The 58,978-nt window shown below is 33.9% G+C and overlaps 3 protein-coding genes across 6 annotated transcripts; 2 read left to right on the top strand and 1 right to left on the bottom strand.

Annotated features, from left to right (window-relative positions):
• Window positions 1-660: 660 nt before the first annotated feature.
• On the top strand, window positions 661-20,873 carry LOC126840625 (multidrug resistance-associated protein 1). Of its 4 annotated transcripts, none has more exons than XM_050576493.1 (29): window positions 661-1,024; window positions 1,186-1,362; window positions 3,978-4,103; window positions 4,184-4,321; window positions 4,417-4,539; window positions 4,616-4,806; window positions 4,932-5,150; window positions 5,245-5,422; window positions 5,557-5,877; window positions 5,961-6,098; window positions 6,368-6,514; window positions 6,583-6,667; window positions 6,727-6,923; window positions 6,996-7,172; window positions 7,245-7,412; window positions 7,680-7,863; window positions 7,926-8,019; window positions 8,115-8,217; window positions 8,281-8,500; window positions 16,906-17,123; window positions 18,484-18,573; window positions 18,641-18,840; window positions 18,900-19,026; window positions 19,093-19,191; window positions 19,260-19,409; window positions 19,481-19,639; window positions 19,711-19,877; window positions 20,142-20,336; window positions 20,425-20,873. In XM_050576493.1, exons 1-29 carry the CDS (start codon window positions 980-982, stop codon window positions 20,537-20,539), a joined length of 4,551 nt encoding a protein of 1,516 aa, XP_050432450.1. In that variant the 5' UTR covers window positions 661-979; the 3' UTR covers window positions 20,540-20,873. The 4 variants fall into 4 exon arrangements, with proteins under 4 accessions (XP_050432450.1, XP_050432449.1, XP_050432447.1 ...); XM_050576492.1 differs by lacking the exon at window positions 16,906-17,123 and adding an exon at window positions 15,142-15,362; XM_050576490.1 differs by lacking the exon at window positions 16,906-17,123 and adding an exon at window positions 10,059-10,279 and having other exon boundaries at window positions 662-1,024.
• A 43-nt stretch (window positions 20,874-20,916) lies between these two features.
• LOC126840628 (uncharacterized) lies at window positions 20,917-22,725 on the bottom strand. The gene is made up of 2 exons (XM_050576496.1): window positions 22,559-22,725; window positions 20,917-21,349 (listed from the first exon to the last, which is right to left on the bottom strand). Exons 1-2 carry the CDS (start codon window positions 22,718-22,720, stop codon window positions 21,005-21,007), a joined length of 507 nt encoding a protein of 168 aa, XP_050432453.1. The 5' UTR covers window positions 22,721-22,725; the 3' UTR covers window positions 20,917-21,004.
• A 21,380-nt stretch (window positions 22,726-44,105) lies between these two features.
• Window positions 44,106-47,652, top strand: LOC126840280 (leucine-rich repeat-containing protein 24-like). The gene has a single exon (XM_050575919.1). The coding sequence runs from the start codon at window positions 44,378-44,380 to the stop codon at window positions 46,403-46,405; it is 2,028 nt and encodes a 675-aa protein (XP_050431876.1). The 5' UTR covers window positions 44,106-44,377; the 3' UTR covers window positions 46,406-47,652.
• The last annotated feature ends 11,326 nt before the right edge of the window (window positions 47,653-58,978 follow it).

Raw genomic sequence — 58,978 nt, 5'->3', positions numbered from 1 at the left:
ACAATAAACATGGTAAACACTAAACAACCAATTATCTTGGTGGTGGACTTTGGCGTTGGCCTTACGCACAATTTAAAGGGAGTTTTTGCATAACGTACGGTGTATCGGTTAGGGTACCGATATAAGTTTATAACACTAACCGTTTATTTTTTGCAATACTAGCGTACGTGTTAAAAAATAATAAGTGTTCTTGCCAACTGGAAACGTACCTACATAATTTTACGCTGTGTAAAAACTCTCTAATAATAATAATTATGACGATAATTTGTATTTTGTTTGTAATGGCCTATAACAACGATAATAAACGACACCAGAGTGTACACTACATTGTACAGACCCCGACCGAATATAATCAGTCGACAGTCGGTGTAGTCAACAGCTGTCAAATCATAATTCGTATTTTATTTCCAACGCAAATAACTAATAAGTAAGCCGATCACCGTTTCCGTTAGAGGGCATAATATTGGGCCGTGAGCGTTGAGACGGTAAACCGTTGAGATTGTCGAACCGGAGGCAACAGTTGGCTACACTGCCGCGGGCTCGTGTCGGTTTTTAGAGGTTACAATTATTAAATCCGCTATCAAGTATCATCGTTTTTGTAGTGTTATGCAGGCCTAATGAGCACCATACACACATATATGTATATATATATATATTTGTATTTTGTCGGTCGCCGCCGCGTTAATTTTGCAATACACTGTACATCGCATGATCGCTGTGCAGTATAGTTATTAAGTACAGTACAGTACAGTACGGCGCACGCATAGTTCCTGTGTTTTGGTACGTTACGCGCTCGATTGCGCGTTAAAATCCGTTGAACGTTGGAATTCCCACGTATAGTATTTTGACCGCTGTTGGAAATACACTTGCGCCGCGCCGGTAATCGAACACAAGTCCGTCCGAGTAATGTTATATGACCTGAAACGGTTTTCGTGAACGCGGTACACTCATAATTTCTAGTTGATTTGCTTATCCATCTATGGAGAGTGCCGATTTTGACAGATTTTGTGGTTCGCCTTTTTGGGTAAGTCGGCGTTGAAATAATATATATGTTACATTTTTTTGACGTTTGTCCTTTTGAATATAATAGGCGTATAGGGTGATTTAAAACAGAAAACATTATCCCGATACATAAATACATTTTTATATAGGTAGTTGACTAGTTTTATTTTTATTATTTTGCAGGACAACGATCTGTCGTGGAACACGACCAACCCCGATATTACGTTATGTTTTGAAAGGACGGTGCTGATCTGGGTGCCGTGTTTGTTCGTATGGCTATTCTCGCCTTTAGAAGTCTATTACCTAGTCAGCAGTAAATTCAGGGACATACCATGGAACTGGCTCAATATATCGAAATTAGTGAGTCGATTGTTGTGTTTAATAGCATTATATTACACAATTTAATGAAACATAATATTGGTATTATATAACAACTGGTTAACTGTCCAGGCGAAAATAGTAGTAGGATCAAAGTGGGGAGTGCAGTTTGTCCCTGATAAGATTGAATAATATAATATTTCGTACTATGTTCACGAAAGCGGAAGTAATATTATCGTGTATAAGCACAACATTTGAATTGTGCTATTCACTGAAAACTGAAGTGGTGTAAATTTCAGTAGTAAAAATACTCAAAACAATAAATTGCATTTTGTTATCTTGTTTTTTGAAAATTTGTCTGTCGGTATTTAAATTAAATTATTTTCTATGATATTTGGTCTTAGATCTGAATTGTGTGGGTTAATTTTAGCTATTTTGTTCCGAAAAAATACATTTTGACTTTGTCTATAAAATATTTTTTAATTGGAGTTAAATTGACTTTGTAAAACTCAACTTGGGAGACTTTCTCATTAAAAACAAAAGCACTTTTTTTTAAGAGTAGATAAAATTGACTACATTTTTGACATTAAAACTTAAGCTGCAGTTTGTTAATGGTTCTATCTAAAAAGTTATAAGATTTTTCTGATTTTGTTAGGATTACGATACAAATTTCTTTAACTATCAAAGATACTATAGACATTTTTTTTAGTGTGAAGAATTTGCCTCTTAAGTTACCCATTATATTTCCTTGTCGTAAGAAAGAATTAATTGAACAAACAAACATAATTGTTTCCACGTAAAATTTGTAGGCTTTTATAAGTAGGTAAGAAGTAAGAAGTCTTCTATAAATTAGCTGAGCAACTAAAATATCATCATATTATTGTTGTGCAACATAACATTTCAAAATTGGTTTAAATGATATATTATGTATTCCTCTAGTTTTCTTTGATAAACATTCTAACATGGTTTCCGACATTATTATTTATATGATGAGATCATAAATATATTAATAAGTAGGTAAGTGTTTATTATCAGCAGGTTAAAAGTCAAAACCATTTTATCTTTTTCCGGAATGAACTCCCCAATGTCTGGTTATAATAAACCCTTAAAAACTATCTGTTGATAAGATTTGTACGCTAAGTTAAAATTATAGCGCATTCATTACTTCTGTAAGATATCAAAATTTGAATTGTTGTTTTAGATAGGTTTGTATTTACAGAAAAATTAAAGCAAAATAATATAAATACGTAAAGAATAGATATCAAACAGTTACATCATCCATTGACCGCATTAACCAATATTTTTCATTTTTTGATTTCCCGTGTGGTAATCTTCATTCTATCTATTAAACTGAATAATGATTGTTATAAGTATAAAATAAAAAAATAAAAAATTGAATACGTTATTTTGATTACATTGATTTTTTGATAAAATTATTGTAGAGTAGTTGTTTTATATTACATCTCCGCTATATGTATGTACTATCTTTTATTTTTATTGTTAATATGTAATAAGCAAATAATACGTTTTTCAATATAATAAAAAAAAAAAAGCAAATAAGGAGTTTTTTACTGCTTTTTTTCTGAAAAACAACCTTTTAATCATTGCAGTAAAGTGTATTGGAAACAGTTATTAGTTATGTATCATTTTACAGAATTATAGTCAGAATACATTTGAATTGTCTAAATACATATTGAAGAGCTTTGTAGTCTCTAATATAAAAAAAACAGACTGTTACTTAAATAATGTGTACTTTTCCTGCAATCGATAAAAGTTATTTATTTAATAGTATAATTTTTTAACGTCGTTGAATGTTTCCTACATTAATAATATAGAATTTTATAAATATAATTGTTTGGCAGGCATTTAAAATAGAAAGTGTTTCCTGCTACTAAGTACCTTACGTACACAATTTGGTAGTTGGGAAGTTAAAATAATGTTCAAAAATAACAAACAAAATTGTAACCAGAGTTATTATTTGAATAATTTTTATTTATATGACTAATTAATTAAAAAGAGGATCTTATTTTTAATAATTTATTTTTAATAATTTTATTTTGTTTAAAATTTTACGTTTGATATTTATTGTTATATCAAACAATTTGTTTATTATTTATGAAACTTTGTTCATTCATTATTTTATTACTTATTTGAATGTCTTAATTATTCAAAATAGTCACTTGAAATATTAGGCAAGAGTTTGTGTAAATATAAAGCCGAGTCAAAATCAAACCCTAGATATTACTCAACCTTTCGTTAATTTTTTGAATTAAAGAAAAATAAAATTTAAAAAAACAAAAAATAAGTTATCTGGGTAATACAAGTTTTTTTTAGCAAAAAAAAGTATTTTGAAAATGTAATACTTATGAAAATGAGAAACAAATTTATAACTAACATAGAGTTTTCTATAAATAGTAGTTAATTTTAAAGTAGATTATTTATCCATTCTTTTTTTAATTACAAATAACTTTATTCAGCAATAAACATGTATTTATTAATTTATTTAAATTTTGCTCTACACTGATAACAACTGCTGGTGATTCGTCTAAATTTTATTTGCAGCAATATTATCTATTGTTCTTATAAACTTTGTTGTTTTTTGGGTAATTTGTGAGTAGTTTTGATTAAACATACATTATTAATTTTTATTTTTACAGATCGGTGCTATTCTTTTATGTATTCTTACCATAGCCGATATTGTGTATGCAGTAATTCAATACACTTCAGACCAGCCGACCTATTCAGTGGATTTTTATACTCCGCTCGTTAAACTTGTCACATTTGTAAGCTAAACTTCATATAAGTCAACCACAAACTACTATTTAAGTAACGGTGATTTAATATAATTATTTTTTAATTTCAGAGCTTTGTTATGGTGTTAATAAATGCCAATCGAGCTAGAGGCCTACGTTCCTCTGGGTTAATTTTCTTGTTTTGGCTAATGTTAGCATTTTTAGGAGCCATTCAATATCGATCAGAGATACGACTAGCTTTGTCCGATGTAAGTTTAATTTCAATAGTCATTAATTTGTTTTTTTTTTCGAATAATAACTAAAGTGATATATTTAAATATGTTGATTTTATGTATATTTATAGGAGCCCATTAAAAAATATCAATATATTAGCTATATGGTATATTATCCGTTAATTTTAGTTCAGTTTATTCTGAACTTCTTTGCAGACGCTGAGCCCAGATTATCTGATTATCCTCCCGTTGAGGTAAATTAGTGGAAAAAAAAATATTTATTGTAAATCTAGTTGTTTTGTATGATTATAAAAATCAAACAATTTCCAGAAACCATGTCCAGAAATGGAAGCATCGTATCCATCTCGAGTACTGTTTTCATGGTTTAGTACAATGGCGTGGACTGGCTACAGGCGTCCACTCGAAGCCAAAGACTTATGGAGTATGAACTATCAAGACAGTTCTCGGGAAGTAGTTCCTATATTCGACAAATATTGGGAACGTTCTTTAATTAAAGCCAAGTAAGTAGAAAGAAATTGACGTTATATTAATGCTTATTTTAACCTATGAGAGCTCGCATATTTGAAAGTTGCAATAACACTCAAGATTTCTACATCCGTGCTTTCAATCTTAACTTTTTTTTCAGAGTTCAAGATCAGGATGCAAAAGCATCCTACATAAAAAATAAGTCAGACGGAAGTATAGAAGTCACTCCTATTGATTATTCAAAACTTAAACAGTCATCTCAAAAACAAGCTTCAATATTTCCTACGTTATGCAAATCGTTTGGTCGTACATTTTTGTTTGGCTCATTTTTGAAAATAATAGATGATTGCTTAGTATTTGTCAGCCCTCAAGTACTTAAGTAATTGACACTACATACTAAAACATTTATCTTAAAATATGTTTGGTTCTGATTATTAATTATTTTTAATACTAATAATTGTTTTTGATATTAGGTATTTGATAGCTTTTGTCGGAAATAAAAACGAACCCATGTGGAGAGGTTATTATTATGTCTTTTTAATGATGTTAACGGCAACTTTACAAACGTTAATATTGTCGCAATACTTCCATCGTATGTACCTTGTTGGTATGCGTGTGAGAACTGCACTTACTTCTGCTATTTATCGAAAGGTAAGACGATAATAATATTTCCTACTTGTAAATTCAAATTTTTTTTATTAACATAAATTATATGCTGTTAATGTTTATTAACAGTAGAAATATTTTTATATTCATATGAATCCTATACAATTGTTTTTTTTTAGTCATTGAGAATATCCAACAAAGCCAGGAAAACGTTTACCGTTGGTGAAATAGTCAATTTAATGGCCGTTGATGCACACAGATTTGTTGATCTGACCACTTATTTAAATATGATATGGTCGGCGCCGTTTCAAATCGCTTTAGCTATATATTTTTTGTGGCAATCACTTGGCCCCAGTGTTCTTGCCGGCTTATTCGTTATGATAGTCTTAGTGCCGATAAATGGCGTCGTCGCTGCCAAAGCGAGAAGTCTTCAGATCAAACAAATGAAAAACAAGGATCAGAGAGTGAAGTTAATGAACGAAATCTTGTCTGGCATCAAGGTAAATTTAACAAAGAATTTAAGAGGTGCATTTACCTTGTTTAATGGACAAATTGTTATTGATTTTGTTTTTCTTTTACACAGGTATTAAAATTGTACGCATGGGAACCCAGTTTTGAACAAAAAATTTTGGATATTCGTGGAAAGGAAATTAAAGTCCTTCGCACCGCCGCTTATTTAAATGCCGCTACATCTTTCATTTGGGCTTGTGCACCGTTTTTGGTAAGGAATTTATAACCGAACTGGGTAAAATTTAAATAAGATATTAAACAACAGATAGTTAGTTTGACCAATTTCTTATTCTTGAATAGCGTTATTTGTAAACTCAATGTACCTATAGCAAATAATAAATTATTAAACAAACGAACATTTTTTTTATTTATGGCTTTGTCTGATATAAACTATTTGAATAATGCCCAACTCGGTTTTTAATTAATTATAAAATTATTATTTTATCACTGTACCTAATTCATAAAATTGTCACCATTTAGGTTTCATTGGTGACTTTTGCCGTCTACGTATTGTCTGATGAAAATCATGTTCTTGACGCGTCAACAGCTTTTGTCTCTCTATCTTTATTCAATATTTTACGTTTTCCTTTGTCTATGTTACCGATGTTTGTTTCCAATGTTGTTCAAGTAAGTTTCAAATTTAAAACATGGTCAATAACTATAATAATGTCTGGTCTATAAATTTAAATTTGTAGTCTAGCGTCTCAGTCAAGAGAATAAATAAGTTTATGAACTCTGAAGAACTAGACCCCGATTCGGTCACTCACGATGCTGATGAAAGTATGTACCTAAATTTATAATATGGTGCCATTTTAATTGGTTTTATTTTTTATTTTTAGAGGATCCTATCGTAGTTGAAAACGGTACATTTACGTGGGGCGAAGCGAACGAAGCTCCAATATTGACCAATATAAATTTACGAATTTCGACTGGTCAGTTAGTTGCTGTTGTTGGTACCGTGGGTTCTGGCAAGAGTTCCTTAGTATCGGCATTCCTTGGTGAAATGGACAAAGTCACTGGTCGAGTCAACACAAAAGTAAATATTAACAAGCGCGATATATTTAAAAAAAACAAAAATGTTTACAAAAAAAATTATCATTTAATTTAGGGATCTATAGCGTATGTGCCGCAACAAGCTTGGATTCAAAACACGTCGCTCAGAGAGAATATATTATTTGGTCAAACTTTAAGCGATAGAAACTATAACAGAGTTATAGACGCGTGTGCTTTAAGATCAGATTTCCAAATGCTTCCGGCCGGAGATGCCACGGAAATTGGTGAAAAAGTATGTTGGCTTCTTACTGTAATAATAAAAAAAAAAAAATAGTAATTATACCATTGATTGTGTGATTGATAGGGAATTAACTTGAGTGGTGGACAAAAACAAAGAGTAAGCTTGGCAAGAGCAGTTTATAAAGAAAGCGACATATATTTTTTGGATGATCCATTGAGTGCGGTCGATTCGCACGTTGGAAAACATATTTTCGAGCATGTCATTGGACCGACAGGATTATTGCGTAAAAAGGTAATATTGTGCACTTAAATTATTAGCAATGCTTACCATATGAACTAATTTGCATTCATGTTAATTTTCAAAATAAATTTATATAAGTAAAAGTCGTAATCTACATTTTTTTGTTGAAAATTAACGCTCTTATATTCTTCCAAAATATTAACGACTTAATGAATGTGTTCATTTTTTGTAAGAACTTAAACGTAAATAAGATTTCTACAATTAATATTCATTTTAAGAAACTGTTTTTTAATCTTGATGTGTTTTTAATTTAATTAGACTCGAATTTTGGTCACTCACAGTGTAACATACTTAAGAGAAGTCGATTTGATTGTTGTGTTAAAAGATGGCCAAATCTCTGAATCCGGTACTTATAAGGAACTACTAGATAAAAAAGGAGATTTCGCAGATTTCTTACTATTACACATGCAAGATCAGTTTTTGGATAACGGCTCTGAACATGGTTAGTTAAATTATTATTTTTTAGTTTAAAATAGATTTTTATTTATACATTTATTATGGCAGACATTGACAAGTTATTAGAAGATGCGCCAGCAGATTTAAAAGAAAAATATGTCCGTCAAAGAAGCGAGTCAACTTCGGTCCATTCAATGCAAAGGTAAAATATTGTCCGACTCTTAGTGACTAATAATTTTATTTTAGCAACTAAGCAGCAAGTATAATTACTTACAAATACTTATGTATTATTTTAAGACAAAAGTCCATCGATTCGGAAAAACCCGATAAGGCTGTCATACAACCCGTTGAAGAACAACAGGCCAAACTAATTGATGTAGAAAAGGCGGAAACTGGAAGTGTAAGTATTCAGTATGAAAATTGTGAATATTTTCATGAAAATAATTTAATGTTGTGTTTTCAGGTTAAATGGGAAGTTTATGCACATTATTTGAGGTCGATTGGTCCTCTTTTATGTATAAGCACAATTGTTCTGAGTATTGTTTTCCAAGGCTTTTCGATATCATCAAATATTTGGCTCTCAAAGTGGTCTAACGATAATAGTTCTCATGTTCATGGAACAGAGAACGTCAAGACAAGAGATTTGTACCTCGGTGTGTACGGATTACTGGGTTTTGGTCAAGGTAAGATTTTAAGAAAAATTTTAGTTAAACATTCTAATTGGAATTATTTTATTTTTTGATAATAATAATAATAATAATAATGGTAAAAATAATATAATTTTGTAGAAATTCTATTATATCAAATCTGTGATAAAAATTTAAACAAAAGGACAAAAAATTGGCAAATGACAATTCTAATATTATACAATAATATTGGATGTAGATTGATGTACTTTGATGTATATTGATAATGTACTGATTTTTCATAAATCTTTATTGATTTGTTCATTTGCTAATGCTTGTCATATTAAGACAAATCATAACAAAATTATTTTTTGTAGGAGTTGTCATTTTTGTCAGTTACAATAAAATGACCCATTATTACTGATTATTGTAATAATGTAAACAAATTTTTTTAAAAACATTACTTTGTTTAATTCTAAATTATTGGGTTAAGATAGGGTTAGATTGTGTTAGATAATTTAAAAGAGGGGACAATCCCCGTATTCTTGACTAGATCAATTGAATCCATATTAAGTGTTTTTTTTTTAAACTACTGGCCGATTATTCTGTATTAAACTAAAAAATAAACAGTTTTGAATACTTATAAATAGGTTTACAAAAAAAATAGTATACATATTATAAATAAAAATAGGTAATATTTTGTTTAAAAAAAAAAAAATGGAATGTTATTTAACTAGTTATTTATTATGATAATTACATTTATTTGTCTTTTTCATATAGAACGACATCTTAGGTATTTTTTTTATAAAATATGTGGACATAGGTAACACAGGTTATGGGTTTAAGCCAATATAGCGAAATATTTTAGCAACATAAAAATAGCAGAAAATAATTAAGCAAACAATTACCTGTTTCATTCTCAATTATTACCAATTGCGAATGATAAATCTGCAATTTTTTGTAACATTTTTATGTTTACAAAATTGTATATTTTTAATTTGTTTTATGGCAAATGGTAACTTATAGTTCAGTAATTTGTTTTAAATTAATATGTATTTAAAATGTCTAGGTTGCTATTTTAAATTTCAAATATTTGTTAAGTTTTCTACTTAGGTACTAAAAAATAAAAAAACACTAAATTATTTTGAGTATAATTGGATTAGAAGACAGCCAGAGGAAAATCATACTATATATACATCTGCACACCCGAAAACATTTATTTTTATCACATTATACATTTTAAGCTATTATTCATTTTTCGCATATTTTATTTTAGCTATTTTGGCCAAAACCTGTTAAATACATAAAATAATAATGATAACAAAGTTAAAAACAATACAATTTAAAGCAGCTTTCATTTGTTAGTGTTTAAAAAAATGCACAAATGTCATGCTGTTGTTGTTTTAATATAAATAATGCTAGAAAGTACTTAGTTTTGTTCATCAAAAAAGCATAAGTTATTAATTCTGAAATTTTGTCCTTTGCTGAATTTAAGAAAGATTGTTCACTTATAAGCCTTAATATACATTATAAGCCTAATATTATTTTCAAAAATAGTAGTAATAATTCTTTAACTTTAAACTTTGTAAGTATACAAAATATTTTGATTTGGTAGTTATTTCGACGGTAGCAGCAGCGATATCTTTATCGTTAGGCACCGTTGTAGCCGCTGAAAAAATGTTCCATTTCATCAATACCCGAATTTTCAAGAATCCGATAAGAGTATTCGATACAACACCCGCTGGTCGTATTTTGAATAGAGTGTCCAAGGACATAGACACTATTGATAACACGTTACCATTTATACTGAGATCGACTATCCAGACTGTGTTTTCGGTAAATTCGGATTATGATGAGTTATTTGTAGATATTATAAGCTTTTTGTGTTGGGAATGTAATATATATTTTTTAATACACTATTTTTTGGCTTATAGCGTTCAACAAATACTGTATTAAAAAATAATTCTTCAGTGCTCCTACTTTGCTGTTGCACACTTTTTTTATGTTGCACTTAGAGCAGTAATTGTTGCAATATAATAATTGTAGTTTAGTTTTATGTTGTAATTAACTGTGTGTATTTTTGCTTTTATGTTTTTTAGGCTTTCATTTGCTATTTAATTGTTGTTATATATACTATGTATATGTATTGTGTTAACATTTACTAATTAGATGTACGTCTTGTACAGAGCCGGCTATTGATCATCTATTAGTTAATTAAGAGGACGTCATACCCTTTAAAAATAATCATAAAAACGTGTAGATCAAAGCGAAATGATCATAGACAAAAAAATGTTGGTACCGTTAAAAAGAAGAAAACTTTAACTAGGTTCTTTGATCGGTTTTTTACGGAATACTTTATTTTTACCTTAAATACAATCACTAAAAACAGTTCAAAAAATGTCAGAATTAAAATATAAATTTTGAATGTTGAGTTAATAATATCAAAAAAAAAAAGCCAACATGAGAACCTAAATAAAGTTTTCATTATTTTAATTATGTAAAACAAAAATGTCTTCTTCGAGTGATCTATACTTTATACTGTACTTAATAGTTAATAGTGTGCTGAATTCAGTATTTTGAACAAAAATGTTGGGGGTGTGCAATTTTTTTTTTCTACTCTAGTCTTTTTCACTCTCAATCTAAGCAAACCTCCCTCCCCTCCTCATTCGATTCTGACCACTGAAAACTTAACTACGTTAGTAAATATTTATAATATATTATTTTAAATTAAAGAATTTTACTCAAAATATTTGATTATATATTCTTTATATTCTATGTATTTATCTTTTTATAACAAAACTAAATTAAATTAAATCAGGGTCTGATATGTATATTAAATACAAATGTGTCATGTGTAATACATTTATTTTTTAGTCAGGGGGTGTCCAGGAACCGCGCCCCCCCCCCCAAAAAAAATAAAAGCCACTGGCTGCATTCTTACTATTCCACTAGGATACCAGATTCGCGTCGAAGCTTTTAATTGTTTTGAAATCACATTCAGATTTAATAATTATTTTGAACTAAACTTGCTAACTTTCTATTGTACTGAATTATATTGTACTGAATTATATTGTACTTAATTTGGACTCACATTGGTTGGTTTGGATTGTCATTATTTAGACTGTGCTTGGTTTTTAGTATGCTGGTTAGACTGTGATGGTTTTATAGTATATTTATTATAATATATTACTGTTGTACATTATGTTTGTTAAAATAAGAAGTTTAAAGAATTTTTTTAGTAAAACTAAAAATCAGTTACGATTAAGGTTAATTGTCTGTCTATAAAAATATATTGCTATAATTACCCATGTATCGTAATTGTTGATTAACTATCGACTGTTGATTCACTCACACATAGCAACATGGAAAGTATAATTGTTTACCTTTTTTTGGGTTATTCCTTAATAAAAAAAAAGTTTGACAGATTTTTGAGAAAATATTATATGTTATAGTTTCATCCTAGATCTACCTTCGGTCTAATTTTCAGACCTAAAAACTTTGCTTGAACAAGTGAAATAAAAAAAACAATTCTATCCCTTCTAGAGGATAGGGTTTATCATATTTTTGTTTGTTTGTTAATGTTTATCGGTAGTATTATGTTTAAAAATATTTCTATACAAATTTGGAACTTTTTCGATTATTTTTTAAAAAGTTATAGAGCATTGTAGTTTCAATTTGAAAAATTTGTAAAATTTTTGTGTGTTTTCTCGATTTTAAAGAGGAATGGACGACTTTTAATTTTTGACCCTCCTAGTTACAATTTCTGATCTATAGAGTTGCTACACAAAGAAATCGGTTCAGCTGTTTAAAAGATAGTGTAAAAAACATATTGTAAAATACTACCCTCTCTCAGCTCTGCGATCTAAGATAAAACATTCAAATAACTATGGCAACAAGTAATTATATAATATAATAATTATACTGGTACACCATTCATTCCTAGATAAGCTGATGATTTAACACGTGTTTTTAAATATTTTAGTTACTTGTTATGTATGTAATCTGATTTCTGAGAAAATTGTTCATACGTCATGACAACAAAAGTAATAAAGTTATCAAAATGTTTTAAACTATGATGGGTTGTATGCATAACACTTTACTGGCTGGTTCTAATAATGTATTATTATTATTATTATTAATATGATTATGCATAATTAGTGATGTGTACTAATAGACATAATAATAGGAAAAACGATTTGTGTTATGGTGTTGGGTAGCTTTTTCAACCATGGGGGCAGCCATATGTTCTTACTTGGGCACAGTCGAAGCTTCAAATACAATGTTTCATTTGATAAATCAGCGGATTTTTAAGAATCCCATGAGTCTGTTTGAGATGACCCCAATCGGGCGTATTCCAATTACGACGTCTAAGGATATTGACACCGTCAATAATGTATTATCATTACTTTTGAGAGTGGCGATATAAATGAGTGTATCGGTAAATTCCGAAATTATACAATTTATCATTTACGCTTGGTAAAGTGATGTTCTGCAAAAAATATTGAGATTTTTATTTAAAATGTAATTTTTAAAATTTGCATCATCGCTACGAATCATTTTATAATTTTTCATTTATATTGTCATCAGTCATGTGTATATTTAATTTAAAAGTACAGGTTGTTGTTACTAAGTTTTACAGCTTAAATAACAATTTTTTATTAGCCCTTGTTTTGTGTTTTAAAATTATAAATTAATCTCTATAATAGAATATTTATAGTTATCGACTAAAATTATTTGTTATTGTGCACATTTTGTTTTGTTAGTGCATGAGAAGAAGTATGACCTACTGGTGTTCCATTTTACATTAAATAAATTGTATGCACGTTTAAAGCCAGGTCTTAAATTAAAAAAAAAATTGTTTTTAACATTCTTAATTTTTAAAAATGTTATTTTATTTTATTCTTCAAACTTTTATATTTTTTTTTACAACATAATTGCTGAAAATTGTAAGTAATAAAAAAAAAAAACATTTTAAGAAATGTTAGGTTTTTTTAATTAATTTTTTTTCGTGTTAGATATGTGTGAGTCGTGTGAAACCGACTTAAGGTATAAATTGACTTATCAGTGTACATTCTAAATTATATGGTGGTTTTGGTGATGTGGTTAGTCAGGTTTGTTTAACAATAACCATATAAGTAAGGTTGTTTGTGAGTACTATTATTTTGTCATCGGTAAATAACGCCATCTCTTGAGTGTTATATGCGTAACACACTTTACCTGCAGCGTCCACTTATAATCTATTATTATTATTACTATTATTATGCAAAATTAGTGATATGTACTGGATCCTTTGGTAAATGATCCAAAATAATAATAATAATAATAAAAAACAATTTGTGTTATGGTGTTTGGTAGCTATTGCAACCATGGCGGCAGCCATATGTCTTAACTTGGGGACAGTCGAAGCTTCATATAAAATGTTTCGTCTGATAAATCATCGAATTTTCAAGAATCCCATTAGTCTGTTCGATACGACGCCAATCGGACGTATTCTAAATAGAACATCTAAGGATATCGATACTGTCGATAATGTATTACCATTCACTTTGAACTCGGCGACATCAACCACTTTATCGGTAAATTCCGAAATTATACAATTTATCATTTACGCTTGGTAAAGTGATTTTCAGCAAAAAATGTTGAAATTTTTATTTTTAAATATAATTTTCAAAATTGGTAATCATCGCTACAAATCATTTAATCATTTTTCATTTATATTGTCATGCGTATTTTTAATTTAAAAGTTATAGGCTGTTGTTAAAAAGTTTAATAGCTTAAATAACATTTTTTTACTAGCTCGTGTTTTGTGAAACACGTTTTGTAAACTTCACATTATTTAAAACACATTTGTTTGCCGCATTAACAAATCAAATCATAGAATTAAGTTGTGTCTGGTGGTGATTAGTGAATTTAAAATGTTTAATCATAGGTGTAACTCTTAATCTCTAAGTAGAATTTTATAGTTATCGGCTAAAAATTATTTATTATCCTGCACTTTTTGTTTTGTTAGTGCACGAAGAAAAGTATGACCTACTGGTATTCCACTTTACATAGAATAAATTAAATATATTGTATGCATGTTTAAGCTAGGTCTTAAATTTGAAAAAAAATTAGTGAAACATTCTTAATTTTTAAAAATGTTATTTAGTTTTATTTTTCAAACTTGTGAATAGTCAGGTTTGTTTAATAATAACTAAATAAGTAAGGTTGTTCGTGAGTATTATTATATTTGTCATTGCTAATTGGTAAATACTAAGGATTTAAACGGGTAATAAAAATTACACAAGTACTCGGTTTTATTACCCTGGTATTATAAAAAAAACATGTAATTTAAATTTGAGTTAATTTTAATAAACGTGCAATAGTTACCTCTAGTAAATGAACACAACTTCCACCGTTACCAAACCAATGTTAGATCCTCTCTGGAATATATATATATGTACATGATATGTAAAAAAAAATGAATTATTAACATCTATTAAAATTAAAATAATATTCCTCTTGCTAAAATGCCAAACACACACTTGCATTCTATTTGCTTTGTTTTCAGTATATACATTTTTGCACATTAATTATTACTAAGTGATCAAAATTAAAAAGTTCTACGCTTTTGCTACTTTTGCAATTTTTTTTCACCGGCTTTTACACAATTAATATTTATTTGTTTATATTAATTTATTTTATGAATACTTTTACAGTGTTAACAGTAGTGTTTGGCACAACCACATTATATGTCGGTTGTCTATTAGCTTCTAAGTGCTTGCATGATAGCATGCTTAAAACTATAATGCACGCAAAGACGAGCTTCTTTAACGTAACGCCCATAGGGCGTATATTAAATAGAGTCGCTAAAGATGTTGATGTAATTGATATAACATTACCTCCAATACTGCTGTCTTGGAATAGATGTTTGATCATGGTAAGTTAGTAAAACAGTTATCATCTGTTAAAATGTTGTTGATAGTAAATGAGAAATTTTATATGACTTGAGTAGAACAATCGAAATGCATTATTCTCGGTATGGGAAACGGTATTAACAATAAAAGTTCAGAAAATAAATATTAGTGTCTTAATAATCAATTTTTTAATTTTTTTAGCATGTCTCTTAAGTTCTTTAACTGTGTATTATCTATTTGTAAATATTGTGAATATTCATGAATTATGTACATAATAAAATTAAAATTCCATAAACTATAAATATCATGTTATTCTAATTCCTAAATTTATTGTACATTAACTTCTAGGCTAATAATCCTGTAATTGAAGCCTTTACCATTAATAAAAAAAAAAATTAAAAAAAATTAAAATTAGCCATTCCTTTTATGGGCCTGTTTTTACTTTTAATTTTAATTATAGTTTCTACAACTTAACATTTATTCCAGTTAATAGTCATGTGAACATATTTTCTTGGGTTAATCTTAACAGGGGTTTGAAAAATTAGCAATTTTTGCTCACACCAAAAAAAAAAATATTATTTTTACCATGAAATTATATGTTAATTTAAATTAATAAAACTTCTTTCCATTAGTCTAAACCAGCACGGAAAGAAATTATTGTACGTAAGTCAAGTTAGATAGTTAGGCAGGTCTAGTGGTCACAGATAAAATGTATAAATATTGATAAAAACATTATACCTAATGACAATTATGTGCTTAAAAATGAATTTTTAGTATTAGGGTGGATACGATTAGGGTTGATCGTCTTTTTATGAAAATGTACTGCTATAGTTACCTATATATCCTAATTAACACTATAATGGAAATATGTGCATTACATATTCACTCACATATGGGAATTGAATTGTGTCAAAGTTTAATTTTCCCCATTTTAATATGGATTTATGTTATTGGGCTGAGGGTCAATTGGTAAATCTGTGCGTGCAAACGCTAAGCGTTACCGAGTATATATGTAAGATTAGAGATAAGATATTAGAAAAAAGAGATGGTCCTGCTACATGTTGAAGGGGAAGATACGAGATTAGAGATAAAACTTTCGATATTAGAAAGTACCAGGGTATATCAAGACATCCATGTTTCTATGTACTTCCGTGCAGCGGAGGTCATGCCCACTTTTTGGGGTTTTCTCTTAATACAAAAAAATGACTACAGATTTTTGAGAAAATTGTATAATATGTTATAGTTCCATTCTAGATCTATCTTCGGTCGAATATTCAGACTTAAAACCTAAAAATTTTGCATAAAAAAGTTAAAATTTCTATCCCTTCTTGAGGAAAGGGTTTATCTTTTTTTTTTTTTGTTAATATTTTCTATGACTGTTTAAATAATTAACTGGCTAAATACGTAAATTCGTTAATATTTAATCAATAAAAAAATATGTAGCAATAAAATACAAGGAATACGCGTGGATCAATTTTTTCACCTAAAACCTTTTATCATGCTATGTTAATTGATCGTGTGATGTACCTATTTACCAACGTTTTTGGTTCTACTCGGAATTTGCAGGGATATTCGAGGCAGCAGCTGATTTGTGTTTATGTTTGGGCGCGTGGAAAGCAGCTGTCGCATTGCATAATTACATGACTACCAATGTTTTGAGAAATCCGATGAGCCTATTTGACTCTACTCCTACTGGTAGAATATTGGCTCGTTTTTCAAGTGATGTAGAAGTTGTTGACAAACTTTACCAACAAATATCCGATACAATATATTGTTTGTTTGATGTACGTCTGCAAATTTCATTTTATTCAACTTCCAATTAATTTTTAATATTGCCTTTCAAAATAAAAATGTGCCTAATTCTATGCATTTTTCTAACACAAAAAAAAAAATGACTGGTTAAGTTGTTGTTAAATCTCTTTATGTGATTTATCTATAGCCTTGAGTAATGCATTTCGTTGTTTGAGTAAAAAAGACAAATTCTTGAGTAGTTGATGGGTTTGCTAGTCAAACAATAGTAAATATTTAAATTAACTTATAATGTTACGCAAATCATTGTGGGGGTTTAGATTACGATATATATATTATATTTCTGTATATTGGTTCAATAAGGAACAACGGTACTTTTTGGCCAAAATGATTTTCGGACTTGTTAATGAAAACATTTTGAAAAAATTTTTTTTTAAAAATTATGTAGAGGTTGGTAAAGTATAATTAACACATTCTTAAGGAAAATAATTCAAACTTAAAAACTATTTGCTAACATATACTGAAAGTGAGATTGGCTTTCTAAACCCCATGAATGAGTTTGTTAATATCGAAATCATAATTAGTAACATTAGATAAATTATTTTTTAGCCTGCCAGTTTTCAGTGGACTATTTGTGTGTATTGGGTTACAAACTCACACACCCTGTCGAGCCTAACCTTGTGTTGTAAGTAGTAAGTCATGGTAAAAGACAACCGAGTTAGCAATGAGAATGGGTCAACGTGACTAAATTGGGGCCTAATTGTATTAAGATAAAAGTGTAGTTTTTAACTCTTTGTGGCTGCTCCACACCAGTTTGACTTAACATATAAGTACAGATTATAGCCTATTTTTTAGTCTTAAATGATTCCTTGCCTGGAACTTAAGCCGGAACCTTGCTTGTTAATTTAGTATAGCAATATGTATAATTATATATATATATATTTTTTTTTTTACATAATTATAATGTATAAACTTGTTTTAGGTCAGTATCGAAAATTCATTGTGGCTATTTCCTTATAACAAAATTATAAATTATTCATTATTAGTATTAGTTGACATTATTCGTTAGGCAAACCCATCAATTATATTATAAAAAAAAAAAAAAAAAATCATTGCTATCTTTAAAATTGCACGTATGCATGAAACCTTTTATAGTTCTTACTTAATACATAATGATTTTTAATATTTCATAAAAAGTGCAAGATTTTGCTTATTTTGCTTATTAATCCATCTCATTGCTATATAATATAATGTATATTTATATATAGATATGTAAATATACATATTAAGTATATTTATATATAGATGTGTAAAGTACATAATCTTACACTATGCATGGATATTTATAGAATAATATTTTTAGTAATAAAAATAATATATACATTTTTTTTATAGGTTATCGGTACTTTAGTAGTTATAAGCTACAGTACACCAATATTTATTACTGTTATTTTTCCAATTGGTATAGTTTACTACTTTATTCAAGTGAGTTGTTTAAAATATGAAGGTTTTCCATTTTATTTATAAAACAAATTTAACGTTGTTTGTTTAGAGATTTTATGTAGCAACGTCGCGTCAGCTTAAACGACTCGAATCTGTGTCTCGTTCACCAATTTATTCACATTTTAGTGAAACGGTTACGGGAGCTCCGTCGATTAGAGCCTATGGCATGGAAAGTAAATTTATACTCCAGTCCGAACAAAAAGTAGATTTTAATCAAACTTGTTATTATCCCAGTACAGTGGCTAATAGGTAATGAATTTAACTGTAATGCGATGTAGATGTAAATCATTAATGTGTCGTATTTTCAGGTGGTTAGCGGTAAGGTTAGAAACTATTGGTAATTTAATTATTTTCTTCGCATCAATATTCTCGGTTTTGGGAAAAGATACCCTAAGTGCCGGTATTGTTGGATTGTCTGTCAGTTATGCTCTCCAGGTGTGTATGAAATATTTCAATTTGTTTTCATTTTATTTTTTACAAGTATTATTTTACGGTGTTTAGATTACACAAACTCTCAATTGGCTTGTTCGTATGACTTCTGAAGTGGAAACTAATATCGTTGCTGTTGAACGTATTAAAGAATATGGAGAGACTCCTCAAGTAATAAAAGACAATTTAGATTTCAACAAAATATTTTGTATGTTTATAAATAATTAATTATTTAATAGGAAGCTCCATGGGATATACCATCGAATAGAGTACCTAAGAATTGGCCAGATCGCGGAGAAGTTAAATTTGAAAATCTTAAAGTACGTTATCGTGAAGGACTAGATTTGGCACTGAAGGGTTTAAATATCTTTGTGGAAGGAGGTGAAAAGGTAGTTATAAAATATTTATACATTATGTTATAAATTGATTGTTTAAAAACAATTTTAAATTTTAAAACAAGGTGGGCATCGTTGGACGTACTGGTGCTGGTAAATCGTCCTTGACATTGAGCTTATTCCGCATCGTTGAAGCTGCCGAAGGGACTATCATAGTAGACGGTGTTGACATATCTAATATCGGGCTACATGCATTGCGTAGCCGTCTTACGATTATTCCACAAGTAAATAATAATAATACATTTTAATTATTATACTATATATATGTTTAAATTGTATCTTTATGCTTATATAGGACCCAGTGTTATTTTCTGGGACTTTAAGAATGAACTTAGACCCGACAAACAGTAACACCGATGAACAGCTGTGGTCTGCATTGGAATTGGCCCATTTGAAAGCACACATCAAAACTTTGCCTGGTGGTTTGGACCACGAAATATCAGAAGGAGGAGATAATCTAAGGTAAATACTTTCGTCAAGGCTAAATTAAATTGATGTCTTTAACAAAAAATTGCTCGTTATGCATTTTTTTTTTTTTTATGAGAGACTAAAACATTTGCTTTTCATATGAAATTAACACTTTTTATTATATCATCAGATCATGGTGTTCCTCGGGAATAATTAAATGTGAAGTCTTCAAAAGAGGCATTGCAATAATTGTGATAATCTCGTTAGGAAACCATTTATTTATATATATATTTTATTTTTTTATTTTGTATTTTATAGTGTTGGCCAAAGACAACTCGTGTGTTTGGCAAGAGCATTGTTGAGAAAAACCAAACTATTAGTTTTGGATGAAGCGACTGCAGCAATTGATTTGGAAACAGACGACTTGATACAAACGACTATACGAACAGAATTTAAAGACTGCACAGTACTGACAATTGCCCACCGTCTAAACACTATTATGGATTCAGACAAGTAAATATCCGTGCTGTTTATATACTGTCTCTTTCATCGATGGGTTTAATCCTTTATTTATTATTATTATTTTTTTTTTTTTTTACAGGGTTATAGTTTTGGATAACGGTCTGATGGTTGAATTCGACTCGCCCGCTAATTTACTTAAAGAAAAATCTTCTATTTTCTATATGATGGCTAAGGACGCTGGCCTAGTGCAATAAGATGTGCTACGTGCTGTGTGTTTTGTACCTTTACACATCACCACTGCCCTGGACTCCTCAAGTTTATGGGCGTTGTGTTATTGAATTAATTATTTTATTTTTATTGTTTCTGTTATTTTTTTTTACAGAAAAAAAATCAAATTGTTAATAGTATACCTACTAGAATGTTTTATGAATTAATTTTTTTTTTCTATTTTAACATTTTATTTAAAGCCGTCCGTGTAAGCAAATACTTGCCATTTGTTTGAGGTTTCTCGTTGGTTTAACTTGTGTATAAGTTAGTACATATTATTTATGCTCAAACATTGTTCAGTATATATTTTATTCAGATTAACAGTGATTTCTTAATTAAAAATACCAAAAAAAAAACCTTTCCGTTTGTAAATATAACATGTATTTTATTTGAAAGGTTTTGTAGAGCAACATAGAGAGGGTTGATTAATTATTGTAGGCTAGGTTAAATTATTATTTTTTTTTATAACAGCTCCTTTTGATGTTCAGTACTTGTAGCGTATTACGTGATTCCGGTGCTGCCGGTTGGTCACAGTTCATGAACGGCAAATATCTAAGCCAAGAATACTGACAGTATTGTTCTGTACCCTCTCGGCTGGTCGATATGTCTTTAACTGCGTATTCGATAGCTGCTTTACGTGCTGCTTCTTGTACGTCTGGCGATTCCAAGGCTGCAGCCAAATGCACTTTATCATTGTGTGATCGTCCATGTAATTTAGCTACATTATATAAAAGATCGGCAGGAAATCCTTTAGAATTAGCTTCTACAAGAGCATCTTCGAGATTGTTAGCGGTTACCTAATACACAATAATTAATAAATTGTTTTCTTACGTTATAAATAATTGTTTTAAGCACAGTTTCGATATTTATGAAAATACCCTCCCCCCTCTTCTAAAAATTTCATTTTAAGAAAAACCATGTTTCATTACCTTCCTTTTTGTTGCATATGGTATAAAAATATTTATTTTTTATTTTCAGTTAATCTTTATTATTGGATAATAGGAACTTAATATACTCGTATAATTATTTACTTAATGATATATTATATCATGCCATCATGGTTTTGCGGGCCGCAATAATGCAATATTATATATGAATCAAGAATTTCGAGCTGTAGACAACAAGATAAAAAAACGAAATAGGTATAGCAGAAATGCAGATGGTTTTTTGAATAGACTCCTATTTCCTTTACATTCGTTATTGTTGAAAACGGCCATTTTTTACACAGGTGTTAATTGTTTTTTAGTAAGACACTTCCTACAAAACCAAACTCTTCCAATAATTTGTACGATGAGTGTTTTTGCTTTAAACACATCCTATAGCGAGTAAAACGCATTCTGCGTAATCGAGTTATTATGCTAAACATAGGTTTAATGCCCTTCTAATTGTATTATTAAAGAAATACTACGAAACGCTGAACGTCTCTGGAAGGCTATAGGGCTGCTCAGTGCCGTTTGCTATGTGTAAATATGGACGAATGTCCTTTGTGGTAGGTAGGTCCTCGGTAAGTGTATGAATAACTCCTATTGACGTGGAAAACTGGCGGTTCAAAAAATTTCAAATTTTAGGTTTACAATTTCTAATATTTACGTGTCTTTTTTATGGTAGAATAAAAAAAAATGATTGAACCAAAAAAATATATTTCGGGGTAAATAATAATGACTAATGGCGCGCGAATCCGGTGTACACAATCGGGTAAGGGTGAATCGTTATTACAATGAAGCGGCCGAGGGTGACTGCCCTAAATAACCATATTACAGGAGTATAACAATACGCGGGGGCATAACCGATAAACACACACCTGTAGCTGATGTAGACCCCAAATTGGAATAGCAAGGCAGGTACATTTCTCGGTATTTTATTCGAACGCCGCGCAATGTGCCCGTAATATTATTGCCGGGTATTGTATTATTTCCAACGGCGGCCGAGTGTACGTCTCTTGAATGAGTGTACACAATAATACAAGAAAGGTCGATAAATCGTATACCCATCCCATATATTCTTACCTGCAGCGGTAGCAACAGGAGCAGTAACGGAGCGATTGCAAGAAATGCACGCAGGTAGTAGCTGCTGATGTTGTAGTAGTGGTCTGCCATGGCGAATATAATATTGTATACTGGCGCGTTTGTTGTTGGCGGATACCGAGGAAGCCGACCGAGTGAGAGCATTAGGTAAAAAATAAAAACACACACAGCAAACGGTGGAAGGTAAGAAATTTGACGGCTATTTTGATGGGTAACGGAAGCGCCGGGGTTATTACACACGTCTTGTGTTGCTGCTTACAGGTGCCCTGAGATTAGATACAATTGTATTCGCTTTAGCCCCCCATGCCGGACGTGCTCGTCGTCGTTATCTACCCCATTGTGTACACAGCGTACAAGACGTGTGCAATTTGTTAAAACGTTATTTTTTTTACCATATTATAGTCATTTAGTCAAACGTTCATTGACGGCGAACCGAGTCATTATTTCAGGGGGCTAAACATTTTAGTAAAACTAAGCAGCGAGAAGCTTCGTCCATGCACCCCACCCCCCCCCCCCTCTACTTATCTTGAGGCAGTATTCTCATTCGCAAATAGTAAAAAATATATTTATTTCAAATATTTTTTCCCTCGCAGATAATAAATCATTAGTATTTACCCCGATACGTTTGAAAATGATTGGAACAAATTTTAAGAGGCCTTTATACTTGGCGCATTTACCAAGGCGTATTGCATAGGCAATTTTTCACTAAAAATTACCGTTAAGCTAAGATTTGTAAGCGTATCCATTTTAACACAGTATAGAGGTTTTTTTGCCAAAAAAAAACAATAAACACATTTCGGCCAACAGTGTACTCGCAACATTTTCGAATTAAATTTTATATTATATGTATTTGTATACCGCAGTGTATCCACGTGCAGTTACTGCTGTAGGTATACCAATACAGAACATACTGGTCTTATAGGGGGGAGGAGAGAGGAAGGGAGTTATTAGACAGAACCAGAGCATACATAATATACTTCATAGCTGGTTCGAAGTAACGGTACATATAGTTTTTTTTTTTTGTGACAATTCGAAACACGGACTTTGCAATCCTCGGTTGTTTTGTCGTATCATTACATCATTACAGAGCGTTTTTTTATTTTCCATTATATTGAAAGACTGACTGGAAAAAAATAAAATAAAAATAGACCCGAACGGTAGGGCCTAAGCGACTTTACATAATATAATAGGAGAATAAAATGCAAATTTAAATATAAAACTTTTAGGATTTAAACTGTAGCTGGTGTATGTAATGGCATTTGCGCGACGGTGGGTATAGGCAACAATATGACAGAGTTCATCTTGACGTCAGTTTAAAATAAAATTATTTAAAAAAAAAAAAAAAACCTTTTAATGATGTAACACAAACTTATATTTTCAAAGGATTCGTGTCGGAGGACCGCGTTACAGTGTACACCCTTCGTTCTGTTATGACAGTGAAGGTAGTATATAGATAGGTACGAGGTAGTAGTGTATTGTTATTGAGTATAGTTTATCGCGTATATATTATAGTTTCTACATAATAAACAGTATGTAACGTGCGCCTTATTAATAGGTTGATGCAATACTATTATTTATAACCGTCAAAAACACATCACGTACACGCGCGTACACAAAAGAGGAAGCTGTTGCACGGATATTTTCTATACACTCCGACGGCGGACCCGATCGTTTTACAGAGGACGTTGTACATAATAAAAACGACACTGACAGGTTGACAAAAATAAAAAAATATATATAATTAACTTGACAGCCGGTTAATACGAATGCTATAGCAATATTATAAACACAAGTAGCCGGTTAAACGTCTATTACATGTTTAAAAAGAGACATTGGCGTGCACGTTGTGTGCTGGCATTTAATGTGAAATAGTTACGGGGTTTTTTTTTTTAGACTAATCGATAAAACAACTTATAAATATTCACAGCTTCTGTGTTGTTGGAGCAGGGAAAAGTTAGGTTCATAAAAAGTACTAAATGCTGCCTCTATGAAATTACCACCGCAGATGTTTTACTGTTTCAGACATTTGCGTCTTTCGCGTTGTCTTAAACGAGTCTCTATTTGAAAAACGTATAGATGCTTGATTTGTATTCGCCCGGTGGTGGTAAGATTCGAAACCAACTAAACAACCGATATAATAAATCATATTAGAAAATATGGTTTGTTTATTTATTATCCGTACGACGCGACGGGGCGATAATAATGCATATTATTATATTATTTTGAATATTAATTGTTTGTATGCGTGTACGCGCATTTAGCCAAGGGGCACTTTAGTGCTCTGAAACATTTCTATTTTAGGGACACGCCCACACTAAAAAAAAGAAAACATTAAAAAAAAGCACCAAAAACAACAAAATCCAAAAAACATACCTACACAACTACTTAATAAAATCTGGGCCTAAGGGGACACACACCTTGTTTGGAATATTACCTATTGTGGCCACAATATCCTCTATTTACTTTCTTTTAACAGGTATACCGTATAAGTATTAAGACAGGTTGGCCGTTAGGTTGTATACTCAAGCACCTCTTGTAAAATATTACGAATGTGAGATTTGGGTAATACTTTTCTTGTGGCCCGTGCTAGGATAGTATAATAATTATTTAATGTTAAAACTGATCGATGGTGACCAAATCATTTATTATTCCCCACCCTATCAAGATAATGTAAAAACTGTATTATTTTTCAGAGGAACTGCTGGGGTAGGTAACGCGTTCATAGCGTGTGTTTAAGACCATATACCATTTTGTTTGTGTGAGTCTTCAAACCTAATTTCTGGGTAATACTACACAAGTGACTAGTATCAGACAAGTAGTAGTAAAACTTTTGTTTGCTAATCTTTTTTAAGTCTTGCTCGTTTTAGACGTCCCTGCCTTCTTTGATCATGTCTAAAATATCATCTCAGAGTATAGTCTCTCTATTTTTATTTTTCTATTCGTTAAATTACAGTAATTGTATATATTAAGGATTACGATTCCAGTTTTCACGATTATTTCAGTTCTAAGAATTATACCTACTATTTCCAGGAGAGGTAGGTACTTCCTTTTTTAAATCAACCAACAACACTGTTACGAATAATACAAATAGTACTGCGTATACTATATAGATAGGTGTGTGTGTGTGTGTGTTAAAAAATAATTGGTAGCTACGAAATTATGCGTTATTCTTCGTGTTAATTTTCTTTAGTTCGTGATAAAACTTAAAAACCAGGTATTAATCCATTTTCTTCCCATAATGTTCTACGGGGGTCACAGCGTAGGTTAGGTTAGGTAGACGTGCAGCGAAGGGTGTGATGTTTTCCTTGTAAAAACAACGATAATGGCCATTTATAAACGCATATTCAAATTAGCATCGTACAGCACTTCCACGTAGGTATACTATACCCAATTATTATTCCCTCTAACTATATGGCGGTAAAATGTATGTAGGGCCAATTCAGAGACATGTGATATGATACCTTTAACACCTGAATCATTGCCCCGGTCGATTTATGTGTACTTTGTTATAGGGGTGAAATTTTACATTTTCACAAACTCAATTTAGTTATTTTCACTCTCTTTATTATTTCACTTTTGTTACATAATTATATAATATGTTCGATAATTTAATTAGATTGAAATACTGGGTCGAAGTTCAAACTTGAAGATCAGCTTTTATAGCTATTTACATAAATTAACTGCGAGTTAATAAAACGTCGTATTACTTTTGTCTTTCCGGCTAAATACGGTTTCCGTTTCGATAAGATAGTGTTAGGTTAAAAATAAACAAGTAACCTACTTGTCAAAGAACGTGAGCATTTGTATGGGCTAGGGTCAGGTAAGATAATAACTGTAAACAATCTAGGCATGTTGTGTAAGTGTTTTTTAGAAAAAATAAAACGAACAATTAACCAACCTGAACTTCAATTATTATTGTTTTGTTTAAAAACGCATTCAAATTTACCTCATTTAAACTATAGTTGATTTTATTTAAAATTGTCGTTCTAATTATATATCTGTAAACCGTAATATACTTAACCTTATATTTTTAATGACGCAGTTGTACTAACTCAACAGTAAGTCTGTTAATAAAACAATTCACACATTTTCTTTTTTTATTTTATTATTTATGTCTTTAAAAATTATTATTCATAAGAGTTTTTTCAAATGGGACGTCCAATATGCTTGTGAAATTTAGAGCATCCGGAGTTTGTGTGTTCGTTTGGAACGAAAAAACAATAACTTTTTTTAATTTCTCGGAGAAAGTCATAATGTTGGTATACACAAAAAAAATGGTATCCGTCAATATAATAAAATGTATATAATAATTATATAGGTTAATCGGTTAACCGTTATTAATATTAATTGTTTTTGTTCTTTAGCAACGCGAAAATTTTACCAATAATAGTTTTTGGTCTAAAAGATGCAAAATATAACATTAATCGAATAATTGAATCAGTCTCATGTTGAGTTCATACATTCTAGGTTTTGACATTTTCGTGTCTTTGCTTTGGCACGCGCCCGGGAAAATCGAGTTTTGTTATCATAACAGCTGATTTATCTGATAAGATAAGAGAGATAAGGGATAAGAGATAAGAGAAAAAGTTAATTTTTTTTTAGTATACCTACTTTACGAATCAATCATAATATATTTGACCTCGATTCGTTTACAATTATTATTTGATTACTCCTTCTAATCCAGTTGTACCTTAGTAAATAGTAATATTTTACGGTAAACGCGGAATAGTTTTTAATTGCCGAGTTTTATCCATACTGGCGGGGGTCCCCCCCCCCTCCTCTGTTTCCCTTCCCCTCGTGCGATAACAAGCGACGACCGTTTGCGGTTTATTGAACCGACGCGAAACGGTGTGTGACGCCGTTTGTCAACGCCCCGTGTAAGCGGTCTCGTCTTCGTGGCCACGAAGAATGCTCTTCTCCGCAGGCCGCGGCGGCGGCGGCGACGGCTAAGGTTCAACAGTATTTTTTTTCCCATGGCTTTTCAGCTGCTCGGCAGCCCCGGAAACACCGCACATACACCACACACACGTGTATGATATTATTATCCAAGACACCGTGGAAAAAAAGAAGAAGAAAAAAAACTACACGTTATGGTTTTATCGGATACCGCATACGATATAGGAGGTACCTGTATCGTCTTCTCGTGCAGCGTTGTTATGGCAATTGGCAACTTGTACGTGTAGCTGGCGTCGTTTGTTATTTGCCGTTGAACCGGTAACCGGTGTAAACGTATATATCGCACAAATCAATGACGCCGTCTTGTGTGTGCAAAATAATAATTACCGCCTCCGTTTAAATGTGTCCGTTTACCATCACCAGCAGCAGCAATAGCTTGTAATGATAGCGCACATATAAACGTCGCTGTCGCCTGTACGATCACGAGAATATATAATATACCCCCGTATAATATAATATAATATAATATAATATACAAAGTATGTACGCAGTGTACATAATATTAATATTATTATTACTACAAGTCGGTTAACGAGCCGACGCGACGGCGTGCTTGGCATTTGGCCAGAAAATGTAAACGATTTTTTCCCATTCGCGTCATGTGAAAAATTTCCCGTCCCGTCTGAACGATTCTCCCCGAGCCGTAATATTGTGCTGAACTACAACTTCAGGGCTTAGCTACACATTATCCGGGACCGCAGAACCGGGATTCCGGTTTGTCCATCGCAAATATTACCTCCACCCAAGTTTAAAATTGAAATAAATCCAACTTTATAGACCACGATAATTTTTCATTTCGTTCAAAATAAAATCTGCACTGTGTTTTTATTGTTGTTTTCCAAGTCAATCATTTTTATTGAAAAAAAAAAATAATAAAAGAGTTATTTCAGTAAGTAAGGTAGGTCAGTTAAGTGTAACTTTTAAATATATACTCAAATAATTGTGATCGTGTACACAATTTTCAGAAGCAGTTGTACTCTAGCACTAACCATTATTCACAATTAATTTATTAATATCTAATAGAATCAATAATATGTGTAATATATGCATTAATAGACTAAAATTTAACTACGAAAAACGCTTATTAATGAAACTATTTGTAGTTTCTAAATTTGATTCTAAGGTTCCTTAATTTTTTTTTTTTTGGGAGGGGGGGAGCGGGACACTCCCCTCCACACTAAGGTCTCGCTTTGCCAAATTTCTCGCTAGGTGTGCCACTGACTACAATGTAGACAAAGCGGATAATTTTCATTCGGTCGTCGTCCCTGTGTTCGATAAAATTACAGCTGCAACATAATATATTTCCCGTCAGATCCAATGTACACGGTACACCACAATTCGAATTGTATATAATTGCTTAACTCGGTACAGAATCGATGTAATTTTATCATTTAAATTGTGATTGTTCTGACCCGAGGAAACCGAATCAATGTTGGTGGCCCAAAAAAATGTAATATGATAAAATATGTGGTTGGATTCCAATTATCCGTTTTTCTTCAACGTCTCTGGAAATTGGTTTATGTCGGCCCCGGTCATTATTAACAATTAGTACTCACCCAAAACGCACCAGCCATTATGAAACTGTTATTTCAACCAAAATGTATTTCCATCGAATTTTGTCATCTTGGTCGGTTACTACTAAAATAATAAATGTCGATATTTTCCAGAACGATTAACCTATTTTTGAGGACATGGTTTTCAATTCATGTCCAGAACGGCCAATAGGAACGATAAATTTGAAATATATTTGATTAATTTTGGTTATAATATTTTTATCTGTACTGTCCCATTTTTATTTCAGCCCATTTTATAGGTAAATAGTATTTTTATTGCATTAAATAATGTCTCTTATATATATTTAGTAGCCATAACAATAATCATGAAATTCTAGGCTCACAACAGAAGAGCCACAAAACGTGATCGAATAAGAGACATAAGCCAAAAAAAAAAAACAACCATGGTTTTATATTGGTTTTTCGAAGAAGTTTAAAATGGAATACTTTAATTTAAACTAGATACAAAAACCGATCATTTTGCAGAGTGGGTTATTATTCTGACATCTTCGAAATACACGTATTTCTTTTTCCTTTCTATTAAGTTTGTTGACGACGTAAATGACTTAACGATATGTAAAATATATTTCGCAAATCCAAATTGCTTATTTTCTTGTAGCAAAAAAAAAAAAATGAAACCAAAAAAAATTAGTTTACTGTAATTTGTACAAACAAAATACATACAACTTTATCGCTCCGATGCGAAGGTATTGATTTTACAATGATATATTTTTTTTTTGTGTTTTAGTTGGATATTTGTCAACGATGCAAAACTAAATCGGTATTATTTCCTGTTGTCCCGATAATGAGATTGTCGGTTTTAACGTTTATCGCGCGTCGTTCGAGGACAAATTAGGGCACATATTGTAATAAATTAGTCACGCCAATGTTGCACCTAAGGTTTCTATGGGCTCCGTATCGACCGTGGTTCTCTTTTTAAGTGCATATATTTAACGACTCATCGGTGTGCCATTTCATATGCACAACTACTACCGATATAATATTATATAATACACGTGTGGCGATAATAACGACCTACGCTAATAACGCGTCGTACAGTCGAACATCCGAGTTGGTGTTTATCTTATCTATAACTAGTTTTTGTCATATTTTAACATTGACCGCGTCATTGATGTAAAATAATTCGAACGATCTATCAGTTCTCTAAGCACACATTATTGCAGCATTAAAAATACCGGTGTTGAAGCCTGAAGGACGATTAGCAACAAGGTCTCCAAGTTCAGTATAAATTAACTCCATCACACAGTCTCTGCGTCCTCTGCGATTGTACACATTGTAGATGAAAGCCGTTTAAAAATTGATAACGATCCTGAATTTGTTTATCTTGTTGTTTAATAAAATATATGTATAGTTTATCTTTCTAATTATTTCAGCATAACGTCGGCCTAACTCGCAATTGTCCTAACTTCAAAATGACAACTTTTCAGGAGAAGAAAAAAACGTTTCACAGTGCTGGGCTTGGGCTAGTGTCCTTGGAACTTTAACAGCCGATTTCATTGATAAATAAGTGTCCGATTGGAGTGATAACAGTTTCAAACGATGCACAAAATTATAATCTAGGTATAAGAAAATGTAATAATTCCGAAATCGCAATTTTTGGAGTTAGGACAATTGCGAGTTAGGCCGACGACGATGTACAAGATCACGACAGGACGCGTTTAGCCCTTAACAGTTTAAACCGTACTTTGTGTACATTTTTAATGGTTATAGGAACTGCCATAAAAATATATTCAAAATAAGCTGACAAGAAAACTATACTATATATATATATATATATATATAACGGCAAAGCTGCGCTATATGTCCTATAGCAGTGCCACTAATGGGGCGTTAAGTCAATCCAATAGGGTAGTAGGTACCGAAGGGATGATAAATATATTAGTAAGACTTGTATGAAATGCCATTTTAATCGTGCAATGCTCGACCGTCTTTCAAATTGTTTCTAGCAGAGTTCGTTGTGTGTGCCCGGAGTGTAGTTATTACTTAATCGCATTAAATACAATAGAAAATGTTTTTCCAGTTTCTCGAGTGGTGGTCGGCCAAAACTTCAACGGGTGTTCGGTTACTGCACACTGTTGGCTGTCACATGCACACTCGTTGAAGGGCCTGCGTGTACAGCTCAGTGCTTACTACCGGAAAAACTTGATTATCCGCCAAAAGTTCATATCAGTAATGGCAACGGAGAGCAATAAACGTTTGCCGGGGACAACCCTTCCGGAAAACCCAATTATAGCGTTTATATTATGTGGTAAACAAATAGAGTTTTCGGTTTTGGACGTACCATGTTAATAGTGTTGTTATAATAATAATAATAATTATTATGAAAAAAAATATAACACACGTCAGAGAGCGGACGGCAAACGTGTGCGATTTTTATGGTTTACATGTTAAGTTAATCGAACGCAATTAATTTCTACTCACAATAATTGGCGTAGCGTAGTAACAATAATAATAATAATGTATAAATTGCAATATATACTGAAATGCCTGGTGGATACGGCACAGCGAACGAGATAAAGATTGTCGGTGTGGCATTATCCGAATTTTGGCTGTGAAACAAGACAATGAACGCCGGCGGTTATATATAGATACATATTTAAGATTTTTACTTGTATAACTATTATTAGCCGTTTTCGTTGGCGATGCACTCGGCTAAGTCGTCCGCTGAAGTTTGAACTTTGTAATAATCATAAGCACAAGAGAGTACAAGTTAAGAGAGGTTAGGCAGGTTACTCAACTAGTGTCGAATTGAGGGCAAAGTAGATTACAAATTCGTTGTGTTTTAGGTATAATAAATAATATTTTAGTATTAGCATATGAATGAACAGCTACTATATTTCATATATAACTATATTTTTAAAAATTTTTTAGTAAGAACCCTATAAACTTTAGGTACACTGTTACGTGGGATAATATTGTACATAGTTTTATAGTTTGCCATCTTCAGCATCCATAACTTTCATTCGTCGGCGTACTAAAGCAGCTATACGGCTTAAAAAGCCAAACGCTGCAATGAGTTTTATATTTTTATCTATACATAAAGTGTATACACGTTCAGCGCAATGGCTTTTTGGAATTCGTTTTAGAAGCTTGGCCTGACGCTTATGTGTTTAGCGTGTACCCGTTAGGTACCCTTTCTCGATTTCCAATATTCACAGACCCTCGAAACATAGGCCACTGCGGTTTACACACGTTATAAAATATTATGAGAATGTACTACCTACATCTATAGTAATAAAGTTTGTTAATTGCGACCCGGCACGTGGCCAGGATTACTTTTCACAGCGAGGAAGCGGTGAAATAATCCAATTTTATTATTGCACAAGAGCAATTGACCCGCATTTCTATCCAAAATTTAATTTAGAAAACTAATTTTCGTTAATAACGTCGAAGAGACAAAGTAAGGGATATAATTTCTTTTGGATGAGCGCTGTTGTTCCTGACGACTTTGGAATATTAACTAGATACTGAAGGCATGTGCGCGGTAGAACTTTGTAAACGGATTTTATACTTAAGCCGGATATCGTGTGTATATAATATGTAGCTAATAGTGCGGTTTGAAGAGTCACCGCGAAGACGGGATTTGTTCAGTGCGAAAGTCATTATTGTTAATATAATAAGCACGTTTATGCGATTATGGTTATTAAAACAATATAATATTCACCGTGCCGCCAAAAGGGCTGATGTGAAAAGTAAATATAATCTTAGTTTCGTGCGGGAGCTGACACAAAGGAGAGACCGTCAGCTCCGGGGATAATATGTGTGTGTGTATATAGTGTACACACAAGGGACATTTGTTGTACTTTGTTAAGTAAGTTTTGACGGCAACTTAGTCTCGTCCTGTAGAATATTTACCTGCTGTCGGTGCCAAAGTTATTTATTTAAACACATTGTGTACAATAACAGGACGAGTAAAGTTCAACATAACCGCAAATATTGTTAAATTGTTTAAAAAATACAAATTTAATGGAAAACAAGTAACGTTTAAAAAAACTTGTATTAATATTAAAGATACCGGTAAAAATTACATTTTTCCTGGAACTAATTTGTCGGTAAAAGGAGAAGGAGTGGAGAAGGCCATAATAATATCCCTCCATTGGCTTTACTTAACGGTTGTTAACAAAATAGTATTTTTTAGATATGAGAACCAATGCTCCACGGTTCGGTTTTAATTATTAATTGTGTCCTCCTTCTACAAAAAATTCCCGGGCACACCGTTGCTTTTAAACGCCCACTATTGAATATAATGAAAGAAAATGTAATTATCATGATAACTGATTTTTCTAGCTTATCCATCATGTCTTATCTCACCACCTAAACACACATTTTATGACTAATAACTTTTTCAAAAGTATTTAAATACTGGCTATAGCCCTCGTAAAATAACTAATTGAACTATACCAATAAATATTAGGTGTACCTTTATAACTTTTAGTATTAACATTACTGTATACGTTGCCTTTCTCCCAATGAAATTGGGAAATTACGGATTTTGGGCGCTGATTACTAAATTATTAAGATATCGTCTTTTTTTCATTGAATTTTTAAATTGTTTCATATATTTATGTACCTTGGCCGATGCCGTATACTCGAGGTAGGTTAGGTTAGCACTAAGGCAGTTAGGTGAAATGTGTATTCCCACATTTTTAGGGTGCTCATAAACAAACTAAGTAGTGAGAACCAAAACGGTGCAAGTTATTTTATTACCGGAGAGCAAAATGGAAATTATATTTTCAACGTGCTCTTGCGGGCGACCTTCAGTGTATTTTTTTCAATAATATCTCTTAAAAAATCTATGAAATTGGTAGAAAAAATCTATATTGTAAAATATTTAAATTTGAAGCAATTGACATGCCAATAAAACGTTTTGGTCCATATCATTACAAATAACTATTAACTAAAAATATTTAAGTTGTATTAAATTTTCAAAATATCTTCGGATCTTTTATCATTTTTTCATAACAATGTTTATCGACCATGTTACGACGATGGTAGGTTTATACTACACAATGTGTCATTTGTACATGGATGAAGTAAGTGTTACTTGTAGTAACTTGCGCAACGACAACAACAATAAGCACACTTAGTCGTATTTGCAATATATGATTTTCGTGGTCGCATAACAGTTTTTTGTTTGGGCCGTGTGTTTAGTATCCATGCATGGTTAAAACGCCTATATACTTACCACCCATAGACGTCGCGGATTTCAAACACAAAGCAATAAAGAAGCTCGTGATGTACCCGCGTAGTGTATAGAAACTATAGATGCTCGGACATTAGCCAATGTTCCGGTGAGTAGTACCGACAAGATATATTTTCAGTGACTCAACGATGACATAATTATTACAATGAATGTATTACACACACTGTTAGGATGTTAGCGGGGTTATTATAATTATTTCCGAATGAGCTCAGATAAGATTATTTTGCTACCGTTCACCTGCAATGCTATAATATTTGGTACCTATATAATAGGTAATAAGGTATAATGATACCTTATTGTGTTCACTCCCTACAACCTCTCCCACTCATTTGCTCACGATGACAATTCATATCACCGTAATGACCGTTAAAACGAAAAAACTTCAAAAGTACATCCACCTGTTATACAAATCTGTTAAAAAAGATGTCGTGTTTTCAAATTATTCGAATAAGAAGATATTTTTTAGAATTGCTGTAATATGTTTGATGAGTTTGAAACTTTTTACTGCCTTAACACAATTATAGTCCTTCATTAATAATAAAACAGACTTTTCTTTATCCCTTGTTGGTGCTCGTACTGTTCATTTTTGTTAATCCGAGCAATGGAATTGTTACACTATTTAAATTCTGTTCTCGCCGTTTTTGGACTTCTATTTTTTTTTTTTCATTATTTTGGCTGGTCGATGGGACTTTTAGTAAGTAACAACTGACTGAGGGGGAAAGAGGGCAAGAGAAACATTATAATTGTTATACTCTATTGTACTTGACGTATAAAAGACGGGTTTAGACGGTCGTGGTTATTACAGGACGAAGGAGAATAACATTATAAGAAAAAACCGGGTTTAGAAACAAGAACAAAACAAGGGTTTGTAAAAGTAATAAAAAGAAAAGGGGCGCGGGAAAGTTTTTAAAACAGGTGTTTTTGTGAAAATCATATTGTGCCGGACAAAACTTTTTATGTTTCCCGAGAACTGGATGACAATAATAAGGAGGAGTTCGACAAAGACAGCAGAATATAGTGCTCGTGTAGTGCACAAAGATTGCCAACAGGGGATAAGTCGTCGCTGCGCTCAATCTCAATCTTTTGTGTTTTCAAATACCTCTATATAAACGCATACTGGGCGGATAAGACTTAAGTACGGCAGACTTCACGATTTACACTCGGCGATGATCTACGAAATACATACATGTATTAAACGCATGCCGTTTTTTTGGTTTCACACCTTCGAAAGCACTTCACATAGATAAACGCATGACTCGTTCGTTTTGCACGTGTATAGTATGTTCACTTTTGACGTTTGTGCACCGACACGGTTCGGCGCTATAAACGCCTATAATTTATACACACACACACATTCGGCTCATACGCAGACAAGTGTATGTAACAATATTATGTACCTATGCGTTGATTTTTTAATTCTAACCGACTTTAGGACGTGCGTCGGATCAAAATATTTAGACCGGGCCAATCTCAGGCCGTTTCGGTTTATCTTTGTACTGTGTATGTACTTAACGCCTCGAAAACGATTGTATTACGTTATATTGTTATACAAGAACTTTTACTGTAATTGTTATGATGTAATCGTGTGCAGGCGTGGATCTAAAAGTATATATGTATATTTTTTTCGCAAAATGCAATATCCGTTAGTACCTACAAGTATATTTGGTATAATCTTCTGTCGTTGAATATACAAACTCTTGTTAACGGATAAGATAATAATAATATAATGTCATACACATCCTTAGATTTTTTTTTAGTGACCCTCGAGGTGACGACGACAATACATAATAAATATGCAGCAGCTGATGTCTGTCTTGTACATTTAAAAAGTCGCCCCCGTTTGGGTGTCCACCTGCGCATCACGACTCAGACTTCCGGTCTCGGGGTTGACCGGAAAATGATTTCCTGTCTACCCTGTGCGCCTAAACGAAAGCGAAAAACGTTTTTACCAGATTACCAAACAGGAAACGTCCGATCGACGGCGTACCACTCTTATTATTATCATTATAGATAGACTGGCACAGGGCACTACCTCTGTAATATTGCACCATGATGATTGTCCACTGCAACAATGACTCATTACCGGTCGAGACGGCGTTGTTTCTGTTTTATAGTAATAATAATAATAGTAGTAACTAGTAATAACAGTGCAAGATAATGACACAATGTCACGGGACTCCGAGTGGGAGGCACGGAGAGGACGTCATCTCCTCGGCCTTGAATCTTGATTCTAAAATAGCCGTAGTAAAAGTGTTTTTAAATAATAATTTTGCATTAACACACACACACACACACACGTATATCGGCGAACCTTCGGGCGACGACTAAACGTGACACGTTTTACAATTCGCTATATAGTTATATAGGCGCACACAATGCGTTTATCGCACAAAAACCGTTTCCCGTCAAAATATTCGTCACGTCAATATTGATAAAACGTTTGATGAACGTCATGAATATAAGCACTATATACCGCGAAAGCTGGTTTTTTAGATGTTTCAATAATTCAACGGTTTGCTGGTAATATATTGTTAAGTGCGAAGGAATGCCCAAAACAAGGCCTATACTTGATTTACCTTTCGGTCTCTGCGCGGACTACCCCGGACGTAACGCCGGAGTCAATCATTTTGTTTTTTTAAAATAATTATTTCAGTAGCCGAAAAAAATAAACGCAATTTTAGTGTTGTTATTTCCGGAATAACAGAAATCCCGAAATTTGGCTAGTTCATTTGGCTAGTTTACCTAAAGTATGTAATTAGAAGTTCAGAACGATGTTTGACTCTTAAATTTTATTTTCAAACCACCGTGAGGCGTCCTGGCTGGGTTTGACTTTTAAATAGACTATGATAAAGTAACACTTCCTAAGGGTGTTATTTAACAAAAATAAAAATAAAAATACCACCTGCAATTTTCACAGCATGAGCATTTTATAACTATGTAAAATGTATAAATGTTGCAAGGAATTGTTTAGTCCGTTAATAATCTCTGCCTTTAATTTGGAAAAATCAATCTGTTAATATAAATGTATAGATGGTATAAAAAAATTAAAAATCAATGAACCCTTACAATCCATTTTCAGGTGTGCTCGCCCCTTAACAGGAGTCAATGTCTGTGAGGGGAGGGTCTTTTTTTTAATACATGCTGTCAGTACACTTGCATGTTTTTTTATTATTGTACAGAAAAAACTTGATCATGCAAAATATGATTTCTTGCTGACGACGATGTCTCCGGTTTCATCGGTATAATTTTTTTTTAATAGAAACAGTCAAAAGAGTTTTTGATGATAGTAAAATAACACGATATAGTAACTTTGCGATTTAAATAAACAATTTATTTATAACGTAACGTTATTATAATATTGTCTTGATTATCAGATTTATAAGATATATTGACAATAATGATAACCGTGGGCCGCCATTTTCCTGAGCATTGATATAATATGTAATAAAGATTTAAGTGTATAAATAATAATCTCAAACGTTAAGCGCGCCCATATTGCATTTATGATTTATTTTTTCCTCTTTGTATAAAAAAACATTTATTTTATTTATGTCACCTTTGTAATATATTGCAATGTATATTCATTATTAAAATAAATATGACAGATGCATTTTAATTTTTCAGCAACGGGCCATAATAGCTCAGTTGCGCTCGGTAATCGATGCCTCGTGTCTTAAGCCCTTAAGACGGTGGTTTGTTATGCTGATTATTGATAAGTACAATACATAATGTGCGTTTCCCCTAAACTACTTCAATATTATTGCTGCTCGGTTTCCAGTAGCCTTCCCTGGACACGATATACCTCATTCATAAATATCGTTTTTTTCAATAATATTGGTACGGGTCGCTTAATATATTTTTCTTAAATCGTATAGTATTGTTTTTTTTTTTTTAAATTGTGCAAGTTAGCGCACCGAAAGATACGACCGGTCTGTTTGTCTTTCCGATATAGGAGCGCACTGTACTATATTACATGCTCTGACGAGAAGTAATTCGGTTAGTAGGAAATCCAATTTTAAAAACGAGCTGCAAAACCCAAACAGATAATATCGTACCTACCTATATATATACAATACGGTATACAAGCTTTGTGCGATTCAGAGTGCAATTTCGTTAATGCGCAGAATTTATTATACTATTTTTGAATCCGAACAGATCTGTTTGAAGCAAGACGAATATACAGTCGTTACAAAGCACACATACACGGGTATGTGTTCAGTATATATTATTGTAGGTGCGTTTATACTAATACGGTTTTCGGTATAGGCAAACACAACGTTACCTACTCGGATATAGAAAATCCTCAAAGTAAGAAAATGCAGGCGACGCCTTGTATATTTTGGAAATGAGAAATCAAAATGGAATTACCGTGTATACGGCGTTGTTCAGCTGTTTATCATTATTATTATTATTTTTTTTTTTTTACAAGGTTCAGCCGTTATCCGCGTCTACCGCGCGTTAAGTGCTGACAAATTATTAATGTCCCGTTTCCCATTAAACCGTGTACAAATACAGAGAAAAAAGGAAATAATACATTAATACATTTCTTTTTTTTTTTTATAATACGGATTCACAAGAGACCCATAACGACGATCTATGGACCGACGACCTAAACCCCAAACAGCTATAGTAGGTACTACTACCCATGTACACTTGGGTAAAGTATACCTACCTATAAAAAAAAGGTTGTGTTTTTTTCTACCTATCTATCTCTCTATCTCTCTCTCTCTCTCTCTCTCTTGACCAACATTCCAGTAGTTTTCTAATCTACGAGTTACAGTTGCTTTTTTCCGTTAAATAAAACAATAAAAACAATAATGAAAGAAAAAAAAACCGTCCGACGAAAATTAGTCATCCGGATACGACCGATCAACCGGATCAGCAATTCCGCTGATAAACACCACACCGTTGTCGTTTGTACAAAACCGAGAATTTTCTGTGTGTCATTGAATTCGCCCAATCGAACATTATTACGATGACGTCAAGTCCGTGGCATGACGATCGTACATGCTATACTAGATAACATACGGTAGTACCATATCACATATTGTACATCGGCAACACAAACACAGTCATTGACCAGGCTAGGGGTCGATCCCCGTTAATAAAATATAAACTTTATAGGTACCCGCCTTAAATTGCGTCTGTGCGACTTGTAACTTTTGCTTGGAAGTGTAACTGAAGCACGAGAAAACTTCAATCGACATAGCTCAAAAGCGAAACCGTTGTCGGGTTTGTTTGATGTGTTCAATGAAAACGTTGTCGAGCGAAAAGAGCTTTAAAAAAAAAAAATCTGAAATATTCCAAGAATAGTAGTGTCGATTTATTCAAGAACGTAACGTCGAGTTCCGCTTATAACAATAATTGCATATCCGAGAAGGGGTGAAATGATTTGGAATTCAATTTTTTTTTTTCTTCACTAAACGGAATTCTTGCGTTTTATTTGATTGGTAGCCAAGTGACGTGTTTCCAAGCGGAAAATCCGAGGAAGTGAAAAGCGTTTTTTTAAATTGTGTTAATAATACAAGTGCCTAGTCGTTTAAAAACGTTTGATATAATTGTAAAAAATGTTTTAAAATTAACGTCAGGTGTTAAACTTTAAAAAGAATACGATTTTCGAGCTAATATATTTGTAAAAAAATATGCCTATTATACATGTCAAACACAAATGGAGTTTTTGAATGTTAAAATTAAAAATAAAACGAACCTTAGTTTGTTTAAATCCAAACAAATGTTTTCGTTTAAACCGTAATCCCGTCGTCAGGTTAGGTGGTAACAGATCTCGACGTTATTTTACTTTTTTATTTTTATTTATTAAATAAAAACTCAAATGATAAATAACATTTTATGTTTTTGTTTGAACCAATGTCCAAATAATAATTTCGAATGAATTGTTATTTGAACGAATTTAAATAAAGAATAAAAAAGTATTAAATACATTTTCAATTGTAACTAAATCATTTTTCGTTTAAATAACAATGGAAATAATAATTCAAACAAATAAAGATTTAAATAATAGTTTTATTTATGCAGTAATATATTTTTTGAAATTGTCCGTTTTTAGAAACTTTTTTTGTGAGTTTGCGGTTTTCGATAAAAGAAACGCGGTGAAACATGATTGTGTCAAAGCCAGTATTTTTCTTTTATTATGTTGAAACTTTCATTGTTTTTAAATTAAGTAGATTTTCTTAACAGCATCGATGGGTGCTCGCGAAAAGTATTTTTTTTGTCTTTATTTTAGAACCACTAACATTCACAACGGTTAACACTTAACACTTCTTGTTGACAACATAATATTGTTATTAAAAATATAGAATATGTTATTGGTTTATAATAAATTATTGTTACCAGCCCAGCTAATAGTCTAAATTGGACTTGTAAGGGGAATGCTTGATTTGAATTCGTTCAGTGTATATTAAACTATGTAAATATAGTATGACACGAGTAGGTGTATGATATTATTATTATTCAAGTATTTATATACGGGTATACTCCAATGATCGATGTGCACTTAACGGTGGATCAAAATAAATCCGTAACAGATTTTACAATTGATTTGAATATCACTAGACTGTTGTGTACCTATGTGCGCATTTTGTTGGACAACCAGTTTTTTTTTTTTTTTTTAATACAATAAGCCGCGCTTTGGCTGATCGATTGACTTGGGAAATTTCTAACACGATGGTTTTTGTTTTTCTCTCACTTTTTTTATTTGATTTGTGTAACGCGGATAAAACGATTTAAAAAATTACCCATATTTTTTTTTTTTATATATACATCCTGTCGGCATTAACGCATTCCGCGTTACACCATGTGACCTGTGCGGCATTTTATGTGTAACTTTTTAATTATTAGTTATTTTGCTTTCGTGGGAAACGCGGTGGTTTGTTTGTTTGATAAGCCGTCGTCGTTTACGTGTAGGTACTGTGACGGAAAGCGTTAAATTATACAGTGGATAATTGAAAAAAATAAAAAAGGGTTTCCTGCGTTACACACACACCTTTTAGAGCTGTTGTTGCGCAGACTGCTGTACCTGTACAACTGGGGTCGAAGGGGTTGGCTAATATATTATATTTATACTATACAGTCATTATTTACCGAAAGATTCACCGAACGAGTGAGGTAATGGCTGCTGTAATAGGCTTTAATTTTGTTTTGGTAGCGAGTTTTTTCGGTCTTATATCCGACAGATTACTTGGCGTCCAACGGTCGTTAAACCCTTTCGGGGGTGGGGGGGGGGGTGCATTTTACTGCATTGTGATCCACGGGGGTCGCACAAACGTATATTATTATACAGAAAATCTGTCAGACCCGAATTTACGGTGAAAAACAAAATAAAAAATAAGTGTCGATACGACTGGCCCATTTACAAACAAGTATTATAAAAGAGTATTTGTTTTTATACTAATGTCGTTTGTCAGCAGTCACCGTTTTATAAAAATAAAAATGGTTTAATAGACTTGGAAAAGGCTCAAAGCAAGTAGGGACTGACTACTATAGCAAATAAACACAATATCAAAAGGCTACTGCTGTTTTTGAAGATGAAAGTAACTACAATGTATAGCAAAACTGGGCTTTTGGCAAAATGTATTGTTTTTTCTGGCCTCAGAATTTCTCTACAACTATAAGTTATTTTTTAATTCCTCTTAAAACCGTAAAAACACTAAAACTAAAATTGCTACATTTATTCTGGAGACCAGTTCTTAATTCAGCAAAGAAATTACAACACAATTCTCTGCTTAAATTAAGTTAACACACTTATTCAAATGTATAAAAATCCATGTCAATGCAACAAAATAATGTTTTTTACTGAAGATAGTTTAAAAAATAAATGTATTTCGGTTTTTGTGCTAAAATCATGTTGTAAAGTGTAATAAAAGCCCTAATCTTGTTGGTATTTAGGGTTAAAAAAAAAGGCAGAGCGTGCGTTGAATAATTATTATATTGTCATTATCGACAATAATTAATTGATATCAACGTCATTGAATAATAATAATGATAATTATAATAATATAACTATAATTGAACTATATACTTGATAATTGCAGAAACGACACGAGTCAAGTGTTTAAAAAAATGTAGTCAATTAATAAAAACGGATACAAACATACGTGCAAAACGTGTTTCCACTAAAAAATTCTATTTCATTAAAAAAGTGACTCGTGTCGTTTCTGCAATCATCGAGTCAATTATATCTAATAATATTATGTATAGAACAGCTTTCTTACATGCATGTAATTTTTTCACCAATAATGATTAAAAATTGTGTAGTAATCATCAGCGTGTAAACGAATGGCGCGTTAGGTATATGTATGTTAAATGAAAGCGATTCGTTATTACGTTTAGTAATTATTTTGGGTGACAAGGGAATTAGATTAATAAAAAGTATTCACTAAACGGGTTTCGAAGGGGAAAATCTAGTTACTGAAAACGAAAACTAATAACGAGATTTATAACATTATCATTATGTCGTTTAATGTCACTGGTCGTATATTAATTATTACAAGTCTTACGAAGAAATATTTTATGACACAACCGTTTTTAATATTATTTACAGTGAAAATTCGAAAGTTGTTAAGTATTTGAAATTAAATGTATTTATGAATACTTTACGTACAAATAATTTACTTAAATATTACATACTATAATAGAGTATTCTTTAATAAGAGCTAAAACCTAGTGTGTGTGTGTGTGTGTGTGTATGCACTACGAATATTGCTTTCTCTGTTTAGTAGTGTAAAGGAAAAAATGTATAAAAAATAAAAATGCGGTTAAAAATCGTAGATGTACGTGTAAATTTTTTACGGCCCGATCGTAAAACGACAGAGGTAAAAAAAAAAATAAGTATAGTTTCATGTATTTTGTCGCAGTAACGACTGTGCGACATCCAAACGTGTTGCCCGTAACGTATTTTTCTCGGAGGGCGGGCGGACACGATTGGGGTGACATTGAAAAACCGTTAAAAACGCATATGGCTTGAGGCTTGTATATAATTTTATTTTTTCGTCGGACGTGCGGATTTTCGGAATAATTGTACGCGAACGTGCGTTTTTGTCAATTAAACACATACACAAAAAAAAAAAAAGGTTAGGTTTACCTTTAAAGGAAAGGAAATAACGAGAAAGAAATAAATAAATAAAAAAAGAAAAGAAACCGCGCCTATTTATTCTGATGGCCGCCCGCACCTGCTCGGATGTACGATGCGTCGTCGTCGTTACCTGCGCCAAGAAGTTGCAGGTACGGACGACGCCGCGTTCGGCCGCAACGTCGTTACCGCGGGGTCGAGTGAATGGACGCCGCACGGGACGAGGGAAAGGAATATTATTGTATTATATGAATGTTTTCGATTACTTCTTCGTCTCGTGTACCAACCAACTCGCGCGCACGCACGCGCAGAGTAGGCGAACCATCATCATCACGGCCGCGGTCGTCCATTGTTGTCAGTTGTACGCGTATAGGTACCTCTTTTATTATAATGTGTATATATATATATATATATATATACATTCATATACGAACGTCGTTATACCTGAGGCTTCGTGCCGGCGTAGACGACGTATACCTAATGTGCGCGGCGGCGGCATCCTTCCTGTGTATGCTGCAGCAATAGTAATATAAAGGTAATACGTATACACGACGTCACGGGCCGACGGGAATGCGGTCGTCGTCTCAGGTAGGGCAACCGGTGCGGCGCGGTGTACGTTCCTCGTAGTGGCGGCCGCGTTATGGTGAAACGGAGGGGGGGGGGCAAACGTCGCGGCGGCCGTTCGGTCGACACTCGACGCGAACGCCACGGCGAACAGTTCGTACCGGTTCGTTCGTACGAGAGGATCCGTCGTCGCAACGCCGTTTGTGTGTTATTCCAACTCGTTGTGCTTTCGAAGCGAGGAGAAAACTTTGTTAACCATATCACCGTACATATTTAATTTGTTTTCACCGCCGTCGCCAGTGCGTCGTTAGAGCGAGCGTTGTGCGGCGATCGTTTTTTTTTTTTTTTTTTGTTATTATTTTTCAACCGTCGAATACGCGTCGACGCTTATGTGCTGCGCTCGGGTTGCATATTGAAAAATGCCGCCGTCGTCGTGTAAGAAGCGCCGTTGTAGTGTCGCGACCGTCGTGATGTGGTGGATCGCGTTGGCCGCTCTGGTGTCCGTCGCCGCGAGCATCGACGGGTGTCCGGAAGGCTGCTCGTGCAAGTGGAAAGGCGGCCGTCCGACCGTCGAGTGCGTCGACCGCGCGCTCATCACCGTGCCCACCGGAGTGGATCCGAACACCCAAGTGCTGGACCTGTCCGGCAACAACCTGCAGATATTGCCCAACGAGACGTTCGCCAAGGCCGGGTTGGTCAACTTGAAAAAGGTGTACTTGCGCAACTGCCGAATCGGACAGATTGCCGAGACAGCGTTCCGCGGTCTCGCCAACTTGATCGAGCTGGACCTGTCCAACAACCTGTTGACCCAAGTGCCTTCGTTCGTGTTCCGCGACATACCGTACTTGCGCGACTTGTCCGTCGCGGAGAATCCCATCCAAAAGATCGAAAGTCGAGCGTTCGTCGAGTGTCCGGGCATCGTCAAGCTGGACGTATCGCACTGCGGTCTGCAGTCGGTCGGAGCCCACGCATTCGACGGCGTCACCCGCTTGGAAACGCTCAAGATCAACGACAACAAACTGAGCGAACTGTCGGCCACCGTTCTCCAGTCATTCAGCAAGCTCAATTCCATCGAGCTGCACGACAACCCGTGGGTGTGCGATTGTTATCTAAGACCGATGAAGATCTGGCTATCCGGCAACAACGTGCCGTACAGTCAGCCCGCCCTCTGTGCGGGAGGGCCCGAACGACTGTCCGGCAAGCCGTTGATGGCGTTGGACGTCGAGGACTTCGATTGTCGCCCGGACGTGCGCGTTGAATCGCGTTACGTGGACGTGGCTGAGGGCGCCAACGTGTCGGTTCGGTGTCGCGTCGAGCCCGGTTCGATGGCTCACATCGCGTGGTACCTCAACGGCCGTCGGCTGCAAGCGGCCGGCGTGCCCGTCGGTTATCCCGCGGCGTCCACCAATCCACGCGTAATGGTCGTGGACACGGCTGACGACGGCAGCGGTCGTCGCAGCGAAATGACGCTGACGGACGTGCGCAAAGAGGACGCCGGTCAATATTCGTGTCTGGCCGAGAACAGGGCCGGTAACTCGGAAGCCAACTTTACGGTATACGTGACGGAACGGCCGTCAGTGATCATGTCCACTTTCGTAGCGGGCCACATAAACGGTATAGCCGCCGCATTCGCCGCCCTCATAGTGTTCATCTTGGTGTTGATCGCTCTGACAGTGATGCGGATCCGCCGGTCCGGTTACCCGTCCGACTCGAAACCCGCCGCGGCCGCCCATTCGACCGTCGACTACCACCATCAACACAAGCCCAGCGTTATGACGGGAGTCGGCAAGACCAACCCCGCGCTGGATATATCGTCCGTGATCGAGCGCAATTACGACCCGGACTTGGAACCGCGTCCGTCGGCCCTCACGCCGACCGGGTCTTACCACGTGACCGGACTGGACCTGATCCACGACCACGACGCGTCCCGCCTGGAGATGTGCGATTCGCCCATGTCGGCCAAACCGCCGTCGTACTACAGCAGTAGCAACCGGACGACGACCACCGGCACGATGCGCAACTATGACGACCGGACGCCCATCATTGGCGGCGGCGGCGGAGACGCGTACAGCGTTGGCACGGGATCGGACGAGGTGTTTTCGTACAACAGCGGCCAACATCCGTATCCGATGCAGCCGCCCGTCATGTCGAACATGAACAACGGCAGCGGCGACTACCCGGCCGACTACGGGTTGCCCATCATACCGCCTTTGCCGCAACACCATCACGCGCACCACCCGGAGGACAACATGCACCTTCACCAACAGCACCATCAGCACCAGCTCCAGCAGCACCAACAGCAGCAGCAGCAGCTACTGCAACAGCAGCAACCCTCGGTGAAGACTTTGAGGGTGTGGCAGAGAGGAGTGCCGGTGCTGCCGACCACGCCGTCCCTTCAACGGTTCGCCAACAGAACGTCCCCGACGACGCCCGGGACGGACGTGTGAACGAGTAAAAAAACGCCGACGGGAAGACCATATTATATTTAAAAAAAAAAAAAAAGGAATCTTCGACTGGCTTGGGCCGCGTTTCCTAATGGCTTTATAATGACACGGGCCCGGGGCGGGGCGGGACGGGTAAATAGGTTTTGTTTTGATAAATCTTTTTTATTCATTTAATTTTCATTTCTTTTTTATAATATGTAATCAAGATATGCTTTTCTCTTCTGCGTTTACTCTTTGCCACTTTTTACACGTGCTTAAGCCCCTTCTTACTCGGGTTCTTTCAAAAAACCGTTTGTTATTTTTGTTATCTTGGCGTTTTTCCTTTCCCATCATAATCATAATATTATTATTTAAAGTATAGTACCTATACATTATTATAATTTCTCGCGGAGACACCTGCAGTTAGAACATTATATAGCAACATATAGTTAGTGATAGTAGTACCTAGTTGCAAACAAGGGACGGCGACTGTTATTATTATTACTTGTACCGACGACCGCTGCTTTTTATAGTATTATTTTTTTCTTGGTTTTTGTTTTTAAACAACAAGGTTATACCGATTGTTGTTGGTCGTCCGAAGAACCGAATTTGATTATCCAGGGTTCTTTTTTTTCCCCCTTTCAGCGGCCGTGAGATCTCATTCGTTACGGAGATGCGCGTCATGCCGAATGTTCCTATGTGTTTAGGGTATTATGTTGTACAAAACTACGGTTTTATAATATTGAAAATATTATTATATGTAATGTAGGATGTTTTTTTTTATTAGGATAGTTTTTCTCTCCAAAATATGGCTGTGATGATTTGTAGTTTTTCTTTTACTTAGGAAAAACTTTTTTTTTTTTTTGTAAAATATTATTATTGTGTAAAAAATGTATATAAGAATATTATGACGAAATGCCAAAATCAAACAATTTTTTTTTTTTATTTAAGTTAAGCGAAACACTATAATATTATTATTATATGAAAAAAATAGTTTTTCACTCGCCGAATGCTACTGCTGTTGTACTATAATATTATGTTCGGCGATTGAATTATAAAATATGTTGTAAAATGTAAATTATTATTGATCAGTGCGTAATCATATTAGTAGAACGTTATATGTTAATGTATTAACGTTATCATATTGTTGTCTACCTAATTTGAATCGATTTGTACCTATTCCATTTTGTATTATAATATGTATAATCATTAAGACGATAAATAAAATTAATTTATTTTTATAATTATCATTATAGTATATTACATTAGTAAAACGTGTACGGATATATTTTATTAAAAAAACCAATATTCATTCAATATCCGTTTTGTGGTTGTTTTCGTCGACAGTACTATATTAGCGTAGGTAAACATACCAGTCCTCCTTGACACGAACCGAGATGGTGTAAACAATGTATTTAACGTTTTCATTTTGTACACTACCAGTAACCAGTGTCCTGCGCGAAAGCTCTAAGGATGCGTTGTTATCTTATTTTGTGTGTTTCCGACCGAAGATTGTTTTTTTTTTGTATTTTTCTTCCAACCGTCTTAGTTCTTACACACACACACACATATTATTATACAATATTCGGGTGAATGAAGACGACCGGCGGCCGTGGTGTTGGGTACGTTCAACAGAGAGAGATGGAATAACAAAATAAAAGTATAATAATAATAATAAAAAATCCAACGGTTACGGACAGGTACACACACACACACACACAACAATAACACGGAAAACGGCATTGCCTTAGCCGCATTGACAGTAAAAAAAGAATAATAATAAAAAAGAGAAGAAATAAAAGGAAATTTTTTTTTCTTATATATTACACGGTGGTTTTTATATTATCATTATTATTCTACGGTCGTTCACGATTCGTCCCTCCCCTCCACTGCAGCCCAACCGCCCACAACTTGTCTTGGACTCGACGTGTCTTTATATATAGGTATATATATATATATATTTAATGCTCTTCTCCGTCTTCGCCGCCGACTCCTCCGGGGCTCGACCGTATTATTATATTATATTGTATAGTAGGCCTAACCCACGGCCGGTGGCGATTATCCGAAATCTCTCGTGTCTGTAGAAAAGGTCGGTGCGGTTTAGGTACAGAGCAGAAAACGATAGAAAACATAATTTTGTTTTTGTCAGACCAACATTATGCACCTGGATCCGTGCACGACACAACTCTTTGGCCCGTTTGTGCGTTTGCCGACAAGATATTGTTATAAAAAAAAAAAAAAAAAAAAACGGGGCCCGCGTTGACAATAATTATTACTGTGCAAAAGAATACCATTTTTCAGATGTAAAGCCGGAGGACATAACAAAACACTGTCTTTGTGTGTTCCGGGTAGTGTTTCGAAAAATGGTCGTCTTCGGTGTTGGCAAGCGCAAAGCAAAGGCCACCCGATCGACGGCGTTCTGTCAAGTAGAAGCGATAACGGTTTGCTTTCCCGACAAAATAACTATCCATCTATAACAACTACAAATTGTACCTACTCGTCTACCTAAAGTTACTATGTAATTTTACAACCGAGAAAACAAGAAATCCCAATATTATGTCCTGGGCAGAGGTGATCGTGTAAAATAATACATGCTTAGTAAAACACACATAGAAGTATACGAAATACTTGTTTAAAAATTGTATGAATATTTCGTTGACTAAACACCAAAAGAAGTATCCAAGTATAACTACTCAAATTATACAACTACGGCTAGAGGTACAGTATTTGATGTATTGATAAATTGCACTTACAGAGTCCCTGGAATATTTTGAACGCGCCAAGACCGCCGGGCCAGCTGCGTTGTTGGAAATAATATATATTATTTTATTCACCGGCACACACGGTCGCTGTCCTAACATAGTATTACGTATACGTGGGCGATGATTTGTGGAAAACCTGGAAAATCCGGTCGGTCCCTAAGGAGGAAGTCGTGTGGAAATTGAAAAGGGGACCAGCGTGTGATAAACGATAATCATCATCAAACCGTCGACCGCGCGGGGTTCGTTAAAAAACGTGCCAGAATATCATATGATACGTTTGTCTGTCCAATTAACCCGAGAAGAGATGAAAAACATTTTTTATTTGATTGTCTGCAGAGAACGAAACAGTACGCACATTCGTGTGGCGACCGTCAAAAAAAAAAAAAAAAAACAATAATAATAAACCAGATGCGTTTAATTATGATTTATTGCAGACCGTTGCCTGTTATAATGGTATTTTTTTTTTTTTTTTTTATGGAATATTGTTATTATTTAAATGTTTTCTGCGTGTAACTGTGAAATCTCCGACTAGATCTTATAACTGGTGCGCGCGTTGTTCGGTCGGTCGGTGGAATTATTAAATTGCTGCCGGGCCAGTACAACACACACACAAGAGGTTCACGTGATAGCATCAGTTCAACCGCATCAGTGCCGCGAGGGCTGAATATTTAGATATTATAATAGTGCATATGGTTTTTTCATGCGATCCGACTGAATTACATTAGTAGCGGGGGACCACCACCAATCCGTCTAGCCTAACCGAGTAAAAAAATACCGGTGAAATTAGCGGAAACAAATTTTTATACACCTACCCAGTATACTTTGCACGACCCAAGTGTCGCATTAGCGGCAAAGCGAGAAAAAAGTACATGGCGGAGAACGACGCTGTGTAATGTTATTTTTTTCTTTCAAAAACGTCATTACAATGCAAATACTTAGAACGAGTTGTCCAATGTTACCGGGTCTGGATTCACCTACACACCTATCCGTTGGGCGCCACCGGCACAGTTTTCGTCGGATTCAATTAGTCGGTATATTGAAAAATGCGGGTATTTTTTTAAATTGTTATTCGCCTTGAAAAATGTTCAAATAGGATATTTCGGTTATTTTGGCACAAGTCTGGTTACATTCTCGCTGTACACAATGTACACACAAGTGTCAGCCGGTGGAAATTAGACTGTACGCAGTGCGCGTTATTATATAGAAACGTGTCAAAACAAATTGTCAACATCCGCCGAAACGCGCTATATTGTGCTGTGCAATTGAAATACGAGACCGGTGCAAGTAAAAGTATACAACGCTAAAGCAACGGCCGGATTAGCGAGGTCTGTGCCGTTGCAGTTGACAACATTTGTGTTTGTAACAAAAATAATGAACATCACTGCAATGCACGCTAAACCTATTGTAACCGGACAATATAATATAACGTGTAAACCGAGTTGAGCATTAGCATCGACTTTGCCAAATAAAGCTACATTTTTAAACTTTTTACATGAACATTTCCCAGTAGGTTTGTTTCATACAATCGTTCACTATTATTGGGTCGGTTTTGAGTCATTTTGTTTTCGTCGTGTTATAATATTGTTCAAGAAGAAAAATGAATTATTACAATTATTACTAATAATCATTTTTAATTGTAGCCGACCGTCGGACAAGTGTGCAAGACGAGCGTTGCGGTTTGTAAGCGTAAAATGAAAAGAAAAAAAACAAAATCAGACATAGTGTATTATTATTGTGTGTATGATGTTATTATTTATACAAAATCGAAACTATGTAAATATATTAAATTACATTTTCACGGAGTTTAATGGTCGTTTTCCAACCGAGCACAGTGTGTTTTTTTTTTTTGTAATAATAAAAAAAAAAAAAGGAATCGCTGTTGTTGCAATTATAGGTATGAACTATATTATTGTTATTTTTTATACATATATATGTATATATATATACTTTGTATACACTAAAAACACGTGTAACAATAAGAATGTTGCGCCGATAGAAATAGATAATAATATGTTTTAGAGAAAAGTATGTACTGTATTTTTTTGCTATCTAGAAACGGACGAGAGCAATGTAATGAAAAAAATATAATGATTACATTAAAATGAATTGTGTCGACACCGACCGCAGTAGTATCGGAGAGACTTTCATTTGAAAACGAAGAACTCGGTCGAGAGAAAATAGTTGAAGTACGTGGTGGAAAAATATTTACACAAACGGTCATCAAACGTCTTGAACGTTATAAACGACTTTTCGTTTGAGAAAAAAAAAATGCTGTATTGAATTTATATTTTTTTTTATGTTTGTACTTGTCGTTTAACATTATGTGATGGGCAACGCCATATCCTACGGGAAGCAATTTGTGGTAAATAATATAATATGTATATGTACATTTCCAAGTTTCTATTGAATATGTATTTATATAAGACATTTATCTTAGTTCGTGTTTAACTAGCCAAAGGAATTCGATGTACAAAATATGTCGGAATATTGTGACATTATAGGCCAAAGGTTAGTTTAAACATGCTGAAATTGGCATAATATTAATGTACTGTAGCTGCTTGTAGTAATAGTTACAAAATTACATTAGCAACATCTGAGCTTCAACACAAACATATACGGGACCCGTTGGAATCTACGGTCTGATGTTTTTAAGAAAAAAAAATTGATAAAGAAAGAGTTTAGAACAAATTAAAGTTGATTTGGCATATCAGTTCGTATTAAGTGACTTACAAAACATTCCAAATACTTTATTAGAGTCCGTTCATAGTTTATATCAATTCAGGTTGTTTTTTTTTTAACAGTTTACTCGTTTTTGTGAAAGCAATATTTACATCTATATCTTTATGTTCTATTTATTAAAATTGTATACTTTTAACTCACTCTTTCGGTGCACACATTGTAAATTATTCAAAAAGCAACTAGAATTTAATAATAATTGCAATTAGATTGTAAATTTGTAAGTTGTGTAAACGATGAAATCTAATCGGATGAATCCGATTTACAAGTTTTTTTTTTTTTTTTTGTATCCGTTATTTTTTAATTAAATTTCGCCCAATTCCTCCGGTTGTATATGAATATATTTTGTTAGTTTCTACGAACGATTAGGCCGCGTTCGTCGACTGCGGTTTCAAAACACATCAGCAATATCGTTGTTGTGTTTTTTGTGAATATTTTTTTTACTTTCCCCATAGTGACTGCCATGCCATGCCACGCATAGGTATTATAATACCTATGCGTGAATGGTCATAGTCGGACCGAACAGTTGAACGCGCTGAAAAAAAAAAATATATATAATATTGCATTACGAGAATACCTGAAAAACAAAATTATATGTATATTTTTTTATTTGTATTTCTATAAACCGACAACCGTAACAGCTGTAATATTATTATTATCGTATATTGTACACAAACGGCATAAGGTCGGACGGGACAACATAAACACATACATATTATATATATATATATATATATATATATATATTGACTTCAAATGTGAGAATTTATGATTTCTCCTCGCATCCGCCTAATGCGAGAAGCGCCGCGTACATGCAGGAAATCCGCGCGTTGAAGTTCATATTAACTTGTGCGGGCCAGAGTTTCGGAGTAGAGTTCTAGACACTCGTATTTTTGGATTAAGCGGTTTTTTATTATTCGTCCCAATGTGCAACAGCGTGCAAATTATTGCCCAGAGTACATGTTGTAGCTTATGGTGTACATCACATGTTATGTCTGCATAAGCTGTACACGATGGCACGATGATTTTTCATTAGGACGCACTATTTACTCTGTTTGTACGACACAAGTGAAACTATACACACTAAACGGCGGCGGCGGCGGCGATGACCTACATTATATATATATTATATTTGTACATACCTCTACTACCTACTACTAGTGTTACTGTTTACGGCTGCTGCGGCAAGCAATGCGCGGGTCCTGTTTATATTATTAATGTACATCTCGTTGGTCAGCGCAATTAATAACGCTGTGAATGTTGTATCTCCGGTCTGTCGAGAAGCCTGGCAATCCTGGCTGTCGGGTAGATTAATTTAGACGTCTTGATGTGACCAAGGTGTGTGTGTGTGTGTGTGTGTTTGCGTTATTAGTTCGGTATCATAATTACCGAAATCCAATTAGGCCGACGGCTGATTAGTTTTGAATAATTTCCCCGTTCCATTCCAAATGTTAAAGTTGTACAGCAAATAGTGTGTAGGGCAATCCTGATCTATAAACTACACTCTATCGAATGGGCAGGGAAATGCCGTAGCCGGTGCATGTAACAATATTAGTCTAATGGTGGTCGGGTTCGGTTTAATAGAAGTTTATACAACAACAAATTCGTTGGCCGGATCAAAATGGCCTGCCGTGCAATTTGATTAAAAGATCCGTTAAACCGCCAAACAAACATGGTATGAATACAATTCTTAAAAAAAACTTTGCAAAAATGTAGATTTGAAAAAAATGTATTACAATAAAAAGCTATTCATGCAATACTAAGAGATTGTTTACATTTTTAGTGGTTTAGTAATCACTATAAACAGTAGTCTGACTGAATTTTTGAATTTTTATTACATAACGTTACACATACAAGTATACAACAGATTTATTATCAATTGAATTTTTATACCTTAAATCCAAAAACTTTATAAAAAAAAAAAAAGCGCTATTCCTTCTGTAGGAAAACTCTAAAATATATGTTTTTAAGTTTTGTCTAAATGTAGGTAGCTATTTATTAGGTTATAATAATTTATGTACTGATATCTCATGTTGTTCTAAAAAAAAAAAAAATTAATTAATTATGAAAAGTATGTTTTTTTGCAGTTTATAAGAAATAAATATTATATAAATCCCCATGTTCTTATTATTACCATTGTTTTTTTAGCTATTACCATTTTGCCGTCCTCGTTAATTGTGGTGAAAAGACAAAAGGCTGAAACAGTATTTCCGTTGCCAGTATATATTGTTACACAGAACATAATTATTGTGACCCATCGCAAGCAATTCAAGTCCCCAATAGAATGTACAGAGCAGGTTAGTCCGGAAAACGTTATAGAAAAACTTTGCGATGGCCGACCGCCAATTGTACGATTTGTATTGCCAAGATGAAGTATAAGCTTATAAAGTTGTCAATTCGCCAGCCTGGAATGGTCTATTAAAATTGTTTTTCTGTTTATACTAGCGGTTTTTTTTTTAAAGAAAATTCTATGAAAAAACTATCTTTGCCGGTAATATCAATATTATACTACTTGTGTAGGTCGCATCCGTTTGTCTTATCGATTTCCAGTTTTTTTTATACAATTAAATTACTGTTGACAGTATAAAATGTTAATATTTTTCAACGTGTATTCCAAGAAGTCGAGCAATTTGTCTACCGTTTTTTTTGGTACTAACTACTATCATAATACAGCAAAGTTCTGCTTATTAATGTCACTTATTGGAAAAGGAGACTTTTCTGAAAAAAAAAAAATATATTATTACAATGAATTATTTTGTAAAATATGTGCATAGCATTATTTTTTATATAACATTTAACGACTTGGGGTGCGGCTAGTTGGTATAGGTACCTACAGGTTAACTTGGCGATCGGTTTTTGAGGGACAACAGCGGCGATAATACCCGCTCTGATCCGCTAGAACTTTTTTTTTTTTTTTCCAAACGGCATTGTGTACACGATAATAATGTAAGTATACTGGTTTTCCGAGATGAATGATTAGATATTATAGGCGTATACCGCGGCCGACTGGGTAGATGGAAATTTCTAAATCATTTATTTAGATTACACCGCAGGTGTCGGGTAATGTATACATTGTACGCACATATTACAATATTATATTGTTCTGTACCTACGCTTCTTTTGGATGACCGTGCACTTTTGCACTTTTTTGGGGTCGCGGTAAAATGGTTGACTCCTATCATATCGTTATTGTGCACCACGAAGGGCATCGGTAGCTTGTTTGTACAGTAGAAACCCAAAATATTTAAATGGCGCAGTGACTTCGTGTTTCTTTCTCCAAGGCCACGGCAAAACACATCCGAAACGAATAACTGGTCGCCTGTAAAACGTGCTGAACCGCATACACATTGTTAAGTACATATTATTGTTATTAATAATTAGTATTAGACGGAATAAATAGCCGTAGACGGTTATTTTAAAAATCGATGTCCACAATAACCCGCGAAAAATCGGTGTCTATCGGTTAAATCATTTCTAAAATCCGGCCATTCTAAGTAAGTGTGATTTTGACAGGCTTTTATAGGGTCTAATTTGGTTTCTATACACGGTCGACTGAACTGACATGGTCGAAATCTATTGTAATCACTTTTTTCTTAAATATTGCCTACATGTACAACCCCTTAAAAACAGTTCAAACCGAGCACAGTGTAAACCAGTGTACAGTTTCTAAACTCAAAATGCTAATTTTAAGATTTTTCATGTTTTTTTTTCTCACTATTCAAAATTGTGTTTAGTACAGATTTTTTTTAGGGTTAGGTGTAAACAAACGAACTTGCGGTTGCTTTGATAAGGAATTCGAACACGTCCGGGGGTCTGCCGGTACTGAGAAAGTGTCACAAATACACGAGTATGGGCGATAGCGTGGCTTTGGAAATCCAATGGAGTTCGGTCGTTGCCGCGATGAAAGATAATGTCAACACGTTTGAGAGGACCCTCGACGAAATCGTTGGGTCGTTTAGGTCCATTGAACTATTGCATCATGGCGACAGAGGGCTATGGCTAACCCGACGTCTCTACATAACGTTCCACGGGTCGGTTTCATAAAAATAAGTATGTACTTCAAGTACAGTTTGTGTTGTCCACCTTGTGGTTTAAATCGGACAACCCTATACTGCCGTTTCAGTTACTATCCACCAAAGTTACCACTCGCATTGTACATAACGTAGACGTCTAACATGTGAGTTGTATCTTGCTGAATATAGTATTGATTTAACGCAATCATGACGTGTATAGATCGTTGACTTATCCAAATTTGACCTGTACTGCAATACAGGTATATAGCGTATAAATAAAATCATTTTTTTTTTATTCCTAGCTAATGTTTTTAAGAGCAATTTTTTAGTGCATACATACGTATACCTACTCGGTTAGGTTGGCAACGCATGATTTGATTTGTTTTTCCTTTTGCCGTGCCCGTTTTATAATACACTCAACCCCCCCCCCTCCGCTCCTCACTTACCTACCCTTTGCTCTCTGTTGTACAACCCAAATTTGCTTTATGAGTTTTTCCCGAATACCTCCTTGAAAAAAAAACCCTGTACGACGACAACGTGTTATAACGGTAGCGCAGATACCTTTTTTCCCCCTCCGTTTGACTATACTCTAATGTACCTTGACCCTTTTTTTTTTCTTGTAAACATATATTTCTGCCTACCTTTTTTTATTTTGCAGTGCTATAAGTAGTAGTAGAATCTTTTTTTTTTGTTTTTTTTGGTTCTTTTGTGACGACAATATTCGGGGGAGGGGAGGAACGCTTATTGGATTTCGCCCAAAATTCTACAGTCCTATCAACTTTTGATTATTATTATTTTTAGTATTTAGTATTTGCGTTTACGGTACAGTAGTTCAAATTTGGTATGTGCGCGCCGTAGAGTGAACTTAACCGTCGCTTCGAATGTAATTAGTATAGGTAAGGCGTGTGTGGGCTACTGCAACGGACTTGGAAAGAATTGTAATTTTTCGTTGGCCTATAAGTCCACCGGGCGTGCAAACACTAACAAACGTATTGTGTATTTTATATGTTATTATTTCAGTTCGATTTATATTCAGGTGTTAACAAAAAAAAAAAAAAAATAATAATCATATTAAACAAATAGAATTTCGAGCGTGCGCATTTTTGTCAAACCGTCACGTCACAGGATGTCTCGACACAATTTCATAGCCAATGCACGTGTAAAAAGGTACACCACAGCTGCGTTGTGGAAGTGTTGAAATAGACTTTACCGGCTGAACACACGGTTCTCGGAACTCGTATAAACGTTTTTAATCGGTCCGCTGAACAAAAAAATAATAATAATGTATGTAAGAAAAAGAAAAGCCAAACGAAACGCGCGGTTTTCTGCGTACCTAGTTCTCTTGTGCGGACGGTTGTCAACTTGAAGTTTTTTTTTCCCTCGGGAAACGCGATCGCCCCGTAGTAATTACACATTTTAAGTACTGCGAGTTTAGGTGTTTTTTTTTTAACGAGGAAATATAACGACAGCGGCAGTTTTCACCCGTCACTAGCAAAACGGCGTACAAGCGGAACACATACTATTTATTATATAAGGGTATGATCGGCCGGAATTAAAGCGGTATAAATGTGGCTGTGGAAAAAAAAAGTCACACATGGGTCACACAGAAAATGGTTAAACTAAAATAATTGGCCAAGGAAATTAAAATTGAAAGGATAAAAATGGCTAAAGAAAAAATGCACAAGATAAAAATCTAAAAAATAAAAATACAATAAAGAATATTTCTGTAATTCATTCTAATTATACAATATAATAATTCATAGTTTATTTTACCGTCATCGAGTCGTTACAAATGATTCAGTCAATCGATATAATAATATAAAGTTAGTATACTTATCTGAATTATTAAAATACATTACAAAAATGCTTAACGAAAATTGTTTAAAATGTCTCATTTATACAAACATAGCTTTTTTTAAAAAAAAAAAACCGAATTTTCTTACTTGGACGTTTGTTGATTGTATTAAATATTTTCAGTCAATTTACCTTTTGCTGTTTTATTTGTGGCATTAAAATGTCTTGGTCAGCTACGTATTTGGCAATTTTCACCGTAACTTTTTTACCGATTACTATTTGGCCGTTTATTTTGGAAAATATAAATATTTCGCCTTCCTGACCTGCTGCGGTACATGAATAATAGTAAAATCGTCATCTCAGCCAAATACAGAATTATTATTACATGGACACGCTAAGTCATGCGTGTCACGACGATGAAGACATCTGTTACATCTGCAAAGCGTTTAGTATATTATATTGATATATATGTATAATAATAATAATAATATATGACCTGTGTACCTATGCTGAAATCACAGATATGTGCGACAGATAAAATACCATTGCGGGTTCGACTTATAGTACTTACTCGCCGTCGGTCTTTAGCGTTACATTGTGTATTAAACTTGTGCAGCAGTTATGCAGGCCAACGGCCAACAGGGTTAATGGCAACGCGTTTGAACTGTGCACATCTTCAAAATGATCAATGATCTATGCACGCATGTGTTGGTTGTATATATATATATATACATACATAATGATGTTATTGTAATAGTATATTATTTTCATCGAAAAAATAAGACTTCTCTATCGAAATCTCGTTAAGAAGCTTGGAGGGTTAGAACAGTGTATCGAATAATTCCGAATTGTTGATTTTACCCGGTTTTGTTCTATAACTGAAAGAAAGTATATTTTCGGTGGTCGCCATGTCATTTCCCTTCGAAAACATGTTTTTGTCCAAAAGCTGTATATTATAATTATCAATATTTATTAAAAACAAATGATTATCTCTGGCGTAGCTTCGACAGTGGCTAAGCTGCTCGCCCGAGTGATCTGTAGCCCCTATAACCTGATTATATACTACACGAGTGAGTTTTGGTTAATACTTATTTAACAAATATAAAACACTCTACGTCACACGGCCAGTGCGTCGCTGTTATTTATTAACTTAACAGTATTAAACACTTACTCTCTTGTGTTCTCATTTTGTTCCATACATTTTCAGGACATTCCACCTTTGAGTTGACACAATATATATATATATATATATATGGTCCGAATGCCCTTCTCCAAGCTCACCACGCTGACCA

Source organism: Adelges cooleyi, unplaced genomic scaffold (assembly GCF_023614345.1).
Source record: "Adelges cooleyi isolate 19-005CV unplaced genomic scaffold, UGA_ACOO_1.1 ACOO_flye_CR_arks_rails_tigmint_CR_PRNA_376, whole genome shotgun sequence".
NCBI lineage: Eukaryota > Metazoa > Arthropoda > Insecta > Hemiptera > Adelgidae > Adelges > Adelges cooleyi.
This window is presented reverse-complemented; position numbering and strand designations above follow the sequence as displayed.

Excerpts from the sequence above, each read along its gene's own strand:
- LOC126840628 (XM_050576496.1), bottom strand. The coding sequence starts at position 22,720 with ATGCTCTCACTCGGTCGGCTTCCTCGGTATCCGCCAACAACAAACGCG. Across the intron at positions 21,350-22,558 it reads TCCTGTTGCTACCGCTGCAG|GTAACCGCTAACAATCTCGA; the intron begins GTAAGAATATAT and ends ATTGTGTATTAG.
- LOC126840625 (XM_050576492.1), top strand. The coding sequence starts at position 980 with ATGGAGAGTGCCGATTTTGACAGATTTTGTGGTTCGCCTTTTTGG. Across the intron at positions 15,363-18,483 it reads GGAATAGATGTTTGATCATG|GTTATCGGTACTTTAGTAGT; the intron begins GTAAGTTAGTAA and ends TTTTTTTTATAG. Across the intron at positions 19,878-20,141 it reads GAAGGAGGAGATAATCTAAG|TGTTGGCCAAAGACAACTCG; the intron begins GTAAATACTTTC and ends TGTATTTTATAG.
- LOC126840280 (XM_050575919.1), top strand. The coding sequence starts at position 44,378 with ATGCCGCCGTCGTCGTGTAAGAAGCGCCGTTGTAGTGTCGCGACCGTC.